This window comes from Camponotus vicinus, unplaced genomic scaffold, assembly GCF_025532165.1.
Source record: "Camponotus vicinus isolate PSW18456_S1 unplaced genomic scaffold, iyCamVici1.0 SCAF_1, whole genome shotgun sequence".
Taxonomy (NCBI): domain Eukaryota; kingdom Metazoa; phylum Arthropoda; class Insecta; order Hymenoptera; family Formicidae; genus Camponotus; species Camponotus vicinus.
The window spans coordinates 23,395,797-23,467,885 of NW_028141945.1; the positions used below are offsets into that span (position 1 = coordinate 23,395,797).

The 72,089-nt window shown below is 41.1% G+C and overlaps 4 long non-coding RNA genes across 12 annotated transcripts; 1 reads left to right on the top strand and 3 right to left on the bottom strand.

Annotated features, from left to right (window-relative positions):
• The first annotated feature begins 5,130 nt into the window (after positions 1 to 5,130).
• Positions 5,131 to 5,940, top strand: LOC145972305 (uncharacterized). 3 transcript variants are annotated; one of them, XR_014439128.1, is made up of 3 exons: positions 5,131 to 5,149; positions 5,496 to 5,677; positions 5,809 to 5,940. It is a non-coding gene; the product is annotated as an uncharacterized LOC145972305 (long non-coding RNA). The 3 variants fall into 3 exon arrangements; XR_014439125.1 differs by lacking the exon at positions 5,131 to 5,149 and adding an exon at positions 5,324 to 5,347; XR_014439126.1 differs by lacking the exon at positions 5,131 to 5,149 and adding an exon at positions 5,393 to 5,404.
• Positions 5,941 to 6,106: 166 nt separating this feature from the next.
• Positions 6,107 to 6,882, bottom strand: LOC145972312 (uncharacterized). The gene is made up of 3 exons (XR_014439131.1): positions 6,851 to 6,882; positions 6,321 to 6,504; positions 6,107 to 6,184 (listed from the first exon to the last, which is right to left on the bottom strand). It is a non-coding gene; the product is annotated as an uncharacterized LOC145972312 (long non-coding RNA).
• Positions 6,883 to 36,504: 29,622 nt separating this feature from the next.
• LOC145959707 (uncharacterized) lies at positions 36,505 to 41,209 on the bottom strand. 3 transcript variants are annotated; one of them, XR_014435133.1, is made up of 5 exons: positions 40,837 to 41,209; positions 40,455 to 40,617; positions 40,228 to 40,343; positions 39,617 to 39,979; positions 36,505 to 39,469 (listed from the first exon to the last, which is right to left on the bottom strand). It is a non-coding gene; the product is annotated as an uncharacterized LOC145959707 (long non-coding RNA). The 3 variants fall into 3 exon arrangements; XR_014435132.1 differs by having other exon boundaries at positions 36,505 to 39,979; XR_014435134.1 differs by having other exon boundaries at positions 36,505 to 39,979; positions 40,170 to 40,343.
• A 10,301-nt stretch (positions 41,210 to 51,510) lies between these two features.
• LOC145959708 (uncharacterized) lies at positions 51,511 to 54,447 on the bottom strand. Of its 5 annotated transcripts, none has more exons than XR_014435137.1 (9): positions 54,156 to 54,447; positions 53,937 to 54,032; positions 53,680 to 53,787; positions 53,460 to 53,583; positions 53,168 to 53,329; positions 52,893 to 53,064; positions 52,310 to 52,822; positions 52,035 to 52,206; positions 51,511 to 51,964 (listed from the first exon to the last, which is right to left on the bottom strand). It is a non-coding gene; the product is annotated as an uncharacterized LOC145959708 (long non-coding RNA). The 5 variants fall into 5 exon arrangements; XR_014435139.1 differs by having other exon boundaries at positions 52,310 to 52,641; positions 52,755 to 52,822; positions 53,680 to 54,032; XR_014435138.1 differs by having other exon boundaries at positions 52,057 to 52,206; positions 53,680 to 54,032.
• Positions 54,448 to 72,089: the final 17,642 nt, after the last annotated feature.

A 72,089-nucleotide genomic window follows, 5' to 3' on the forward strand; every position in this document is an offset into this window, starting at 1 on the left:
GTATGTTCTACGGCAGACACGCAATCAGAATTAAGAACGCAGAATTCTTCCGTAACTGCGTATGCGCGACCGCCGTAGAACGCACGAAATCCGTAGGAAATGGATTTGGTTAATTTCGCTTACGGTCTTTACAACCTTATGTTACGGCCATTGTAGACGACCCTTAAGCCGGGTCTACATTGGTCGTATCGTAAGGTTGTAAGGTCGTAGTCGTAAAAAATTGACCAATCCCAGTTGAAGTTCAGGAGAATAATCAACTGTGATTGGTCAATTTCTTACGACTACGGATTTACAATCTTACGATACGACCAATGTAGACCCGACTTTAAAGCGGCGTCTACAATGAGATTTTAATGCGTCGTCTACAATGAGATTTTAAGGAGACTTAAGTCTTACGCCTTAAGTCTCCTTAAAATCTCATTGTAGACGACGCTTAAGGAGACTTAAGGCGTAAGACTTAAGTCTCCTTAAAATCTCATTGTAGATGACGCATAAGGCCGGGTCTACAATAGGTAATTTAAGTCTTAAGCCTTAAGAGATTGACCAATCACAGTCAAGTATGAAGAGAATACTCGGCTGTAATTGGTCAATTTCTTAAAGCTTAGGGCTTAAGTTATTTATTATAGATCGGGACTAAGTTGCATGCGTCGAAAGACATCATGTGATTAAAAAATGACTAATTGGTATCTTTATTTTTAGTCACGTGATTACGTTTTTTGACGCTGGAAAATGAATGTCGAGCGTCAAGTGGGTGCTTTCTAATTGTTTAACACATATGTGCACAAATGTACACAGGAAAGAACAAAGTGTAGCGATGTGCACGATACAGTTTGTTTTCCAGCAAGGTGACAGTGCGACACAGTGCGACACACTCAAACACTGTATATGAGTGTTTGTTGGAACGCAAAACTCGACCATTGCGGACTACATTAATATTTTCACTAGAATTTTTCACTAAGATAATTTTAAAGTGTGAAAGCAATAAAATAAGGTAGATAAAAACAAAAACTAATGCTGATATAAAAGGTTATTAGTATTAAAGTATTACAATAACAATTTACACGGAATCGACACAAATTATTAATTTAGGACTGATCGAAAAAGTTCTCATTTTTAAAGATTGGCAACAATGACTAGGGGACACACTCAAACTCTACACCGATGCTGTGTCGAGTTGTGCCTCGTTGTGTCGTTGTTGGAAAGCACTGTGTCTGACACTGTGCCACACAGTGTCGCCTGTGTTCCTTGCTGGAAAGCACCCACAATTGCAACAAAATGTGCACCATACTATCTATACTGTGTTCATGCCTCGGTATTTTTTTAGTTTATGGTGGAGAGTGATAGAAACTGTTTTTAATAACAATAATACATGAATGTTACGTCAATGTGTAGAAATGGAAGACAAAATATAAATATTGCTTTATTCATTAAATATATTTAAATTTTATTTGATCTATTAATCTGAGTATTCCTTTATCGAATAAAAGTATCTCTAAATGTGATTTGTTGCCAATCAGAGGGTTTATAAGCCACTTTTAGAAGCACTTATTGATAAAAGAAAACTCGGAATATGGGACTTTAACAAAAATTCATTATACAAGATAATTTGAATTACTTATTACCTTAATGACACTTTCAATATTAATAATTAGGAATTTGGCTTAAATAAATAAATAATTTATTTAGATACTTTTAATATTTTCGCAATCCATGTTACATTTTCTGTTAAGTAAAAGGAAATATTAAAAATAAATCTATTACTTGTTAGAATGTAAGGCCCATATATGCATATTTACAGTTGTGTCACGTATGCTATATGGGAGTATCCAGTTTGACCACGTTGCGATTGACCACAGCCAATTATATCGATCCGTGCCTAGGGTAACCAGCAACGATTGACCAATCAGAGAGCCCTATTTTGATTTGGCCAATTGGCGACGTGGTCAATCGGGTGTCACCCGGTAACCAGCAATGATTAACCAATCATAGAGTCCTATTTTGAATTGGCCAATTGGCGACGGTCAATCGGGTACCCTCCATGCTATGTGCGCCCATATGCACTTTACTTAAATCGGTCAATGCCTGTTGTAAATATAATTTGTCACTAGAAATCACAAGCTTAGGGTGAAATCACACGGTACGGAATAGAGCGTGCGGAATAGAAAGTGCGTCATAGAGCAGCCAATCAGCGCTATTCTGCATTACGCATTACGCACGCTTTGGTGTGCTCTGTTCACATGGTAAGTAAAAATGACTTAAAAGACTGAAAAAAATTTGAAATATGTTCTAAAAATTGAAAAAATTAATTAGAACGCATAAACTATTGTAACGAAAATAATCTTTTATACAATTTGAGACATAATATGTCATAAAGACAATCAATTAAAATTAAATTAAATTTTATTTTCTAAATTATATCTGTATTGGATACGTCAAAAAACCTTCTATGACGCACTATGTGAACAGAGCACACTGAAATCGTGCGTGATGCGGAATGCGTGTTTGTGTATGTTTCTTAGCATCTGCTAACGGATTTTGATTTTGGAGCATCTGTCTCGTTTTGTATTTTTAATTACAAACTTTCAACAAAATAATGGATAAGAAGTTTATAGTACGTGAAACGATGAAGTATTTAATGAAAATATATCTCAGAAGTCCGATGCTGCATCATCGTAAAGAAAAATTAAGACAAACGTTAATAAAATTATTAGTATTATACATGAGTCTCTCAGAAAAGAAATCAAAAAGAAGTGTCTGGGTGAGGCCAATTTTCACTGTGAAACAACGACTTCTTCAAGGTGACAGTGATAATTAATGCGTAATGCGGAATAGCGCTGATTGGCTGCTCTATGACGCACTTTCTATTCCGCACGCTCTATTCCGTACAGTGTGATTTCACCCTTACACATCCGATTAGTAGCCCTCGAGCTGAGTAGGGATGTGTAATATTATGTCAACAATTGTGGCAATTGGAACACACTGTGTGTCACTGTGTGCACGAAAGTGTCTAGGGATATTGTAATTGGAAAGCACCCAATATTTTATGTATCATGAGCTAGAGAGAGAGAGAGAGAGAGAGAGAGAGAGAGAGAGAGAGAGAGAGAGAGAGAGCAGAATGAATACCAGAGTAGGCGAGATAGAAGTTCAGATGGCGTTACTGATCAACTTACTGTGGCAACTCTGGTGACAATTCTGCTTCTTTTGAAGGTCACTTCATTACCGACATTTATCGACTCAACTATACACTATTTTTCACCTTATTGTTTTGTTTTATTGATTTAATAATTTGTTGACACCGCTATTCATTTATAAAAAACATCTTTAAAAAATTATTATTCTTGGTATCGCAATATCAACTTGTCTTGTTATAATATTGTACAAATACATTTATTAATATAATACAGTTTGTCATTTATCGCGCATAACGCCACATTACTTATTTCGCGCATGCGCATTCAGTTTTGGCCAACACTGACATCAAAGGTGTCGACAGAGAGTTGCGCTACTGTATATGCTGTGCCTAAGCTACCCCTTTTTTTTTTTTTTTCGAGGGGAAATCCACCTTATGGACACCCCACCCGGACCTATTTAACGGTCCAGGCGGGGTAGTGCTGGGCTCCCCCTCCACCGCCCCGATAATCAGGACAGCGGCAGGCCTACCAGCTAAAACCTTCCGGGTCCTTCCTGACCACATATTGTTCTGCTCCCAGGAACCGCTCTCGCATCTAGGGGCTGAACGTGGTACGCGTTGTTCGCGTTCTTCCTCTTTTATTCTTCTCTCACCTGGGTTTATGTTCCTGTGATGCGTGTGTGTGTGTATGGGTGTGTGTCAGTTTGCATGTTGTGTATTTGTTTGTTTGTTTATTTGTTTGTTTGTTTGTGTGTGAGTTCCTTGCCTAAGCTACCCCTAGAAACAGAATAATACTTCGCGTCCCTAAATATCGCAAAATATCGCAATATAACTAAACCTAACCTAAGCTACCCATAGGTAGAGAATATTAAACTGCACCCTATAGTATGGCAAATTGTAGCTTTCGCATGAGTTGGCGCATGCGGAAATATCTGCTCATAAGCGCATGTGGGTAAGTCTGCTCATGCGTGTGCGTATTCGAATGAGCGCCTGTATGCGCATGCGCGGACTACTGCGTACGCGCGAAAGTCTGCGCATACGCGGACTACTGCGCATGCGCGAGTCTTTGCGCGTGCGCGGACTACTGCGTATGCGTATGAGTTAGGGTGCGTCCCGATGGAGAAAGAAATAGCGGAACGAAATAGTAACGGAAAAGTAACTATATAACGGCTAACCAATCAAAATTATTTCGTTCCGCCTTTACGTGGCCAATTTCCCCACGGCAAACATTTTACGGAACGGAACGGAAATGAAAATTATGTACTACATAATGTCATCATGTATTACATAGATATTGATTAACCATCATATAGTTCCTTTTCCGTTATTATTTTGATGCGCTATTTCTTTCTTTACTGAGACGCACTCTTTTACGGGTTCGTCTGCTCATGCGCGTAAGTTTGCGGGTTCGTCTGTATATGAGCGAACGACTGCGCATGCGCGTACATCAGCGCATGCGCGCGAGTTTGAGAATGCGTCTGTGCATACGGGTGTTTATTCGTATTAAGTTAGCCGGAAATTTTTCAGACAACCAAAAATCTCCTTATGGAATCGTTTGTATTTCGTATGAAGATGTTTGAAGTGTGATTAAAAACGTTTGTGAGTAATTAGAATAATTATAAAAAATTAATCAATTTTACAGTATGTAGTTAGCCAACATAACTAAATATTAAAACTTCTCCTTATGAATCGTTTGTATTTCGTATGAAGAATTTTGAAGTATAATTAAAAAGGTTTGTGAGTCATTCATTTAATTTTAATTAAATTTTTTTATATTGTGAAGTTAGCCGGAAGCTATATAAAATGGACGCCGTCCTGTGATTGGTCGATTTGCTTATGGTAAATACTAAAATTTTCTCAAGCGTACTGACTTTAAGTGTAAGCAAAACGAGCAAATTTATTTCTTTTGTAACTTTTAATCCATGACTAATTTATTATTAATTCCGCATAATCGCATAATATATCATGGATCGTGGATAAGCGTAGATAATTGAAATATGTTTTTCTATCAATAAATAAGTAAATCTTTTATAATTGTTTTATAATGTAGTCATCATTTAGAAAATGATCACAATTTGTGATTATGTATTTAATTGTTATTTTATATTCGCTTTCAAATAATAAACTATATAATAATAAAATTTATATAAAAAGATGGTAATATATGTAATCCAATTAATTATAATTGACAAAATAATTTCTTGTGAAAAAATAAAAGTAAAAAATATAGAAGAATTTTTTTTACAGCTTGTATAAAAATCAGTTTTATGCTAAGTATATTATAATTTTCTGGACTGTAGTAATATTTAATATATAATTTTTGCTATATAAATATATATTTCTGATATAAAATCTATTTCTACAGATAGTAAGATCGGCTGAGTTATGTCACAGAATATCGGAAGGCTTACATCAAAATGCGAGAGAGAGGAGATGGCATATATCAATATGAATCCATTGCTGATGTTGTAAGAGCAAAAATAGATATCTGTAGATTTTATTATTTTTGCATCCGAAAACTTGAAAGTTGCCCATGCCTTATCGGAAGTAAGTCTTCTTTTGTATTTTCAAATATATATAAGCGCACATTTTTAGCATATACTTTTATGTTATCATTTTTTTTGTTAATTATTATTGATTATTATTGATTACTTTGTTAATTATTGTCAATTTTTCAGATAGAAGCTAATATAGCCATAATAGATGAATACTACATAATATCTGGTGCAACTTGTTGTAGTAAATTGTAATGGAATCCGTAATGTTATGGGATTGATTCATAAATCAAAAGCACTTTGTCACAAATACAATATTCGTTTTCTTTCTGCCAATGTTTTCGTCAGAATTTTTATGTATATTATCGATCAAAACTTTTCATCACAATCATTTCACTCAAGCATTACCTGGACATAAAAAACAGAAATGTAATATTTTATTGTAGTATTGTATTAATATTACATATATATATATATATATATTCCATTACAATTTACTACAACAAGTTGCACCAGATATTATGTAGTATTCATCTATTATGGCTATATTAGCTTCTATCTGAAAAATTGACAATAATTAACAAAGTAATCAATAATAATCAATAATAATTAACAAAAAAAAAAACGATAACATAAAAGAATATGCTAAAAATGTGCGCTTATATATATATTTGAAAATACAAAAGAAGACTTACTTCCGATAAGGCATGGGCAACTTTCAAGTTTTCGGATGCAAAAATAATAAAATCTACAGAGATATCTATTTTTGCTCTTACAACATCAGCAATGGATTCATATTGATATATGCCATCTCCTCTCTCTCGCATTTTGATGTAAGCCTTCCGATATTCTGTGACATAACTCAGCCGATCTTACTATCTGTAGAAATAGATTTTATATCAGAAATATATATTTATATAGCAAAAATTATATATTAAATATTACTACAGTCCAGAAAATTATAATATACTTAGCATAAAACTGATTTTTTATACAAGCTATAAAAAAAATTCTTCTATATTTTTTACTTTTATTTTTTCACAAGAAATTATTTTGTCAATTATAATTAATTGGATTACATATATTACCATCTTTTTATATAAATTTATTATTATATAGTTTATTATTTGAAAGCGAATATAAAATAACAATTAAATACATAATCACAAATTGTGATCATTTTCTGAATGATGACTACATTATAAAACAATTATAAAAGATTTACTTATTTATTGGTAGAAAAACATATTTCAATCAGAGAGAAGAATGAGAGGTGTCATGGCCCGCTTTTAGGTGATCCCTGAAAGCGATACGCCCTCTGTGGACCTTAAAAACGTGCACCTAAACTACGAAGCCAAGGTGCACGAATGTTCTCAGAGGGTAACATATAAGGTGCACAATTTCTGGTTCTGTTCCGTGCTATGTGCACAAAATGACGGTAGCACCAGTGCTGTATAGCAAGACGCTTACGTATATTAAATAAATTTTTAATGAATTTTGTATGACTCTCTCTCTCTCTCTCATATATATATATATATAGAAATTTATTCATTATATGATTACAACACTTGAAAATAAGATATTTTATTAGGCTATTAATAAATAATTTATATATTTACAGAGAGAAAGTTTGATATTATTTTTAATGTAAAACGCGTACACATTTCTTAAGAATAAAAGTTCTAAATAATAAAGATGTATGTGTGTATATATATATATATATATATATATATATGTGGGTGGGGGTATGTGTGGTATGTACGTATGTATGTACGTATACAGGGCGATCCTGAAAAACGATCCGTCTATAAAATGACATATTCCTGACACCATTCTAAGACAATTTTTCCTTTACCAAAATTTGATTTGAAGCGTAGTTTTTGAATTATGAGCAAAAATAGTTAGTAAATCACGCGTCGGGTACAGAAGGCAGGCAGGAGCGGCGCGGCGTGCCGCGAGCGCGGGCGCAGCTGACCGCCCGACGGGTGATTATCACCGCATGAGTCGCTAACTATTTTATCTTATAACATAAAATTATGCTTTAAATAAAATTTTGGCAAAGAAGAAAATGTCTTAGAATTACGTCAGAAATACGTGTTGCTTAAAATAACGTTATTTTAATAATGAAAAGTTGTTCCGGATCGCCGGCCGTCCGACGTTGCAATCAGCTGATTGCTACACGCGATGTGTGTATGGCGGAGTGTGTGCGTAAGAGAGAGAGAGAAAGAGAGAGAAAGAGGGAGAGAGGGAGGGTAGGAGGGACAGACATTCATACACACGCACGCACTTTTTTTCTCGCTCTCTTTCTCTCTTTTACGCAACACTCATACACTCTCTCATTCAGTCTCTCACTCACACTCTCTCGATCACTCACTCACTCACTCACCTGCTTACTCACTTGCTCATTCACCTTGTAGCAGCGTAGCGAATCTTCATGCTATGTATTGTTGTATCTGCTGCACGGTTATGATTGCTAGAGATGCGCGACACATTGAAATTTTTTCGATTATTAGTCTCACACTCGATTGACACAATACAGATTACGCGATAACGAGTTTACTGTTTATTCACTCACTATTGATTTATCGATACCAAAAATTACTTTCAAAGAAACGCGAATGCAAACAGCACATGACTCGACGCGAAGCGACGGACCGCGGAGACTGCGCGACCACAAGAGTTATGTTGCCAGAAACGCGACACGCGACATCTAACAAACGACTTGCGCGTGGCGCGTGATTGACGCGAGATAAGACGAACGATCGGCTAAAACCTTCGCATTGCGAATGCGGTAGAAAACATGAAACGTATAATGACATACTTAAAAAATTAATTATTTATAATAAATAATTTATAATAAATAATTTATAATAAATAATTAATTTTTTAAGTATGTCATTATACGTTTCATGTTTTCTACCGCATTCGCAATGCGAAGGTTTTAGCCGATCGTTCGTCTTATCTCGCGTCAATCACGCGCCACGCGCAAGTCGTTTGTTAGATGTCGCGTGTCGCGTTTCTGGCAACATAACTCTTGTGGTCGCGCAGTCTCCGCGGTCCGTCGCTTCGCGTCGAGTCATGTGCTGTTTGCATTCGCGTTTCTTTGAAAGTAATTCTTGGTATCGATAAATCAATAGTGAGTGAATAAACAGTAAACTCGTTATCGCGTAATCTGTATTGTGTCAATCGAGTGTGAGACTAATAATCGAAAAAATTTCAATGTGTCGCGCATCTCTAGCAATCATAACCGTGCAGCAGATACAACAATACATAGCATGAAGATTCGCTACGCTGCTACAAGGTGAATGAGCAAGTGAGTAAGCAGGTGAGTGAGTGAGTGAGTGATCGAGAGAGTGTGAGTGAGAGACTGAATGAGAGAGTGTATGAGTGTTGCGTAAAAGAGAGAAAGAGAGCGAGAAAAAAAGTGCGTGCGTGTGTATGAATGTCTGTCCCTCCTACCCTCCCTCTCTCCCTCTTTCTCTCTCTTTCTCTCTCTCTCTTACGCACACACTCCGCCATACACACATCGCGTGTAGCAATCAGCTGATTGCAACGTCGGACGGCCGGCGATCCGGAACAACTTTTCATTATTAAAATAACGTTATTTTAAGCAACACGTATTTCTGACGTAATTCTAAGACATTTTCTTCTTTGCCAAAATTTTATTTAAAGCATAATTTTATGTTATAAGATAAAATAGTTAGCGACTCATGCGGTGATAATCACCCGTCGGGCGGTCAGCTGCGCCCGCGCTCGCGGCACGCCGCGCCGCTCCTGCCTGCCTTCTGTACCCGACGCGTGATTTACTAACTATTTTTGCTCATAATTCAAAAACTACGCTTCAAATCAAATTTTGGTAAAGGAAAAATTGTCTTAGAATGGTGTCAGGAATATGTCATTTTATAGACGGATCGTTTTTCAGGATCGCCCTGTATATGCATAAAAGCGATGCGAGAGTTACGTGAGGAAGCGAGAAGGACGAGTGAAATAAGAGCGAACGAGATAGAAATAGCACGAGCAACGAGGACTCGAGCTCGAGAATCAGATTTTTCTTGCGCGCTATTATTTTCCTCTCGCTCGCATCTATTACTGTCTCGTTCGCTCCTATTACTGTCTCGCTCACTCCTATTATTGTCTCGCTCACTCCTATTATTGTCTCGCTCGTTCTTGTTACTGTTTCGCTCGATCTCGATTCTTGGGTCCGCTTATCTTTCCGAGCTGTCTATCACGATTGTCAAGTGTGACAGAGAAAGTAAGACCATGAGTAGAGAGCGAGCGAGATGACCTATCATCAAAGAGTTCCGAAGTCTCTTACAATCGGTTTCTTCGCTTCCTCTCCATTCGCAATTCACGAAAATGTAAACATCTTATAAAATAAACATTGAAACTTTTATTTTTAATTTCATCGGTTTGAAAGTAATTTTAATGAATTAAAGAGATTTTTGCGATTAAAATGATATCAAACACGACGTAAATCGGGTAATTTTTAATTAGTCTGATAATAAAAATTTTATAATTATATTTTATAATTATATTTAATTAAATTTATGCGATTTATATCGTGTTTGATATTATTTTAATCTTAAAATTCTCATTATTCAATTAAAATTACTTTCAAATGAATAAAAAATGCATTTAATTTTTTGACATATATTCGTGAATATTATAAATGAAGTCTCATGTAAGAAACTTCGGAATCTGCGACATCGGGAATTTTTTCATTATTTATAATAATACACGACTTTAAATTGCCATAAAATAAAAACTAAAGCTTTGATATTTTATTTGATCTTTTTGATTAAAAGGGATTAATGAAATTTTTAAAATTGAAAATTATTCTAATAAAATATTGGGTTTAATGTGATTTCAATCGTAAAAATCAATGTGTACATGTATATAATAAAACTCTTAATTTCTCATAATTATAGTTTTATTTTAATAAATTAATAGTGTCTAATTTAAACTATAATTTTGAAAATAAGACTACATTGTATAAAATGTTGCATTGTACTTTACTTAATTTATCTTACTGAACATAACTTTAGAATTAATTTGATTTTTACGATTGAAATCACATTAAACTCAATATTTTATTAGAATAATTTTCAATTTCAAAAATTTCATTAATCCCTTTTAATCAAAAAGATCAAATAAAATATCAAAGCTTTAGTTTTTATTTTATGGCAATTTAAAGTCGTATATTATTATAAATAATGAAAAAATTCCCGATGTCGCAGATTCCGAAGTTTTTTACACGAGACTTCATTTATAATATTCACGAATATATGTCAAAAAATTAAATGCATTTTTTATTCATTTGAAAGTAATTTTAATGGAATAATGAGAATTTTGAGATTAAAATAATATCAAACACGATATAAATCGCATAAATTTAGTTAAATATAATTATAAAATTTTTATTATCAGACTAATTAAAAATTACCCGATTTACGTCGTGTTTGATATCATTTTAATCGCAAAAATCTCTTTAATTCATTAAAATTACTTTCAAACCGATGAAATTAAAAATAAAAGTTTCAATTTTTATTTTATAAGATGTTTACATTTTCGTGAATTGCGAATGGATAGAGGAAGCGAAGAAACCGATTGTAAGAGACTTCGGAACTCTTTGATGATAGGTCATCTCGCTCGCTCTCTACTCATGGTCTTGCTTTCTCTGTCACACTTGGCAGTCGTGATAGATAGCCCGGAATGATAAGCGGACCCAAGAATCGAGAGCGAGTGAAACAGCAACAAGAACGAGCGAGACAATAATAGGAGCGAGCGAGACAGTAATAGGAGCGAGCGAGAGGAAAATAATAGCGCGCAAGAAAAATCCGATTCTCGAGCTCGAGTCCTCGTTGCTCGTACTATTTCTATCTTGCTCGCTCCTATTACTATCTCGCTCGCTCCTATTACTATCTCGCTCGCTTCTGTTATTGTTTCACTCGCTCTTACGTACTCATATACTGTCATATTCATCTCGTTATCAAGCCTGCCGCTGGCAAGCGGCCGATGGCAAATTGTGACAAATAAATAAGTTAATCATTTTAAGATATATTTATAAGGGTATGCGAGTAATTTTAATGGAATAATGAAAATTTTGCGATTAAAATAACATCAAACACGGTATCAATCGGATAAATGTATTTAAATATATATAATCAAAATGTTTATTATCAGACTAATTAAAAATTATCCGATTTTTATTTTATAAGATGTTTACATTCGCGAGGAAGCCGAGTCCGCTTATCTTTACGACCTGTCAAGTGCGAGAGCGATAGCGAAACCGCGAGTCGAGAGCGAGCGAGATGACCTATCATCAAAGAATTCCGAAATCTCTTACAATCGGCTTCTTCACTTCCTCTATCCATTCGCAATTTACGAGATTATAAAGTAAAAACTGAAACTTTTATTTTTTATTTTATCGATATGAAAGTAATTTTAATGAATTATTGAGATTTTTGCGATTAAAATGATATCAAACACGACGTAAATCGGATAATTTTTAATTGGTCTGATAATAAAAATTTTGATTATATATTTAACTACGTTTATCCGATTGATACCGTGTTTGTTATTTTAATCGCAAAATTTTCATTATTCCATTAAAATTACTTCTATACCCTTATAAATATATCTTAAAATAATTAACTTATTTATTTGTCATAATTTGTCATCGGCCGCTTGCCAGCGGCAGATTTGATAACGAGATGAGCATGACAGTATATGAGTACGTAAGAGCGAGTGAAACAATAACAGAAGCGAGCGAGATAGTAATAGGAGCGAGCGAGAGAGAAATAGTATGCCAGGCTGCAAGAAAGACTCTATTTCCAAGTCTTCGTTGCTCGTGCTATTGCTATCTCGTTCGCTCTTATTGCCATTTCGCTCTCTCTTATTACCTTCTCGCTTGCTCACATAACTCGTATACGCTATACACGCACACACACACACACATATATGTATATAAAACTTTGCTTACTTGAAATATCTACGCTATTTTTACAGATATGAAAAAATTGTAATTACGAAAATTGTACGATTAAAAGGACCATGATATGCTAGTAATATTGTTTTCGTAAGTGGAAGCGTTTTAGAAATTTCAAGATTATCTTCATATTTTTTAATGGAACCATCCTAATTTTTTTATATAAATCGATTCTTCTCAATATTCCGTGTAAAAAGTTATAAAGATAGTATAGTCAAAAATTGAACAGTTAACGAGATATTTGATTCTTTAAGTTGACATAATTTTATATAAATTATAAAATATCTGATAAAATGTTCATTTTTCGATTATTTTACTTTAATAATTTTATGCATAGAATAGTAAGAGGAATCAGTTAATGTAAAAAAAACATATAATTGTTCTTAAGAAAAAATATGTCGCTGCTCATTGCAAATTCATATATCAAAAAAAAAATTATATATATATATATACATATATATATATATATATATATATATATATATATATAGAGAGAGAGAGAGAGAGAGAGAGAGAGAGAGAGAGGATCGCAAATTCGTCATTTCTCATTTATATTAAAATTTATTTGATATTGTAAGCACCTTGCTATACAGCACTGGTGCTACCGACATTTTGTGCACATAGCACGGAATAGAACCAAAAATTTTGCACCTTATATGTTACCCTCTGAGAACATTCGTGCACCTTGGCTTCGTAGTTTAGGTGCACGTTTTTAAGGTCCACAGAGGGCGTATCGCTTTCAGGGATCACCTAAAAGCGGGCCATGACACCTCTCATTCTTCTCTCTGTTTCAATTATCTACGCACCACGATCCATGATATATTATGCGGTTATGCGGAATTAATAATAAATTAGTCATGGATTAAATGTTACAAAAGAGATAAATTTGCTCGTTTTGCTTACACTTAAAGTCAGTACACATGAGAAAATTTTAGTATTTACCATAAGCAAATCGACCAATCACAGGACGGCGTCCATTTTATATAGCTTCCGGCTAACTTCACAATATAAAAAAATGTAATTAAAATTAAACGAATGACTCACAAACCTTTTTAATTATACTTCAAAACTCTTCATACGAAATACAAACGATTCATAAGGAGAATTTTTAATATTTAGTTATGTTGGCTAACTACATACTGTAAAAATGATTAATTTTTTATAATTATTCTAATTACTCACAAACGTTTTTAATCACACTTCAAACATCTTCATATAAAATACAAACGATTCCATAAGGAGATTTTTGGTTGGCTGAAAAATTTCCGGCTAACTTAATACGAATGGTGTTTGCGGATGAGTCTCACAGATATCTATACTATAACTAGATCGCTAATTCCCATTGATTTTATACATAAAATGTGTCCCCGAAAACCATGTAATATGGCGGTCGCGCATGCGTAATATTGGTGGAAAACTAATATGATGGACACTTGTAGCCAGCTAATATTTAAGTTTTCACCTTAAAACTTGTACTTTTTACATTATAAACTTTTAATTTTGTAATAAAATAAATATAAATATATATATATATATATATATATATATATATATATATAAATGTTATATACATATATTTTTAATCTTTATATATTTTTCATCTTCTATATATATTTTTAATCTTGATTTTAATTATATCATATACTTTTTAAATATATTTTGATATATTTTATCTTTAAAGGCTGTAATAAATTTTAATTAAAAACGAAGAACATTATATATTATTTAAAAATAACTTATATTCAACTGTAAGTTTATACACAAATTACATACTTAAGTACATTGTACATAACATCAACCAACCCCAAACGTGACTGCTGTCCACCAACGTTACGCATGCGTGAGAATTTAGTACATAAATTTCGTGAACATGTATTTGACGCAAGTTAGCGGTCTAGTATATAGTATAGATGTCTGTGATGAGTCTGCCATGCGCGTACGTCTGTGCATGCGCTTGAGTTGCGGGTTCGTTTGCGTATGCGCGAATGAATGCGCATGTACGTACATCTGCGCATACGCGTAAGTTTGCGGTATCCTCTGCGCATGCGCGTGAGTCTTCGGGTGCGTATGCGCATGTACTCACGACTGGGTATGCGCGTACGTCCACGCATGCGTGTGAATTTGTGTTTCAGCGCACGCACGTGAATATACAGATGCGTATGCGCATGCACATATGACTTAGCATGCGCGTAAAGGCCATCACACACAAAATTGCATAGCTGCATATGCATAACATAAGACCATATAGACCAATGAGCATGAGTATTAAGTCGCCATATTGACTTACATAACATAATACTCGATGCTCATTGGCCCATATGGTCTTATGTTATGCATATGCAGCTATGCAATTTTGTGTGTGATGGCCTTATGTCTACGCATGTATGTGTAGTGGGTTTGTCTGCGCATGCGCAAATGGCAGTGCATGCACGTAAGATTACACGTGCCCCTGCGCATGCGCGTGAGTTTGCGGAAGTGTTTACGCATGTGCGCGAATTTGCGGGAGTGTGTGCATTAAGGGCCCTCACACACGAAATTGCATAGCTACATATGCATAGCATAAGACCATATGGACCAATGAGCATCGAGTATTAAGTCGCCATATTGACACGTAACATAATACTCGATGCTCTTGGTCCATATGGTCTTATGTTATGCATATGCAGCTATGCAATTTCGTGTGAAATATATTCCATGGGGAACCCAGTCATATAAAAGCGGAATGGAATAAAGAACTTTATAATAATATAAATTTAACAAGAGAAATATATTATTTTAGTGTAATTTTGTTATGTTTTTATATTTTGTGAAAATATAAAATTAAACTAAACTATTTATATAACAATGATAAAATTACATTTTATATTGTAACAAATATTTTATTCAGAATAATATATATTCACCTAATTTAATGTTGTGTAATAAATTGTTACAAAATTTAATATATATATCTGAAAATAAAACACACACACACATATTTTATATTATAATAAAAAAATTTACCGATGACATTATTATTTTATATAAAAATAAATTTATATATTTTATTTATGAATAAGAAAGACTAGATATGCTAGGTATGTACATACATATGAGAACGCTAGGTATGATGTCTTTTGGAGAAACGTTCTGATTGGTTACCCCCACTATACTTCTTTTCCGTTCCGCTTTTGCGTTCCGCTTTTTCTTCTACGTGGGACTGCACCCTAAGAAGAGAACAAGCGATTAAGAAGAGAACAAACGATTAGAAGAGAACAAGAGTTTAACTGACAGACATCGGATTAATAGGTAATAATTATAATTTTGCTTAAGCAAGATATATGTCTTTACAAGCGAAAAGAAATAGCTCATAACAGTCGAACCATTACAAGATTTGCATAGATCACTTATCGCTTGTCCATCAGAGAACGAAAAAGCAGAGGATCTAAGAGATTTAAACTTTCGAATCGGCCTATCTCCGAAACTATAAGTCCTATCGCGACGAGGTATAGGACCATTCTTGTTGCCGTTCCTCAATGCCGTCTATGAGGTCCTATAGGTTTTCCCTCTGCCACCCACCGTTCGCCATGGAAACGAGATTTAATATTTCGAATCGCCGTATCTTCGAAACTATAAGTCCTATCGCGACGAGGTATAGGACCTTTCTTGTTGCCGTTCCTCAATGCCGTCTATGAGGTTCTATACCCTTTCTCTCTAGCACCCACCGTTCGCCAGGGAAACGAGATTTAAGCATTCGAATCGCCGTATCTCCGAAACTATAAGTCCTATCGCGACGAGGTATAGGACCTTTCTCGTTGCCGTTCTTCAATGCCGTCTATGAGGTTCTATACCCTTTCCCTCTAGCACCCACCGTTCGCCAGGGAAACGAGATTTAAGCATTCGAATCGCCGTATCTCCGAAACTATAAGTCCTATCGCGACGAGGTTTAGGACCTTTTTTGTTGTCGTTCCTCAACGCCGTCTATGAAGTCCTATACCCTTTCCCTCTAGCACCCACCGTTTCACCGAAAAACGAAGATGACGCGTCACGCCAAGACGCTATCTCCGAAACGAAGTGACTTAGGCCTCTGGTCATAGGACCTATTTTGTAGGGCTCCTAGAGTACTATAAACCGGCTTCGGACCCCGAAGTCGTATCTCCAACCGTTCGCGAGATAAACGAAAATTTCGATTTTCTCGGGAATCGAATCCTACTTCGACCTCGGACCTCCATTAAAATCCGAATCGCGACCTTTCCTACACAATAGAATAATTAATTCAAAAATGAAAAATTCGCCCCATCCGTATACCTAACCGCGAGAATCGACTAGTTTACCGTGAGAGCCCGCTAGTTATCCAGTCCTGAACGCGAAATTCCCAAAATTTCACACTCCTGACCGCGGTAGATGAATGAAAATAAAAATTTCCATTCCTGACCGGGAGATTCGAATTGCTTACCGCGAGAGCCCGCTAGTTATCCAGTCTTGAAAGCGAAATTCCCAAAATTTCCCAGTCTTGACCGCGAAAGACTAATGAAAAAAAGAAATTCGACCCAAAACTTATAAGCCAGAAATACGTTTCGCACGATTCTCTATCGATTGGTATATACCAATTTTGGTCGATTCCTTAACTTTCTTACTGAGGGACTTGGAAAATTTTCGAGTAAAATCCCTATCTCCGAAACTATCTGTCCTGGAGTTAAGTCCATAGGACCGATTTTATAGGACTTCGAATGGGCATTAAAAATGTGGTATACCCTATCCCTCTAGCACCCACCGTTCGCCAGGGAAACGAGAGTAAACTTTCGAATCGCCGTATCTCCGAAACTATAAGTCCTATCGCGACGAGGTATAGGACGTTTCTTGTTGCTGTTTCTCAATGCCGTCTCTGAGGTCCTATACCCTTTCCCTCTAGCACCCACCGTTCGCCAGGGAAACGAGATTTAATCTTTCGAATCGGCGTATCTCCGAAACTATAAGTCCTATGGCGACGAGGTATATGACCTTCCTTGTTGCCGTTCCTCAATGCCGTCTATGAGGTCCTATACCCATTTCTTCTAGCACCCACTGTTCGCCAGGAAAACGAGATTTAAACATTCGAATCGCCGTATCTCCGAAACTATAAGTCCTATCGCGACGAGGTATAGGAACTTTCTTGTTTCCGTTTCTCAATGCGGTCTATGAGTTTCTATACCCTTTCCCTCTGGCACCCACCGTTCGCCAGGAAAACGAGATTTAATCTTTCGAATCGGCGTATCACCGAAACTATTAGTCCAATGGCGACGAGGTATAGGACCTTTCTTGTTGCCGTTCCTCAATGCCGTCTATGAGGTCCTATACCCTTTTCTTCTAGCACCCGTCGTTCGCCAGAAAAACGAGATTTAATCATTCGAATCGCCGTATCTCCGAAACTATAAGTCCTATCGCGACGAGGTATAGAACATTTCTTGTTGCCGTTCCTCAGTGCGGTCTATGAGGTCCTGAACCCTTTCCCTCTAGCACCCACCGTTCGCCAGGGAAACGAAATTAAACATTCGAATCGGCGTATCTCCGAAACTATAAGTCCCATCGCGACGAGGTATAGGACCATTCCTGTTGCCGTTCCTCAATGCCGTCTATGAGGTCCTGTACCCTTTCCCTCTAGCACCCACTGTTCGCCAGGAAAACGAGATTTAACCATTCGAATCGCCGTATCTCCGAAACTATAAGTCCTATCGCGACGAGGTATAGGACCTTTCTTGTTTCCATTTCTCAATGCCGTCTATGAGGTTCTATACCCTTTCCCTCTGGCACCCAGCGTTCGCCAGGGAATCGAGATTTAAACTTTCGAATCGGCGTATCTCCGAAACTATGAGTCCTATAGCGACGAGGTATAGGACCTTTCTTGTTGCCGTTCCTCAATGCCGTCTATGAGCTCCTATACCCTTTCCCTCTAGCACCAACCGTTCGCCAGGGAAACGAGATTTAAACTTTCGAATCGGCGTATCTCCGAAACTATAAGTCCTATCGCGACGAAGTATAGGAGCTTTCTTGTTGCCGATCCTCAATGCCGTCTATGAGGTCCTATAGGTTTTCCCTCTAGCACCCACCGTTCGCCATGGAAACGAGATTTAATATTTCAAATCGCCGTATCTTCGAAACAATAAGTCCCATCGCGATGAGGTATAGGACCTTTCTTGTTTCGGTTCCTCAATGCTGTCTATGAGTTCCTATACTCTTTCCCTCTAGCATCCACCGTTCGCCTGGGAATCGAGATTTAAACTTTCGAATCGCCGTATCTCCGAAACTATAAGTCCCATCGCGACGAAGTATAGGAATTTTCTTGTTGCCGTTCCTCAATGCCGTCTATGAGGTCCTATACCCTTTTCCTCTAGCACCCACCGTTCGCCAGAGAAATGAGATTTAAACATTCGAATCGCCGTATCTCCGAAACTATAAGTCCTATCGCGACGAGGTATAGGAACTATCTTGTTTCCGTTCCTCAATGCTGTCTATGAGGTCCTATACCCTTTCCCTCTAGCACGCACCGTTCGCCAGGGAAACGAGATTAAACATTCGAATCGCCGTTTCTCCGAAACTGTAAGTCCCATCGCGACGAGGTATAGGACCTTTCTTGTTGCCGTTTCTCAATGCCGTCTATGAGGTCCTATACCCTTTCCGTCTAGCACCCACCGTTCGCCAGGGAAACGAGATTTAATCATTCGAATCGCCGTATCTCCGAAACTATAAGTCTTATCGCGACGAGGTATAGGACCTTTCTTGTTGCCGTTCCTCAATGCCGTCTATGAGGTCCAATACCCTTTCCCTCTAGCACCCACCATTCGCCAGGGAAACGAGATTTAATCTTTCGAATCACCGTATCGCCGAAACTATAAGTTTTATCGCGACGAGGTATAGGAATTTTCTTGTTGCCGTTCCTCAATGCCGTCTATGAGGTCCTATACCCTTTCCGTCTAACACCCACCGTTCGCCAGAGAAACGAGGTTTAGTGTGTGTGAAGTTGGCGTCTCATTTTGTTGAAGCTCATAAATAAATAAGAGTTCTGGCTTTATTTACAATAGTTCTAGAGTTCCTGATAGTTTAAACAAATAATTCTGGCCATTAAAGCAAAAAAATCGATTCGGACAAACTGATACGCCAAGTTCACGCAGGGTCTCACTTTGTCCTACGGCGTTTTCCTTATCATTAATTATCAGAAATGAAAAGATCTATAGTTCTACATGAGTTCTAAGAAGAGTTCTACCTTTTAAAAGCAAAAGACACTAATTAAACAAAAATAAAGACAACCGGATACCAGTAGCTGTAGATGTCGAGGTGAGATGCCAGTCGATTTTCGAGAGTTCTGCTTATTCTAAAGCAGTTCTCGTATAGTTCTGGGCATGTACATTGCCTTTCCAAAGAGTTCTGATAATTAAAACACAGAAATTTTTTAAACTAATTATTCTACTCGAAAAATGTATTTTTTCGATTTTAAAGGTGAGTCGCCAGTCGATTTTCAAGAGTTCTGCTTTATTTAAAGCAGTTCTCATATAGTTCTGGGCATGTACATTACATTTCCAAAGAGTTCTGATAATTAAAACACAGAAATTTTTTAAACTAATTATTCTACTCGAAAAATGCATTTTTTCGATTTTAAAGGTGAGACGCTAGTCGATTTTCAAGTGTTCTGCTTCATTTAAAGCAGTTCTCATATAGTTCTGGGCATGTACATTACATTTCCAAAGAGTTCTGATAATTAAAACAATAGAAAAATTTGGTAAACAATTATTTTCCCTGAAAAATGCATTTTCTCGACTTCAAAGGTGAGACGCTAGTCGATTTTCAAGAGTTCTGCTTATTCTAAAGCAGTTCTCATATAGTTCTGGGCATGTACATTACATTTCCAAAGAGTTCTGATAATTTAAACACATTGAAATTTTTAAATCTCATTATTCTACTCGAAAAATGCATTTTTTCGATTTTAAAGGTGAGACGCCAGTCGATTTTCAAGAGTTCTGCTTCATTTGAAGCAGTTCTCATATAGTTCTGGGCATGTACATTACATTTCTAAAGAGTTCTGATAATTTAAACACATAGAAATTTTTTTAACTAATTATTTTGACCGAAAAATGCATTTTCTCGACTTCAAAGGTGATACGCCAGTCAATTTTCAAGAGTTCTGCTTCATTTAAAGCAGTTCTCATATAGTTCTGGGCATGTACATTGCCTTTCCAAAGAGTTCTGATAATTAAAACAATTAGAAATTGTAACTAATTATTTTGATCGAAAAATGCATTTTTTCGACTTTAAAGGTGAGATGCCAGTCGATTTTCAAGAGTTCTGCTTATTCTAAAGTAGTTCTCGTATAGTATTTGCCATATACAATACATTTCTAAAGAGTTCTGATATTTAAAACAATTAATAAATTTTTTATTTGGAAGAATTATCTGAATATTTGTGAAAAACGCACATTTTAATCACAAATTAGATTGCCCAAAACGCCAAACGTATATACACAAATTGACTTTGTAATACAACTTTCGCTTTGTAATGCATTTTCAGAATAATTTATCATTATAAAAGCGTATTGTTTAAATAATTTTTGTCTCGTTCTTAGCATAACCCAGAACCACGGCGTGGACGTGACGAGATTATGGTTCCTCTTTTTGTTTTTTTGTTTGTTTTTTTTTGTTTTTTTTTGTTTTTTGTTTTTTGTTTTTTTTATTTTTTTTATTTTAAAAAATTGTTTTGTTTTATTTTTAAATTTTTTTATGTTTTATTTGTTTATATTTTTTGTGTTTATTTAACAAATTTTTAAAATTTTAAATAGGTTAAATATTTTATAATATATAATTTTATATAATATAATATAATAGGTTATAATATTTAGTATAAGAGGTTATATTATATACTTATTTTATTGAACATATAATAGTACATGCGGCGTAATTGCGTAGTTGGTCGGTGATATTTCTATTCGTTTCGATTTTAGGTCGTCGTATTCGTACCAAGAAGCTCCTGTAAATAACAAAGCGACATAGTGACGCATATCGTTCAAATAATTTATAACGCCTCTAAGTACATATTTATTATTCGCTATAATAATATTTTTGGCAATATTATCTAAATTGTATATATTTGATTTTATTTTAACAGTTTTTAAATAATTGCTGTCTGTTAAAATACTTGCATCAATCATAATTTGTGGTCCATAAGTTTCATATATATCGCATGCATTATTGCATTTGATACATGTTTGTTTGAATGTCAGTGTGTCATTCAGAGCATCTTGAATATCTTGGAGGCCTCTATTCAATAATATGTCAACATTTATGCTCATAGCTGGAAATTTTCTTTCGTTCGAAACATTGCATACTTTGCATGTTTTATTTCTTATAAAACTTGGCAGAGCGACGAAAGTATACTCTGCTAAATGAGCAGCGTTGCACATCGCATCTAAAGAATTGAAGCGTCTGGTATATTTCGATGATTGAAATAATGTTGTTTCAATAAGAAAAGAGGCCCTTTCTGCATATTCGTTTTTACAGATTTTTCCTGTAGATGCAATTTTTAATGCCAATTGCAAAAAGCGATCGTCAATTCTTAGTAATTTATTTTTATATTGCACATGCATACCTATCATGTGTACTGTAATGTGAAGGAGAGCATCGAAAGCACATGTATTTCGAACCATTATATTTGCTCCTTGCAATTTTACCGGTTGGCATAAATTTCCATTTTTTATTACCGGTATCATAATTGCATTGTTCGATTCAACACTGTCCCATTCGGGACATTTATCTAAATATGTTTTTTTTTTAATGGTGCTATACTTTTTGGTATTTTTATTTATTAAGCCCATCCAATTTTCTTTATAATTTAAGGAATTATCCGAAATTTCAGATAAATCCGATATGACATGTGCTTCCTTATTATCATTATCCGAAATTTCAGATAAATCCGATATGACATGTGCTTCCTTATTATCATTATCCGAATGTTCAGATAAATCCGATATTACATAGGCTTTTTCATTATCATCGGAATTTTTTGTAGTAGATGTCATAGATTTATTTGTATTTTCATAAATCGACGTTGAATGTAGGAATGATACGTCATTGATAGAATCAGACGATGTAGATTTCTGTAAATTCTGTTTGGCGGAAATTTTAGATTCTTGCTCTGCAGCAAAATCTAAACGCAATCTGCCGTCAAGATAATGCAAATGACTGATCACTAATTTGTCCACTCTCATTGGAATACAACCCTTAAAAAGTCTACTTTTATATTCAGCGAAAATTGATTCCACCGAAGACGTTGCAATTTCCATTCCCGCTTTAAAATAAGGACGCATAATGCCAGTCCATAATGGTAAATTTTTAATTAAATCTTTTATTTTTTGGGCAGCTTTCGGATTATAAAAAGCATTAACAATGTTTCCATCGCGTGATTTTAATGTTAAAGTATTAGCTTTCGTATATACTCCATTGCTCCATTCTTGCCACGATAATGGAATTTCCTCATAATCGAAGTCATCTGATATAGATGATATTTCACATTTTATATTGTCAGATTCCTCGATGCATATACATTTAATACAATCATTAATAGATTGCAAGCACGCTTGAGCTGGAACAGATGTGTCATCTATGTAACCTACTTCTTCGCTTAGGGCTACAACGAGTAAGGACGTTAAAAAAGAATATAATTCTTCCACGGATTGCATTTTATACGCTTGAGATACGCATCTTAGATAAAATTGATGTACTTTTCGTGGCTGATGTCGTAAACATTCCCAGTGGGGGAGGTATGGAGGATTACCTGGCCAGTATTTCCTCATACCCGGAGCCGGGTAGGGTAAATCCCGGCACCGTCTAGCCCGAGGTCTGGATAACTCGTGGTTCGGATCCACGGGGCCCATTCGATAGGGGTGACGTTAAACCTTTAGCATCATTTGTGGACCTGGCCCTCTCCAGGAACCTTTTTATAGAATCACTGTGAACAACTAGGGTTGGCCACCCGAAAGCCGCTTCTCGGTTGTTGTTTACTTTCATTAGGTAATTTGAATCGGCGGGGATAGTGGCCCCACTGCGGTGGGGTCCCCATGATGGGCGAACCGTCGTTAGCCTGTAACTCTTACAATCATGAATTCTCAAACAACAACAAAAATCACAAGCGAAGAGGATGTTGAGGGAGAGAAAGAGAGAGGTGAAGACCGGCAATCAAATCCGGTTTCGACCGTCTCGATGTCGGATTACATGGAGATAGCCGACTGCGATATTGGCGTAATGTGCGGCAATAAAAATGATGATGATAAGCTCTCAGGTGCCGCCTCTACAATACTGATATCCGAAGATACAGAGGCTCCTGACAGAAACGCCTGTGTCGCGGACAGTGATAGACTGTTAGCCTCGGAGCATACAAACCGCTCGTATAGTGAGCCCTTCATGGGTGAGAAGTCGCTTGAAGACTTGGTCTCTGGGCCAGCTAAGAATCCTGAACCTGCCTCTGATCAACAGGAGGAAATAGAATGCGAGGCGGATCCTTGTGATACTCCCTTGGAAAATGTTGACGGAAGCTATAATTATGGCCTCTCTCAAAGTAGCATGACCTCCGTCATTCCTGTAATTGCATCTATGGAAGTAAGTACGCCCTATGAGGATATAGTCTCGTTGGTCTCGGTGGTTTCTGCGGACAACTCAGAAACCTCTAAAGCAGAATCTGTGAGGCCGGTTGCAGGCAAAAAACGTCGATATCAGGTGCTATCAGACTCTGAAAATTATGAGTCTGACGAGTGTATTAGTCAACGCTTACGCAGTAGGAAAGCAAGAGCCATCGAGGTTACTGTTGATGCTGATAAGGATGATCTTACTTCTAATACTGGAATTCCCTCCCCGTGTATGGCCTCCATGGCAAGTGAAACTGATGGCTCTACACTTTTAGAATCTGATCTAGAGTCCGTAACCAAAAAAGCTGGAAAAGGAAAGAAAGCTAAACAAGCTTTTAGCAAAAAGAGAGCATCGCCTATTGCGGACAAGTTGCATCCAGTCGTTGAAACGGAACAGTTGAGTGATTGCCCAACAGCTAGCCTCATTGCGCATGCACTCGACTGGATAGATGACATTGATATGATTAGAGTGAAAAGCTCCTTTCAAGGTGTAATTAGCAAGAAAGTTAAAGAGCGTCTTGAGATGATTAAGGCTTGCTTTAACGTAATGCATCAATCGTCTTTGGGTGCAAATGATACTTCCCAACTCAAAATAAGAAATGCTAGATTAGCGGCTGATTACTATGCTGCTCAACAGGTAATTCTTAAGCTAAAACAGGATATGGCTAAACTGAAAAAAGACTACGAAAATGATGTGATGACTACCTCAAGTCGTCATAAAATCACTCGTTGTATTAGCACATCCCCCATTCGTAGCGATGATACAGGAAAAGTATCTAATAAAATAGATGATGAGATTATGGATATTAAAAATAGAATAATCTTATTGGAATCTAACATAAATAATAGAGGTAAAACGGTAGAACTTCCCGATGCGAAGCCTGAAGAATCTTTGACATGGAAGCCTCTCCCTCAACGGCAGCTTAAAACTAAACCTATTATTAAAAGTATAGAGAAACTTAATCCTGATAAACGAGTAACAATTATAGCTAAACCTAAAACTAAGTACTTACCCTACGAGTTACTTGGAATGTCTTCTGCTCCTTTTACTGGTCTGACAACTGATGAAGGCTCCAATCCTGAAACTCTTGTCGACCTCGACGCTGATGCACAATCGAATATTTCTGGAGATCCCTGCTTACCGGCAATCTTGACACCTAATAAAGAAAAGGAAAAAGGACAGGACATAAAGAAGATGAAACCCGAATACGGTGAAGATACAGATGGAAATGAAAGCAGAGGTGAAGGTAACGAACAATGGAAAACAGTACAGAGAAAGAAAAAGAGGAAAAGTAGGAATAGGAATAGGAAATCAGATAGTGAGAAATCGGATAGTGAGACACAAGTTGGAAAGGAGGGTGCCGGAAAGAAAGAGAAAAGTGCCATCCAGATACTGCAGAAAAAGGTTCCAAAAGCATCTGCAGTAGTGATAAAAGGAAAAACCCCAGATTTCTCCTATGCAGATGCACTAATTAAGATGAGGAAACAAATTCCTCTTGAAGAAATCGGAATTAATATGACTAAAATTAAGAAAACTAATAACGGAGCTGTTCTCATCGAGATCCCGGGATCGGATACTAAGGAGCTGGCGAGAGAACTCTGCTCTCGTGCAGTCAATGTACTAGGTGAGGAAGTGGCGGTATCATGCCCTGAAGTAAAGGGAGAAATTAGAATTGTGGGATTCGATGAATCCGTTGGTGCTTCTGATATCGCTCATGGAGTGTCTAAAGCTGGTGGTTGTAAAGCATCAGAGGTAACCATAACCCCAATAATCCCAATGAGAAATGGTTTATGTATGACATGGGTAAAGTGCCCAATTGCAGCTGCAATTAAGGCATCTAAAGCTGGGAAAATACCGCTAGGCTGGACTATGGCGAGGATAGAGTTACAAAAGCCTCGCAAGCTAAGATGCTTCAAATGTTGGGAGCTGGGTCATCACCGTAATATATGTAAGTCTGGGGTAGATAGATCAAAGGCCTGCTATCGATGTGGCGCAGATGGTCACCCCGCGGTGTCCTGCATAAATGAAGCACACTGTGTACTCTGTGAGTCAAAGGGTATTAGCGCCAGACATAGAACAGGATCCCACATGTGCGGACAAGAGCCGAATATTAAAGCTAGAGATGAAATGACTGGGCTGGATCGGAGGCCAGCAGTACACAATAATTTAAATGATGCGGATAATCCAGAGTAATTTAAATCGAAGTAGACCCGCACTGGACATGCTCCTTCAATACATACTTGAAGAAGATGTTGCGCTATGTGTAATATCAGAAGTCCCAAGAATAAGGAATCCCAATAGCCAATGGGTATTAAGCACGGATGAACTGGCGGGTATTTATCATCGACCTGAGATAACTAGACGCTTAATGACATCGGGTACATGTTTTCCCGGAATTGCAGTCGCGGACATTGGCATTATTGCTGTAATCTCCTGTTACCTGTCTCCCAACATGGACAGATCAGACACATTAGAGTTCTTTGATAACCTATCTGACGCTATGGACATGGTTACAAAACCAGCGATTATAGCTGGCGATTGGAACGCTAAATCACCAATGTGGGGCTCTACCTCCTCCAACTGGAGAGGACGCCTGCTTGAAGACTGGATCTCCGAAAGGGATCTTTGTATTCTTAATACAGGCTCCACCCCAACTTGTGTTCGACCACAGGGCAGCTCAACAATTGATGTTACTCTCTGCACTTCTGGAATGTTTTCATATATTCACTCCTGGAAGGTCCTCACAGATACGGTATCACTCTCAGACCATTACTACATATCCTACGAAACACATACTGCAGGTACGCATAATGGATCCGATGATAATGATGATGTATATAGTGTAAATAGTGTAAATAGTGTAAATAATAGTAACAGTAACAGTAATGTAAATGCGACTAGAAAGAGAGGGACTAGAAGGAAAATGACTAGACGTGTGAATGCATGTATAAAAGGCTGGTCCTGGAAAACGCTTAATGAAGAGGAATTTTGCTCAATACTTGTATGGCACACTCCCGAGATTAGTAATATGTTGACTAATGGCACTACAGATCCTAATCAGATCTCGCAGATACTTATGCAAACTCTTGCGGAAGCGGCTGACTTTGCTACTAAAAGGAAAAAAGGTTACAACAAAAACAGATCGATGTACTGGTGGAATCTTGACATTGCTAGCATCAGGAAAGATGTCCTTATAGCTCGAAGGAGATGGACCAGATATAGAAGTAAACGTAACACTGGTAACTTCTGTGAGGAAGAGCTGCTAAGATTACAAGAAGAGTATAAAAAGCTCAAAATAAATTTACGCAATAATATCGTTGAGGCAAAATCAAACGCTTGGAACAGTTTACTTCTACTTATAGACGAGGATCCCTGGGGTCTTCCCTTCAAAATTGTTATGGGAAAACTCAGGAAGTCTACCCCCTCTTTAACAGAACTGATAGACGATGCAGCTAGAAAAGAGATCTTAGATAAATTGTTCCCTTTTGGTACTGTGCATGATCCAGACATATTGTGGCACAACTATCGCTGGAATGAGCAACGGGAAGTAACATATACAGAAGTTGATCGAGAAATTAGGCGGAAACCATCCAAAGGTGCCGCACCAGGATTGGATGGGATCCCGGATAAAATAATGAAGCTCTTTCCGAACTGCTTTGTTAATCTGCTCACAATGATATATAATAGATGTATATCTACAGGGATATTCCCTTCGGAGTGGAAAAAAGGTCGCCTTGTCCTAATACCCAAACAAGACGGGGTAATGAAGAGTGGTACTCCGAAGTCACGCCCAATATGCGTACTCGATGAAATTAGCAAGGCTTTTGAGAGACTCCTATGCAAAAAGATCAATCAATGGTTCTTTGAAAATCCGCAATATGCATTATCAGAGAACCAGTATGGATTTATAGAGGGAAGATCCACAGTAGATGCCTTACGCCGTGTTGTGAATATAATAGAAGACGCTTTCTCTAATGAGCTGGTTGTAGTAGCAATCAGCATTGACATCCAGAATGCTTTTAACTCTATCCCATGGAAAACAATCAGAATGGCATTGAAGGAAAAGAATGTTCCAGACTACGTGCGTAGACTCATAGATTCATATTTACACGATAGAATAATAATATATCCAATTATGGACGGGGTTGAGGCTAGACAAGTTCAGGCTGGAGTCCCTCAAGGCTCTGTTTTAGGGCCTCTTCTCTGGAACGTAGGATTTGATTCCGTCTTGAAAAGGACACTAGAGGATCATACACGTATTACTTGCTATGCGGATGATACATTACTTCTCACAACAGCGGAGGACGCCTCAACTGCATTGTCCAGGGCCTCTCTCCAGGTCCATAGAATTCTTAATCATATTACACGACTTGGACTAAAAGTTGCTACGGACAAGACAAAAGTTACTCTATTTACTAAAGGATACTATAGAATTACGGATAATACATTTACTATCGAAAAGGATATAGTCAAAATTGAGAAATCCTTCAAATATCTTGGAGTCATGTTAGACCAAAGGCTCACCTTCCTACCTCATTTTTACTATACTATGGATAAAACGGCTAGGGTCGCTGGAGCGTTGACCGGACTGATGCCTAATCTCAGGGGTCCCAGTGAGCCTAAAAGGAAGCTGTATGGAAATGTGGTCCTCTCTGTGCTGCTATACGCGGCCCCAATTTGGTCAACTTACTTACACAGAAATATAAAAATGATTAACAAAATCAACCAAAGCATGAAGCCAGTAGTTTGCAGAATAAGTTGTAGTTATCGTACGGTTTCACTGGAGGCTGCATCCTTGATGGCCAGAATACCTCCAGTGTCCCTTCTTGCAGAATGTAGGAGACGCATATATGAACGTACCTGTGACTTACGTAGATACGATGAATACACAACTGAAAATATTAAAGAAATTAAGAAAGAGGAAAATTTGCTCTTATATAGACAATGGCTTATTAAGCTAGAAAAGGCTAAGTATGGGATACGCACTATTCAAGCTATACTACCCTCCTTTAAGGAATGGATAGATAGAAAACACGGTAGACTAGAATTTCATCTAACTCAAGCTTTTTCGGGACACGGCTGTTTTGGATACTACTTGGATAGAATTGAAAGGGCTGATTCTCCTTATTGCTTGGCTTGTAATCATAATGTGATCGATACTGTGGAACACACAGTTGAGCACTGCTCTCGATGGTTTGTAGAGAGAGATATGCTGACTAGAATCATTGGTCAAGATCTAAGACTAGAGACAATAATTAAGAAAATACTGGAAGATAAAGAAAAGTGGGCAGCCTTTGCTACCTTCTGTAGGAAAGTGATACTTACTAAAGAGAATGAAGAACGAGCCAGACAGGACAGAAGATCGAGATCAAGGTCGCTGATGGTTAGAACTAGTGTTGACAGCACCTAGGAGAAGAAACAATTTAAAGCAGAGCAACGCCTCGGGGGAGCGAGGACGCTCAATAGAGTCCTTCCTCGCCACACCAAAACCACTCACAAGCTCGGAAAGTCTCGAGTGCTCCCTGTTCACGACCACACTATATCGCGGACACCCGCGATCATAACTGGTCGGTTCGTCCTTAATGAGCGACACATAGTCCAAAAGTCCTGCGATCCCACACGCATCCGCACATGGCGTACGCAATAGCGCGTAGATCCAGCACACCCGGCAGTCCTCACCACAGCCCAAAGCGGTAGTCCATTCCTCTGGATTCCCCGCCGGCAAAAATCCAGATGGCCCGTCGTATGATGACGACGAGAGGGTGACCGGGACAGTACCACCCTCCCGTCGGCCCCTGGTATCCGAACCCAGGGAGTTCGTCTCCTTTGTAACGTCGTCCATGTCTGTAACAAAGAAAAATGGTTTTCTGTCGGGGTTTCCTTCCCTTAGGAGGAGACCTTACCCGGCTAACGAAGCCTCCACTCCGGGTGTTACATGGTGTTTTCCTCCACCAAGCTCGGGTACCTCGGGATCGCAAATGCCCGTACACCATAGAGACAAGCCCTATGATGCCCCTGAGGGAAACGGGATCAACCTAACCTAACCTAACCTTTTTTTTTTTTTTGATCAGCGGCGTTGGACGTAATAGCTACGGATGTAAATAAAGATCATGTAAATAAAGATCATGTAAATGAAGACACGCCACTGCCACAAAGGCCACCCCGAAATATCCAGTCAAGGGCTATTCGGTCTGATATTAAGGTACTTGGGAATGTACAAATTAGAAAACCGACTGCTGAAATGATCGGTAAAAAGGGGACTAGAATCGAAGCGGCAAAAAAGGAAGTGACTAGAAATGAAACTAAAAGAGAAAAAATAAATAGAAAGGAAATGACTAGAAATGCACAGCCTGGTTATAGAGAAGACTCTAGTAGCGCTCAAGAGTGGATAACAAAAAAGAGCCGACGCGAGATTAAAAAGAATAATGAAGCTGTTAAGAATAAAGATCAAAGAGAAACAGCTAAGAAGACAAGTAAATCGATGACATCTGGCGAAACTAAAGTTACACGGAGACTCCCTCGATCTTCGGCAATTACACTGAGGATCTCGAAAGACAAGAAGGATAAGTATACATATGCTAGTATACTGTCAAAGGCTAGAGAGAAGATATCCCTTGATGATCTGGGCATCGAAAAAACCCGCATTAGAAGAACAGCTGGTGACAATATCCTTATTGCCATTCCGGGACTTAACAAACAAGGGGAAGCAGATAAACTTGCCGCAGAGCTTACCAAAGTTCTAGGAGAAGATATTGTGGTTTCTCGGCCCAATATAATGGGCGAGTTACGGTTATATGGATTGGACGATTCAATTACTGTACAAGAGATCAAAGAAGTCATCTCTAAACATGGTAACTGCAAAATCCAGGAAATTCGATCCAGCAATATTAAAGGTATGAGAAATGGACTCGGAATGACATGGATCAAGTGTCCTTTAAGTTCTGCCATTCAGATATCCAAACTCGAAAAGATTCGAATCGGCTGGTCCACTATTAAAGTGGAAATACTATCAGCTAGAGAAAAGCAGTGCTTTCGCTGCTGGCGATATGGTCATTTAAAGTATAACTGCAAGGCAGATATCGACAGAACCGGACATTGCTATAGATGTGGTTCTTCTGAACACAAGGTCAAAGAATGCACTTACGAGGCACAATGCTTAGTGTGCAAAGAGAGCAAATTAGAATGGCACCATCGAATGGGATCGATGGCATGCGTAAAAAATAGGAAAAATGTCAAAAGTCCACTAATAGAATGTGGTACTCCTAGTTTGGTGAGTACGGCTAAAGTACCCCAATGCACGACTAAAACAGACGATCACAAACTAACTAAGACTAACGATCATAAAGCGACTAAAACTAAAGATATGATTGAAGATCGTATGGAAATATGTACAAATGCAAATGATGAATAACTATTTACAAAGTGTCTCAACCAGTAGAAGGACCGGCAATACGGCCAATCATACGACGCGATTGTTGCAGATTAATCTGAATCATACACAGGCAGCGCAAGATCTCTTAATGCAAAAGATCCTTGTAGAACAGATTGAGATTGTGGCAGTGCAAGAACCATGGTCCACGTCTAACTCGGACTATTGGCTGACCAGTAAACGGGGTACCGCTGCTATTTTATGGAACAGGGGCATTCAAACTTCCCCATGTAAAGTTCTTATGAAAGGACAGCACTTAATTGCTGTCAAGTATAAAAGTATGGTTATAGTATCCTGTTATTGCTCTCCTAATGAGACACTGCAAGTATATGAGCAGATGCTCGATGAAATCAGAATGATAGTCACGCAAGAGAAGTCTCGACTTATCATCTGTGGAGACATGAATGCCAAATCTAAATTGTGGAAAGCCAAAACCAGCGACACGAGGGGAAATCTCTTTGTTGATCTGGCTACAATGCTCGATCTGAGACTTGTAAATACCGGTAATGCTGATACATGTGTTAGACCTCAAGGGTCTTCGATTATAGACATTACTTGGTCATCGCATGATATCTACGCGAGAATAAATGATTGGAGGGTCGAAGAGGATGAACTCTCATTATCAGACCATCGATACATCTCCTTCGTGGTGCCGGAAACTGGTGTAGGAACACCATATCGTACAAACACGGGTATAGCGTGGTCCCTTAAATATTTTGATCAGGATCTGTTCGACTCGGTCTTCACATGGGAATGCCCATACTTAACGGCTCGAATCAACAAGGCCAACGAACAAGTCTCGGCACAAGACATGAGTGAAGAACTGGACGAAATCATGAGACACGCATGTGACGCCGCTATGCCTCGTCTTAAAACGAAGAAGAACAGAACGTCTGTATACTGGTGGTCCGATACCATCGAGGTTAAAAGAAAGGAGTGCATCGCTCTTCGAAGGAAAATGATCAGGTCCAAGAGAAGATCTCGGGATAACGATGCATATATATATGTACACGAGAGGAATTTCAAACGTGCGAAGAAAGAATTATGTCTTCTAATTCGAAAAGCAAAAACGCAGGCTTGGCAAGATCTGATTAAGACGATCGATGAGGACCCATGGGGTCTGCCATATCGTATCGTCATGAACAAGCTGCGCAGAACTTCTCCAAGACTAACAGAGATGCTTGACTCTCAAGTATTGACGAACACGTTGGATGAACTTTTCCCACGCGCCATTGGGGAAAAGGACAGATGCCCGGAACTTGACGGTCCTTGGGAAGAGATATGGGATATCTCCACTGATGAAATAATTGGAATCATCAGACGTCGCCCTGCCAAAAACACGGCACCGGGACTTGATGGAGTGAGGCTTAAGTATCTAAAACGTGTAAACAAAGATATGCTTGTGTGTATATCGCAAGTGCTGACGCTATGCTTAAAAAAGGGCATATTCCCTAATCAATGGAAACAAGCTCAGCTTGTGTTATTACCTAAAGGCGAGATAGACATGAATAGGCCTAAGACTCGGCCTATATGTCTCCTTACTGAAATCAGTAAAGTTTTTGAGTGCGTAGTCTCCGCTAGAATTAATGACTGGATGGAGACTCATCAAGACTCTGCTCTCAGTATTAATCAATTTGGCTTTAGATATCACAGATCTACAACTGACGCGATCGTCGAGTTACGAGAGTTCATTGAATTCGCGCATAAAGAGAAAGGTGTCGTCATTGCCATCGCATTGGACATACGTAACGCCTTTAACTCGTTGCAGTGGGTAGACATATGTCGCGCTCTTAAAAATAAAGGATTTCCGATATATATACAAAGACTTATATACAATTATTTATCAACTAGATCTATTATTTACACGGATGAGCACGGCTCGGAAGTAGTTCGTAACATCGAAGCAGGGGTTCCGCAAGGCTCTGTCCTCGGACCCCTGCTATGGAATTTGACATTTGACCAAGTCATACGAGCAAGATTGGAAAACGGATGCCGCATCATGGCTTATGCTGACGACACCCTTGTAATTGCTACTGGCGAATCAGTCTCCAGTGCCAAACGTCGCGCCAACTTTCAAGTGGCTCGCACGTGTAGGAATATAAAAAAGCTGCATTTAGAAGTCTCAGCTGCTAAGACCGAGATTATTGTATTCACACCAGACAAGAAACCATCTCCGATAATAGATCTAAATGTAGGCGGTCAGATCGTCAAATCTCAGAGATCAATTAAATATCTCGGAGTCATGATTGATGAAAAGCTTCAGTTCGACGCCCATATGGAATACATTGATGAGAAAACTAACAAAGTTACGAGAAACCTGTGGCGCCTCATGCCTAATTTACATGGTTCAAGTGAAAGAAGGAGACGACTCTACGCGCACGTAATTTCGTCAATTGCTCTTTATGCGGCTCCAGTGTGGGCCCATAAAGTCGCTAGTAAAGGCAAGGTCCTTCGTGTATTAAAAGAACTACATAGAAAGGTAGTACACAGAGTGATAGCTGCGTATAAGACGGTGTCACATGACGCCGCGGCGATAATCAGCCGAATTCCTCCGTATCAATATACGGCGGCAGCTAGGATGAGATCCTACGATAGAATTAGAGACTCCAAAATAGCAAACGTCTGGAACAAAGATAGCGAGAGGTCGATTCTTAGAGAAGAAACGATGGCGTCCTTCAATAAATGGAAGGAAGATTTGATCAGACATGGTTCGGCAGCAGTGTTCCGATTAGGGATTCCGTGCGCGCGCATGTGCGGCTCTGCACATGCGCGACTTTTGAAATTACATTGTAATCTCACGGTCGCGCAAGCGCAGAGCCGCACATGCGCGCGCACGGAATCCCTAATCGGAACACTGTTCGGCAGGCCTCCGGACACGACAGGCCATTATGCCAGTATGGGATGAATGGATGTTTCGTAATCACGGATGCGTCTCTTTCCACCTTACCCAATTACTTACCGGGCACGGTGTATTTTACGTCTATCTACGGCGCATAAACAGAGCTACGACAGATAAATGCCCGCATTGCCAAACGGGCATTATAGATACGACGGAGCATACACTCTCTGAGTGCTCCGCATGGCACGATGATCGAACAAAGATGACGGAAGCTCTCAATTTGGATGCTGATAGCTTAAGTCTCGCAACGATGATTAATGCGATGATTCGCTCTAAAGACAATTGGCTTGCGGCACTAACATATGCCGATACGGTTATGTACGCCAAAGAAGAGAAGGAGCGTCAATTAGAGAGAGAGAACGTTGGAATGTCCGACAGTAACGATGATAGCGACTAATAATAATAATAATAAGTTAGTTACACGGATGCGTCTATTTACATATGTGATACTAGTCTAGTCTATTGGTCTATTATTTACATATTTACAAACGAGTCGATTATTTACATCGCAACGTAGATGCGCAGTGGACGAGCTTTGATCGGTGCGCAGCGCGCGAGCGCTCAACTTTAGGTTGGTGAACTTGTTGTATGTGATGTACACTTGTGCTACACTTAACTAATCTCATGATGGATTGTTGATGACAGTATTAATATTAAATTGATATTTCAATATCAATAATCAGCTGTTAAGGCTTTTGACTGAAGTTTTGTCACTTATTAACTCTTAGTGTAATCACGTGTAAACGGACTAGATAATATAGTATTGTTGAAGTGATTGTTATATGTTGGCGTGACATTATTAATGTTAATAAAAGGAACAGACATCCCATGCGTTTGTCTGCCAAACGTTTTCAATTGGGAAATGATCCTGTTCTTTAACGCCACCGTATATGATTTAATCTTGAACATATAAATTTGTTCAAGTATATTAGACAGTAGTTATGCGCTATGGTCCTAGTGAGTGGTGTATAGCAATGTATACCTTCATCACTACTACTTATTATATATAATTTATAATGACATCCCATGCGCATTAGTCTTTGATAATTGTTTATGCCACTATAAGACATTAGTTAGTTGGACAGTTATATACAATAGTTAATAGCTGGCTGCCTACTTTCAATTTATCTTGGTTGATAATTGATAAGATGCAGTAATTAAGTGAATGTGTACCTGTTTTTGTTCGGTCATATAGTAGCTCTTAAATTAAACTATATCCTAAACTTTATTATAATGATGGCCGCGTAGTTATATCTAATTTACTTTAAACTAAAGGATACACATATACACAGTTTATTAGTTGTGAAATCTTGTTTGGATATATGAGCATTCATCAATACTCAAATCATATTCACTGAATATAATAATTCTGATTAAATTTAGAAGTAATGTTTAAGTCTAATTATAGAACTTAGAATATTATATTACTGTATACTGTTATACAGGATAAATGCATCATACAAGTATTATAAACATAATTATGTAATTTAAGTTAAGCATAAGTTAATCGTACTGTATCAAGCAAGGGACTAAATGCTTCCTTGTAATAGTTAGCCCTGTTTGTTAATTTATTATTATTATTATGATAACTGATTATAGCTTAAGCCAGGATATCAAATCCTGAATACATACCTAGATGCGTAAAGCTGCTATGGCTCGAGCGGTAAGCTAAATCAATTATAAATAGGGTACACTATTGTATTGGCGGTATGTTAAGAACTGAATATAGAATGTTATACTCAATTGTATAATAGTGGGAACAGGATTATTACAAATTATTATAGATTTTAGAGGCATAGATAAGAATGTCTGTTATTCTGGACTGAATGCGGTCATTGGCTCTTACAACTATAAGAATGATTATAAGTAATCGTGCAACCATGGATCACGGGATTAAATTATTTTAAATTATTCTGAGAACAATAGTTTTCAATCCTAATAATACTTGAATGACCCGGTTCTTTGGATCACATTTATTTCGGAATATATTGCTGGAAGTTAATTCTAACAACAAGAATATAGAGTAGTGTTAATAATAGTCGCAGTATATAGGACTTGATAAACATATTTAGTTACGTTTACAGTCTTATGTTAAATACCGGAGGTTAAGGCTAAATCTTATTATTCTAGTTTAATTCTTAAACGCAGTTAGTAACTCTTAAATAAGAATAATTATAAGTATTCGTGTAACACAGATCACGGGACTAAATTACTGCGAGAGTACGTCTCCATTCTTAAATTAATAATTACAATAAATATTAATTTTGTCCTATGAATCACATTTATGTGGAACAGTTGTCGTAAGAAGTTATTCCTAATAAGTACAGAATAATATTGACTATACCATACATGCGACATAATAAACATATTTTAGTTTAGGCTAAATCTTATTTTCTCCTTAGATTAATTACTAAATGTAGTTAGTAATTCTTAAATAAGAATAACTATAAGTAATTGTGTATGTAAGATTTGATAAACATATTTCATGTCTATAGCCTTATGCTAAATCGGAGGTAAAGACTAATCCTTATCTTATTATTCTAAATTAATTATTAAATGTAGTTAGCAATTCTTAATTAAGAATAGCTACAAATAACTATGTGATCACGGGACTAAATTATTGTAAGAACACGTCTTTGTTCTTAAACTACAATAAATATTAATTTGAATCACATTTTATGTAACAATAGTCGTAAGAAGCTAATTCTTAATAAGTATAGAATAATATTGATTGTACCACACAGGTGACATAATAAGCATATTTTAGTTTAGGCTAATCTTACTTTCTCTTTAGATTAGTTACTGAATGTAGCTAGTAATTCCTAAATAAGAATAACTATAAGTAATTGCGTAAGTTAGATTTGATAAACATATTTAGTTATGTCTATAGCCTCATGCTAAACCGGAGGTAAAGACTAATTCTTATCTTTATTCTAAATTAATTATTAAATGTAGTTAGCAATTTATTAAATAAGAATATAACTACATATAACCGTGTAATTAGATCACGGGACTAAATTATTCTAGGAACACGTCTTCGTTCTTAATTACAATAAATACTAATTTGAATCACATTTATATGTAACAGTAGTCGTAAGAAGTAATTCTTAATAAGTATTGAATAATACTGATTGTATCATACAGACGACATAATAAGCATTTTTAGATTAGACTAAATCTTATTTTCTCTTTAGATTAATTACACAGGCCCACAAAAAAAAAATTTGTTTGACTATGAATCAGAACATAGTATTCCCATGTATTTTTCGACGCTGAATCCGAATCCGATGTCCGTTTTATCGTATCACGTCAGGTTTAAGGGCAATTCAAGGTCATATCGTTGAAAAGCGCATTAATGAGGCCAAATATTGTATCTTCATGTTTTTGAGGTTGCTAAATCCAAATCCGGTGTCCATTTAACCATATCACGTCGAGTTCAAGAGTATATCAAAGTTGAATCACACCCTAACGCCCCCCTGCAGGGCAGCGCGCCTTCGCTGGCTTCGTTACTCCAGAGAATCGGAAAATGGATCATTCTACACATCCTTCATTGAGTTGTCACCATTTCCAGCATCCTCTGGGGCAGCAGGCATTCTATATGCACGCACGCACGCGCACACACACACACACACACACACACACACACACACACACACACACACACACACACACACACACGAACACACGTACACACGCACGCACATACAGACCTCATGCATTCGCGCACTCATGCAAACGCCGGCGTTAGCGTACACACACAAAAGTGTGTGTCTGGTTAAAAAAGCTCAAACACGCTTATTTAATGATTTACTCACTGATTTTTTAAAGATATAAATCGTTACTGAACGTTCCAAAAAATTTATTCTCAGGCCTTTGGGTTGTTTGGGAGTAAAGTCGCTTGGGGTCTTAGAGCTCGAGGTTAGACTCTCAGACCTTCAATCTGTCTGGGGGCGCTTTTCAACGATATGACCTTGAATTGCCCTTAAACCTGACGTGATACGATAAAACGGACATCGGATTCGGATTCAGCGTCGAAAAATACATGGGAATACTATGTTCTGATTCATAGTCAAACAAATTTTTTTTTTTTGTGGGCCTGTGAATTATTAAATGCAGTTAGCAATTCTTAAATAAGAATATCTACAAATAACTATGTAACTAGTTCACGGGACTAAATTATTTTAAGAACACGTCTTCGTTCTTAATTACAATAAATATTAATCTGAATCAAAATTTATATGTAACAGTAGTCGTAAGTAGTTATTCTTAAATAGTATTGAATAATACTGACTGTATCATACAGGCGACATAATAAGCATATTTTAGTTTAGACTAAAACTTATTTTCTCTTTAGATTAATTATTAAATGCAGTTAGTAATTCTTAAATAAGAATAGCTATAAGTAATTGCGTAAGTAATATCTGATAAACATTTAGTTATGTCTATAGCCTTAGGCTAAATCGGAGTTAAAGATTAATTCTTATCTCATTATTCTAAATTAATTATTAAACGTAGTAGTTCTTAGATAAGTATAACTACAAATAACTGTGTAACTATAGAACACGGGACTAAACTATTTTAAGAACACGTCTCCGTTCTTAAATTACAATAAATATTAACTTGAATCACATTTACATGGAACAATAGTCGTAAGAATTTTATTCTTAATAAAATATAGAATAAAATTGTTGACTGTGCTATACAGGCGATATAATAAATATAGTTAGTATAGACTAGTCTTATTATTTTAGATTAATTATTAAACGCAGTTGTAATTCTTAATAAGAATATCTATAAGTAATTGTGAAATGATAGATCACGCATAACATAAATAGTTTAACTTGTTCTTGGAATAATTGAATTGTAGTTGCGCAAACAAGATGTGATAGCCATAGTCATTATATCTGAAATAATATCATTTTCAGTGTTGAATACAGAACATATATATGGCTTTAAATTCGTTCTGTAATTTAAGAATAATTTAGTACTGGTAATTCTAAATTTACTTGATATGATCATAATACGAAACAGTATAATGACTGTACACACACCATTGATTGGCTGGGTTAACACTCAACACAATTAGAATATTAATCTAACGTGATACGCGAATATATTTGGCTAGATATTAGCTTGAATAACTGCCGCCCTGTGATTGGACGATCTAGTTGCAAATTTGTCGGCGTAAAGTTGTGTACCATAATTTCTCTCAGGAGACACGTACCTACAAATAGAAATAATGTTACTCATCGTGATTGATGCTACTATCAACGGAAGTAATTGATATTGGAGTTATGTATTTATATAACATATAAACACAATTATTTGGATCTATTTTGTCCAAATTGCAGGTGACTCAGCGGCATATTCATCTGCGTGTGGCTGCGTGTAGTATTCTTCTATGCAACGCGTAGCTACAAACAAACAAGAAATTATTTCAATTATTTTACTTATTGCGGCCGCTGCCATTATCAGTAGAAAGGATCAGTGTTAGTTATATTATTTCTATAGGATATAATGCAATAATTATTTTTGCTTTTGCCTGAATTGTTCATTCTGATAATGTTAAGGAAGTCTTTATAACAACAAAATTACTATACACACACAATTGACTGATCGAGTTAATATTCAATACAATCGGAATATTAATTTAATTTGATACGTGAATATATTTGGCCAAATATTAGCTTGAATAACTGCCGTCTTGCAGATGGATGATTCTGTTGCATGCTCGTCTGGGTATGGCTGTGTACTATAGTTCTTTCATGACACATGCACCTACAAATAAAAATAATATTATTCATCGTAATCGATGCTATTATTAGTAGGAATAAATGATATTGGAGTTACACATTTATGCAATATATAAATACAATTATTTATACTTGCCGTCTAATTAATAGGCGACCTTGCTGCATATCTATCTGCATACGGTTGTGTGTTGTAATTTTTCTTCCTGTGAAACGCGTGTGTGAACAGGAGTAAGTTCATTTATTGCGGCTGCTGCCATCATCGTCAGTGGAATATGGTCCGATTTTGAGTCACGTTATTCCTACGACACACAATGTAATACATATATTTGTCTTTACCTGAATTATTATATAAAAGCAGTTAGCTGGAGTTGTGGGGTGTTGTCGCACATCATACAATTAGGTTAACCTATGGAATTACTATCCATCACTCTGCACGCACAATAGTATAAAGAATAGTCTTGCGATACTATTTTAGGATAGACAATATTGAATATTATTAATAACTATTAGTAGAGTACCTGATATATGCATGTGTATATATAACAAATATACATAGGTAGTGGATGTGCGGTGGACATTATTAGACATTATTATAAATTATTCATTTCTCCAATGCAATGTAACTTCTTGCTGGTCCCATTATACAACGCGTGGGAAGCGAAATTTCGGCATAAATTATTGTAGCTGATCACTGTAAATCGATATATCGATTCGGCGATTGACACTTTATTTGCGTGCTTGTCGTCCTCCTGACTCCTCACCTGAGTGGTTTTGCAGCCTCTGTAAATATAGAAACGTGTAAATGTTACTTAACCGTACTAATTTGCTATAAATATCATATTAATACGGAGTAAACGCATAATGCACGTGCAATACACTTTGTCGTGACAGATGAACTGAGACTCGAATGTACATAGATGGAAGAGTCACTTGACCTAAATCTTAAACCGCGTTTTCATGAGTCACGTTCGTAAAGGCGACGAATCTTTGCAACGCGTCTTCACTAGTCTCAAACTAGTTGTTGTGCACAATTGTGCATTTTTGCATGAGTTAAGATAAGTTAAGATAATTATAATATTGGAAATAGCAGTAAATTACGCAATATTATTGTTAACTACTATAAACTCATAATTAGATAAATTTTAAGCTTGAGCATTATTTTTGCGATAAACTGGTTTGTTCTTTGGATTTTCGCTGAAAAACTTGTACAGTAGCGTTCTCCAATTGGAGCGCACCCCGAATCCAAGGACCGGAAGTGCAAGTTTCTTCCGCTGCGCAGTGTGTACACATGAGTAGGGGGGGATGCGCGTTGGATGGACGTGCATCTATTGGACCCCCCCCTTTTGCTCGTGTAACTAAAATTTATAAGTGCCTGCGCAGAAATTTATGCCCGCGAAAAGTGGATGCGCGTTAGGGGAAACAGTCACCTGGTGGCCTAGGCTTTTCGTTTATCGCATTTATATCTATTATACCTAAGCTTTTTGATTACCGCATTTTTACTGCATTTATATCGTTTAGTTTTAAGAATGTACATATATTGTTATTACGTGTTAATATTATAATTAGCGATTCTAACTAATAGTTATAGCCCCATAGGCTTATGTGGTAAGACATAATAGGAATAATATATATATATTAATGTTAATTTTTATGTACAAACTTTTCCCGCTGCGAAGTCGTATACGTAATTAAGGGGGATGCGCGTTGGATGAAAACACGTCTACCTGACGCCCCCCCTTCTGACCGTATAGTTAGAAGTAACGATCGCCTTGATACATCCTTAGGTTATATTTAATGTTTTGTTTTGTTCGTGGTTTAGTAACTATATTAAATTGTTTGTATAAGATAATAATAAGTAGGATTTTGATTTAGAGGTGCTATATAGATAATACTTCAATCCTTAATTCTTAGGTATTAGATACTATCACTAGGTTATAAGGCTAACTTAGTAATAAACTAATTATCATAATGGATAACATTATCGATGTGCAAGCTCTCATGGCCCGTCTTGTGAGGGAGGGTGTTACCCCCGAGAGTTTAATTTCATGTGCAGTTCGGAACTTATATTCCAATGAAAGTATTTTTGCTTCTGAGAATAGAGATAATTTGCGCAATAATGTGCGTGCAATCACCGCTTATGTTAAACTACTATACAATTACGGACAACAAGCCGATTTGGCCCGTATGTATTTACTGCACCGCAATAGATTGTTGGATGTTAGAGAGAATGATCGTCACTTAGAGTACAGTATACTCCGAGGCGTGACACCACCCCCCGGCGAAGCAGAAGATAAATTGTTGCGTTTAAATGAGAGCCATGAGTGTGTAAAAAGTAACGCATGTCAGTCGGCAACAACTCAAGATAGCGATCCCGAACTAGAGATAATTCTCGATACGAGAATGATCAAGGAAATCGATCTTAGTAAAGCGGCGCTATTGGATATTAGCCGACGTCTCGAAGACAAGAAGAACGCGTTGGCGGAAATTGAGCAGAAGATGCAGGATGCGTCGTGTGTATTCCTTTCTCCAACTGAACAAGGATCTACTCTGGAATTGGAGCAAGACACTTCCTGTGGCTCCAATCGGGTTGAGTGTACCCCGGGTCGTGTTTCATCCAAACACTCTAGAGACGGGGGTGCTCGAATCACACCCCCAACAATTATGCTAAACATGGATACGACAACGGAACAAGATAAAGATTTACTGTCTCAGGGGGCTTTCGGACCCCCCAGGGATCGGCAAAGTGGCGAGCCCGACGCCGCTGGGTCGACATCGTACGAGGGCACTGCGAGGGTGGACTCAGCCAGCGCCCCCGCAGCACAAGCTGCTACTGCTGAGCAATCAAATTTATCGGAGTACGCTCTAACACCTGATGTGATCCAGTGCGAGGACACAGCTGTGCAGGTGACTGGGGAGAAGAGAAAGGCTTCAACATCCCTAGGCAGCGAGATAGATGATGTTGCGGGAGGAATCGCTCGCAGGCCTAACAAGGCGCGAGTGATTGCGTCTACGGAGTCACCTGTGGCTGTATGTTCTAGCAAAAATAGCCCACAAGAGGAAGATAAAGTTATATATAATATATCGGACTCAAAATCTCGGTCGGAGTCTGAAGATGAGGAAGTATTCATCCCTGATGTTCGCGTTACAAGATCGAACAAGAAGAGGAATGTTAAAAAAGCAGCGGACTTTTCTGAACTTAAAGCCTTAAGGCTAGAGAAAACTAGGAAAATTGACACAACAAAAGACTACGATATTAAGGAGCTCGTAGAAGAAGCAGCTGCTGATAACTTAAGTAGATCCTCCTCTTTTAGGGAGGAGTTTATTGAGTCGGTTGTCGAGAGACTAAGGAAACATTCCAAAAGTCCAGTTGGTCGTGGTTCACCACTTTCAAGAAAATCTGGCTCTGTATACCAGGATATATCAGAGCATAGCTCGGATAGTTTCACAGCTAGCAGTTGTCCCTCGTCCAATAAGAAAGATAAAAAGAAGGGAAATAAAAAGAGTACGCATGATCGACCTTATAAGGATTATGGGCAAAAGTCGAAAAGGAAAATCGCCATACCCATTATAGTCACTAAGGAAGAAGCCAAAAGAGAGCTTCAGTACTCGAGAGAAAATTGGCTGGATATGGATCCCGCATCGCTAGGTGCTAGATGTCTCGATCATCTAAATGAGATAGAGAATCAAAGAAGCCGATGTAGCAACATCTCCGGAAGAGTAGCTGGTCGGATGAAGGACAGCAAACGAATAGCGGCGGAAATAACTAAAGCCATGATTGAGAGGCTTACCTGTGCTGGGGATACTTTTTCGTTGAAGAATGAAAACTTTGCTCTGAGAGAGGAGCTGGAAGAAATCAAGCGTAAGGAGCAAGCACAGGGCGAAGAAATCGTGAGTCTACGCAAGATGATTGTCGAGCTCCAGCGTGAAATCAGATCGCTCAAGGAGGGATTTGGGCCTTATCCAGTGATGGAATCTGGTCCTCCTCCTACGCAAAAAAGCTTGAAGATTGTGAAGATGACGCCCATGGTTGAGAGAAAGCTAGAAGGAAAGGATAAGGGAAACATCCCCTCCTTAACAAGAATGGAAGCAGCGGAATCGAGCATGGAAGTGGAGCCTCTGGTAGGCAATACTCCTGGCTGCACGTTGAATGAGGAGTATATGGAACGCGACAAAGGATGGCCATCTGGCAATAAGTCAATCTCCTGGACGGAAGAGGACACGCGCAAGAAGGAAGAGGTTCCGCGCGATATAATTAGGAATAAAGTTAAAACTAATATTAAAACTAATATGTACAAAGATAGCGTAAATCTTATTGATAAGTCTTATTCTAAGAGTTATGATAAAAAATCCGTTAATGTTAATGCTCGTGTAGAAAGTACTCCGCGTGGTAAGGGCATCAGGCTCATTGAAAACAGGCAGATAGCACCGCCGGCCCAGATTCCTCTTCGTAGTAATTCGGAGTGGATCAGGGTTACTGGCAGAGGTCGCCGCGAGACTCAGCTTCCTGATGTTGAGTCGGATGGTAAGATTCAACGAAGACGTGCGAGCACCGGGAAGGAATCGGCTATTCCAGGTAAAAGGCTTATTAAGCCTGCCGTGGTGACTATTACTAGTAAGCCTGATGGCCTTACATATGCGGAGATACTGGCCAAAGCTCGTGAAAAGGTGTGCCTTAAGGAACTTGGCATTAAAACCACCACTATTCGTAGGGCAATTAATGGAGCCATTGTTATTGAGGTTCCTGGTCCGCAGGGTAAGCAATTGGCGGACACTCTTAGGGCTAGCCTTGCTGAGGCATTGGGAGAGGATGCAAAGGTCCTTAACCCGGTTGCAACAGGCGAATTGCGTTTGCGTGGCATTGACCCATCCACTACCAAGGAGGAGATTTATATAGAATTGGAGGCTCTTAGTGGCGCAAAACGCAGTGAGTTTAAGGTTAGCGACATTTCTAATATGAAAGACAATATGGGGGTTGCTTGGGTAACCTGCCCCCTGCAATTAGCGGTTCGGATTGCGGAGAACGGTGTAATGACATTCGGTTGGACTCGGGTTAAAATAGAGTTGCTTAGGAAGCGTACTGTGCAATGTTTTCAATGCTGGCATTTTAGCCATGCGCGCTCGAACTGTCGCTCGGAAATTAGTAGAAAAGGCTCTTGTTTCCGGTGTGGTCAAACGGATCACTTAGTGAGTACATGTAAGGTCGCAAGGCCGAAGTGTCTTATTTGCGAGGAGATCGGCAAGGAATACCGGCATAGGATCGGTTCACAGCGCTGTCTTGAGAATCATGGATTCCCTGGGGGTGCAGTGTCAATTAAAAAGAAGGCACTCAATAGCGCGAGATTAGTGTCGCAGTCCTCAGATTTGGATGATGGAAGGCGCTAGAATCGTGCAGGCTAACCTCAATCGTAGCTGGAGAGCGCTAGATCTTCTCAAGCAGTTTATGGCTGAGGCTGATATCGGTCTGGCTATCATTTCCGAACCCCCAAGTAGAGTAGATGAGAGTAGCACGTTTTTTAAGAGCACAGACGACTTAGCCGCTATATTATGGAGACCGGAAAGTTCTGGAATGTTAAGCTGTAGAGCTATAGTACGTGGTCTGGGTTTTGTTGTGGTGCACATGGGAGATGTATGTGTAATCTCGTGCTACGTATCTCCAAATGTTAGTAGTGAGGTTTTTTCTCGTTTTTTGGAGAAACTTAGTGCTACTATTAGCGAGCATTCTGCACTGTTACTGGTTGGTGGTGATTTTAATGCACATTCGGTTTTCTGGGGTTCGTCCTCTACCGACAAGAGAGGGGAACTTATGGAGAGATGGTCTGCAATGTTCGATCTCCGTCTTCTCAACGACGGTATATCGTATACCTGTATTAGGCCACAGGGTAATTCTATAGTGGATTTATCGTGGGTTTCATCTGGTCTCATCGATCGTGTCGTAGGCTGGTCTGTGCTCGAGCATATCGAAACTCTCTCTGACCACTTATACGTCGTCTTTACGTTAAAACAGTCGCTAGCATCCAATAGAGTCCATGTCCATAATTATAAGAGATGGAATTTTAAGAAGATGGAAGACGAGCTTTTTTTCCGAGACTCTTGAATTGTTAACTGGTGCGGTTTTGCCGGATAATCTGAATGATGATCCTGAAAAATATGTTGAGTGGATCCAGAGCATAATGCGTAGTGCTTGTAATACGTCGGCCCCCTTAGTCAAGGCTAAAAATAAGCGTCGTCAAGTGTATTGGTGGTCGAGAGAAATATCGGATCTCAGAAGCTTATCGATTAAGGCTAGAAGACTATGGCAACGTAGTAAACGCGGCGCAGATCTAGAGGATATTCTGGCTAAGAGGAGGAATTATAGGTCAGCGAAAAAAGCTCTGAGATCGGCTATTAGGAAGGCCAAAAGTACCTCATGGGCCGAATTGATTTCATCAATCGAGACCGACCCATGGGGACTTCCTTACAAGTTAGTTATGAGGAAGTTGCGTAAGTCTAGTCCCACGTTATCTGAGACCCTTGGTGAGGAGAGTCTCATTAAGTTATTGGATACCCTCTTTCCTAGGTCTGAGCGTGTAGCGGTTAGTTTGGTTCCTTCGGACACTCTTTCTCCCGAAGAAGTAGAGGATACTGATGTTAGCGTGCACGAGGTGATAAGATTGGTCAAGAAACGTCCATACAGAAATGCGGCACCCGGTCCTGATAATATCAAGGCTGCGGTTTGGAAAAAGGTACCTGGGATCGTACTTTATCATTTGGCTAGTCTCTTTACGTCGTGCCTGAGAACAGGAATATTCCCAAGATCATGGAAAAGAGCTATATTAGTTCTAATTCCAAAGGGAACAGGTGTTATAACACCTAATGAGAGTGTTAAGGCTCGTCCGATCTGCTTACTGGACGATGTAAGTAAGCTATTGGAAAGAGTTATTTCGCATAGAATAAATAGGTGGCTAGAGGAAGATCCCTCGCGTTCGCTCTCTGATAATCAGTTTGGTTTCAGAAGAGCGAGATCTACCATTGATGCGCTTAGTAGGGTCCGCGAACTGACTCAGGCGACCGTGGATAACAATGGTTTCGCGATAGCAATTGGGTTAGATATAGCTAACGCCTTTAATTCGATCCCTTTTGGCGTTATTCTGGCGGCTATGGAATCTTTTGGCTTTCCTTGTTATCTGCGTAGGATCGTGGGTAGCTATCTCTCTTGTCGCTATATAGAATACAAGAATGCTGAAAACCGAGTCGTTGAACGCGAGGTTCTCGCTGGTGTTCCGCAGGGGTCGGTCCTAGGGCCACTCCTGTGGAACATAGCTTAAGACTCGGTACTTAGACTTACTCTTGAGGAGGGGTGTCATACCGTGTGTTATGCGGATGACACCCTGATTATTTCCTCTTCGGACAGGCTATTCGATGCTATCGTGAAGGCAAACGTGCAAATTGCCAGAGTAATTAGGCATATAAATAGGTTAGGCCTATCGGTAGCCGAGACTAAGACCGAGGCGGTTCTCTTCGGTAAAAGGAAGCCGATAGTCATGCCTGTATTAACAGTCGGGAGAGCTCGTATTCAGGTGGGCGAATCAATGAAATATCTGGGCGTAATGATCGATCGATCATGGAATTTTCGTGCCCATTTTAAATATATTGAGAATAAAGCGAGTAGAGTTAGCAGGGCGTTAAATCGTCTTATGCCCAATCTCAGAGGTCCGGGAGAGCGGAAGAGGAGACTATATGCCACAATTTTTTAACCTCAGTGGTCATGTATGCTTCGCCGATCTGGGGTGAAGCGTTCTCATCCGCGCCCGACAGAGTTACTCGTCCTTTACGTAGTCTGCAACGCACCTGTTCAATTCGGACTGTCGCGTCATACAGGACTGTATCGTTTGATGCGGTGACACTTCTCGCGAGGCTTCCTCCTTGGAATCTGGAGGCAACACTTCGGTGTCGCATATATAATAGGTTCACAGACCTTAAATCTAGGGATGAGTTCACGCATGAGACGGAGTCGGAGGTTCGCAATGGCGAAAGCCTCTTATTAGTCAGACAGTGGGAAATAAGTTTAAATAGGCCAGGTTGCTGGGGGCATAGGACCGTGGCAGCAATTCGCCCGTTTTTAGTAAAGTGGCTAAATCGAGAGTTCGGTGAGGTAAATTATTATATCTCACAAATTATGACAGGCCATGGTAGCTTTGGCCACTATTTATCTCGGATTGGTAAACGGGAAAATGCGGCATGTTTTCATTGTAATTCAGATGACGATTCTGTAGAGCATACAGTTGCCGAATGTCCGGCATGGGATATTCCTAGATTTGAAATCATGCGTAAATTTGGTTTAGGGATTAACGATAGGTTAACCCTGGTATTGATTGTGGGTAAGATCCTCGAGAAGAAGGAGTATTGGTTGGCTTTTTCGCACTTTGCCGCTCTCGTTCTTAGGGCGAAAGAGGAAGAGGAGAGGAGACGGGAGAGAGCCTCCTCTCTTCCATCCCCTATTCAGGGGACCTCTGTTGATTAGTCTCTCATTATGGTGAGCCTTCGTATTTGTTTCTTCTGTCTGCTCATCATTCGTTCGCGCTCATTCTAATTCGTCTTCATTCATTCTTCATCTTCATCTTCATCTTCATCTTCATCTTCATCTTTATCTTCATCTTCATTTTCATCTTCATCTTCATTTTCATCTTCAACTTTTTCGGTTTTTTTTTTTTTTTTTTTTTTTTTTTTTTTTCATCCTCAACTTCTTCATCTACACTTGTCATCATCATCATCATCATCCCCATCACCAACATCAACATCAACATCAACATCAACATCAACATCAACATCAACATCAACATCAACATCAACATCAACATCAACATCAACATCAACACCAACATCAACTCTACATCAACTCACTCATTCTATTCCATGCGGCAGTTGTCAACCGGCTCAGGGGGCGGCTGGGTGGCACTTTGGCCATCTCATCTGCCTCTTTGGGCTGGCAGGGGGCTCTGGCATTGCACCTGTGGCGCCTGAGCTCCCCTTAAAAACCAGTAGGAAATTTTAAGTATGTGCGTTTCGCGCAGACGCGCGTGTGGTGGCTCCCCCCCCCCCGGAAGTAATGCGAGAGCGGATCCCGGGGGAGCCATACAGTCGCGGTTAGGATGCCACCGGTGTGGTTTAGCGGGTAGTCAGGTCCGGATGGATGCATCCGGCCTGAGGTTAGGTTAGGTTAGGTTAGGTTAGGTTAGGTTAGGTTAGGTTAGGTTAGGTTAGGTTAGGTTAGGTTAGGTTAGGTTAGGTTGGAGTCGGTCGGAGACTATCTCCCACTAAACATCGATTTAGTGGGAGAAATTTTGAAACTTGGTTTTCTGTGCGTGTCAAGACGCGAGGAGTCATCTGAGACCCATTTATAAGAAAGTGAATCTTTTTGTGCGACATATTATGTGGTTTTCCCTCGGGGAAGTTTTAATTATTTATAATAAAGCGAAATATGTGAGGCCGGCTCCACTTTCCTAGGGATACTGCCACGTGGCACTTGAAAACGTGAAATCACGCTCATAATGGTGATATGGTGATTAATATCATCTTATGACTAATTGTTGTTATTCAAATAGTGATTGGATAAATAATTCTTTGTTGTTAAGTGCTCAGAATTGTGTTAAATTCTGCGTAAAACATTTTATAATGCTATCTCTCTCTCTCTCAGGAGGGAAATGTCTATTGTGACACGGCGTACTTAGAAGTGTTTATAAGTACCCCCTTAACTATTAAATGGTGTAAATCAATCATATTATTTGATGAATAATCAATTCGGGTATGGATAGACTTACATTAAGTCTATAATTAACAATATAAGGTCTCTGTGACAGGTAAAGTGCAGTTCTCCGGGCATCTGCGCGGTGCATGTATTTGGTCTTGACGCGCAGTGCGCGCGTGCTCAAGTATAGGGTGGCACGCCTGTACCTGTAGTCACGTGTCTGCGCAATTATTGGATTTGAGCTTCTGCGCGGTGCGCGCGCGTTCAGGACTGTAGTGGACAACCTGCATTTGTGACGTGTGCGGGACATCTGCACCTAGACATTTCAGTGTAGTTCAAGCACACTCAATAATTATGAACAATTCCTGGATGATAATTTTTACTTGTAAGGAGTATAAACATTCAATCAGTATGATTCTACTACATAAGGTAGGATTATTTATGTTACAAAAGATTGTTGTATTGTTATAATACCTGTGACAAGTAACTGACTAAACAGTGCTGAGGCGCTTGAATTATTGTTATGTATAATTAATGATGGAGTGATCTTACTGCATTATAAATGCATTAAATTATTCAATCTGGTTGTGCTACTTACATGCTAAACGACATTGTTGTGTATTGTAGGAACATATACTATCTATACTGCCCTATTGAGAGCTGAGCTCTATCTACTGTATGTAAAATGCAGTATATGCATTGAGGGCATATTAACGCTGTAATTGAGATATATATTATATACTGCAAGCTCGCGAGTATAATTAAAGGAAGGATGGCCTCTGTTACTTCATGTTAAATGAAGTATTAGATTACTGGAGGATTCTGTGGTAATCTATACAAATAGGTAGGATGAAGTATGACACGCGACAACATAAGATCGCATCTGTATTGATGTGATGATGCTTTAGAATCAACAATAATACAAATTTGTGAGTGCGAAGAGTGATTATTCACGGTAAAATGTTTACTTACATATGCGATTGATGAATGTGCTGAGTTATGCGTAATTAGGCGAAACACATTTAGCAAATAAGTACATGATGATAATTGAGATAGAAATAGCAACTCCGTAGATTTGATAGCGCGTAATATCATAGGATACAACTGCGTGCTGGATAGGATGTACTTGACATGACCTGATGAACGTGTTATTAAAAATTGATTGGTTGCGTTAAACGCATTGGCAAACATGCGATAAGGCTGGACTAGAAATAACATTTATGTAAGCCCGATGATGATATGCATTATTCAGACTAATATTGCTTGTAAATGATTTTATATGTGGGGGAGTTCTGCGTATATATATTGGAAATTGTACGCGAACATGAATAATAATGTTTGAATGAAGTAACAATTATTACTGTTATTACTGTGATATTGATTGTAACTGATAATATAACTTATAGGAAGATAACTATGATAGTTAATGTGGCGTAGATTTAATTTAAATCTGTTTAGAGTATCATTAATTAAGCAAATATAATGGAATGAATATAATAAATACTGAATGTGTTTCTGCACATGTATATTCGTATATTAATAATACACTTTAGTGTGATTATGCATTTATTGTGTATAATTTTGCAATGGCTGATGCCAATAAGAGGCTTAATATAAATACATTGTTGAATAAATGATAGTGTTTGCTTTCTATACATGATAGTTTAATTTGGAAACATAAGCTGTCGTGTAACTCTACATTAAACTCTAATAGGTAGATTAACTCTCCTGGAAATATTACCTGAAAATAGAATAGTATAATGTACTTATTTCAATTTATAAATATAATAGAATAAAGCAATAGAATATGGATTTAGTTTAAATTCATAAATAGAGTGATATCTTATCTTTTACACGTGTTTAATCCAGGATTATGAAGTTGTTGTGTGACCCTACACCACACTGATAGATGTAATTTGTCTCTGAAATAATAGAATGAAAGTAAGGTGACTATATGTATTAGATACATTCTAAATATATGTTTATACATGCCTGTGATTCTTGATTTAATTACATTTTCAGTTAGTATAACCTTAAGTTATGTATCGTTGAAACAAGCGTTAGCACCGCTTTTCACATAGGATAGTATAATTCAAAATATTGATGATGTGTGACTTCTTTATCACAATCGGATAGATACGTTATTTGTTGTAGGAAATGTTACCTGAAAACAGAGTAACAATATAAACTTAGTTTATATATATAATAGAATGAAAGTAAGATTACTATATGTATTGAGCATATTTTAAATATATGTCTATACATGCCTGTGATTTGTGATCTGATTACACATTTAGCTGGTATAACTATTATGTATTGCAGAAATTAACGTTAGTACCGCTTGTTATAGGAGTTCAAATCGCGGAAATTATTGATGTTGTCTTTCACTAAGCAAATATAATAGAATAAATACTGAATGTGTTTCTGCATATGTATATTCGTATATTAATAATACACTTTAGTGTGATTATGCATCTATTGTGTATAATTTTGCAATGGCTAATGCCAATATCTTGATATAAATTTAATTTGGGAACATAAAGCTGCCGTGTAACTCTACACTAAACTCTAATAGGATTAACTCTCCTGGAAATATTACCTGAAAATAGAATAGTATAATGTACTTATTTCAATTTATAAATACAATAGAATAAAGCAATAGAATATGGATTTAGTTTAAATTCATAAATAGAGTGATATCTTGTCTTTTACGCGTGTTTAATCCAGGATTATGAAGTTGCTGTGTGACCTTACACCACACTGATAGATGTAACTTGCTTCTGAAATAATAGAATGAAAGTAAGGTGTCTACATGTATTAAATACATCCTAAATATATGTTTATACATGCCTGTGATTCTTGATTTAATTACATTTTCAGTTAGTATAACCTTAAGTTATGTATCGTTGAAACAGGCGTTAGCACCGCTTTTCACATAGGATAGTTTAATTCCAAATATTGATGATGTGTGACTTCTTTATCACAATCGGATAGATACGTTATTTGTTGTAGGAAATGTTACCTGAAAACAGAGTAACAATATAAACTTAGTTTATATATATAATAGAATGAAAGTAAGATTACTATATGTATTGAGCATATTTTGAAAATATGTTTATACATGCCTGTGATTTGTGATTTGATTACACATTGAGCTAGTATAACTGTTATGTATTGCAGAAATTAACGTTAGTGCCGCTTGTTATAGGAGTTCAACTCGCGGAAATTATTGATGTTGTCTTTCACTACAATTGGATAGATGGGCTACCTGTTATAGGAAATGTTACCTGAAAATAGAATAACAGTGTAAACTTAGTTAGTCTATAAATATATTAGAATGAAAGCAAGGCTAATATTTGTATTAAGCTTATTTTAAATATATGTTTATACATGAATATGATTTTTTGATTTAATTACACATGTAACTGGCATAACTTTATGATATATACTATATAAACAAGCGTTAATATAGCTCTTATATACGATGATGCGTGATTTCACCACAATCTGATAGATAGACTATTGTTACAGGAAACATTGCCTGAAAATAAAACGGCATAATATAAACTTAGTCTATAAATATATTAGAATGAAAGTAAGGTAATTATAGGTATTAAACATATTTTTAAATATATACCTATATATGCCTGTGATTTATGATGTAGTTATACATCTAGCGAGTATAAGCTTAAATTATACACTATTGTAACAAGCGTTGCTCGCTTTCCACACACGATTATTTAATCTATAAATATTATAGATGTTGGGTGACTTTTCACCACAATTAGACAGATTGGCTGTTTGTTACAGCAGAAGTTACTTGGAAACAGATATAGTAGAATAAAGGCTTAGTTTAGTTTATAAATATAATAGGATGAAAGTGGTAGTACTTACCCTCTATATATGATAATTTATCTCATAGATATCATAAATACTATGTGACATTTACCACAATCTGACAGATAGGTTATTTTGTCCTTGGAAATATATCTGGAAATAAAATATAACATAATACGGACTTGATTTTCTTTAATACAAATATAATAAAATGAAGTAAGGTTATCATATATATTGAGTATATTTATATATATGCTAACACGTTTGTGGACTAACCTGGTATAATTATGTGTGTTGAGTATAATTTTTATGTTGACTAAGCATGGATTGACGGTTGTTGTTGTTCTTAACTCCTTGAACAACACAAAATTATTACTGCAATAGGTGGAAGGCCCGGCTCTGCACATGATATTTCTCTCTTGTAGATAGCACGGGCATCTGAAATAACAAAAATTCATTAATTACTGAGCCTATGGCTGTCACTGCGAGTGAAATTATTAATAAATAAGCTTGACAGGCGCTGAACTGTCTCCTGTCAACGCGAACGACAAGGAGTTGCACTTTAATGAACTGGTGCAGCAGTAAGGCGCCCTTTCACTGGCGACTATAGTCATGGGCAGTAAGTAATATAGACGGGAAACTTTGAAATTGAAGTATCCCTATCCTGAAAGAGGTTTGTGCTTCTTAATATGAATAATTATATACCGAAAGAGTGTATTCGACTCTTAAGATGAAAGTATGTTCGGAAATTCATTAGATATTCTGAGCATGCTAAAATTATAGTAATTTCTATCTGGAAAGAGACTAGTATCTCGTAATATGAATAAATGCATATTGATAGCGTGAATCATCTCTTAAGATGAAAGTATGTTCGGAAATTATCCGGATACGCTGAGTATCCGAAGACTATAGTAACTTTGTTCTAAATGAGACTGGTACTTCTTGAAACGAACATTCATACACTGAGGGTGTGAATTTGACTTTCAGGATGAAGGTATGTTCGGAAATTATCCGGATATTTTAAGTACTTGAAAAATTTTAGTAACTCTTATTCTAAATGAGATTGGTACTTCTTGAAATAAACATTTATACACTGAGAATGTGAATTTGGCTTTCAAGATGGAGGTATGTTCGGAAATTACCCGGATATTTTGAATATTCGGGGAAAAAGTATAGTAATTCCTTTTGGAAGAGATCGATATCTCCTAATATGAATAATTGCATATGGGAAATGTGAATTGATCCTAAATCGATAGTATGTTCGGAAATTGTCTGGATATCTTGAGTATCTGTAGTTTATAGTAACTTCTATCCTGAAAGGTAAATTAACTCAGTTAGCGAGGTAAGGAGTGCACGGTGGTGTTCACCAACCAGAGCGCATTCTGAATCTGATGAGCAGTGGTGCAATTTTTAATTGATGCGCAGTAGACTTGCGTGCGTTGTAGGGGATGCGCGTTGGGTGGGATTACATCTCGTTGATCCCCCCCACCCTACCAGAGGGTTAAAATTGTTTAGTGTTGCGCAGTAAATAATTGAGGTCAATAATGAATGCGCATTATATGTAGATGTATTTAGAGATCCTCCTCTGTCATTTCAACGCAATAGATCCGTTACTCTTGCGTATTACTCGGATATTCTATGTAATTGGAAATTATAGTAATTCTTTTTCTGGAAGAGATTGGTACTTCTTAATATTACTAATTGCATACAGAAAGGTGAATTTTGTTCTAAAATGACAATATGTTCGGAAGTTGTCCGGATATCATAAGTATTCGGAAATTATAGTAACTTCAGTCTTGGAAGAGACTGGCATCTTTATTATGAATAATTGTATGCCGCTAATGTGAATTTAACACCTAAGACGAAAGTATGTCCAGAAATTATCAGGATATTTTGAACATTCGAAAATTATAGTAGTTTCCATACGGGGAGAAACTGGTAATTATTAATATGAATAAAGTCATATTGAGGGTGTAAATTCATTCTTTAAGATGAAAGTATAATTGTTTGAGAATGAGAATGAAGTTGATTGTTGAGGCGGCTTAATTATAAATTTCGTCGATAATGTTATATAAGTTGCTGCGAGAAGTGCTATCATTGTACTTTAAGTTCTTTAAAATGACTAGAATAAATAATTAAAGTTACGCGATAAAGTAAGTGAGAGCGAATACAAAAGTAGATTAGTGGCCTTATTAACTGCGGCCCATTTTCATTGGGCAGACCGAGCCCAATATTCCCGGTCAACTTAATTTAGTATGAATGGATAAGATACAAGTAAGGAACTTACGAGCGCAGGGGACCTCGGATACCCCAGGGTTCGGCGCGAGGGGGGTTGTGGTCCCTGACCCCGCCGCGTCGTCATCATGCGATGGGCCTAAGAAAATAAGTTTTGTTAGGAAGAGTTTGGACAATAAGATCGCAAACAAGTTATTCCTGTGTAATCTATCATCCACTAGGATTTTTGAGGATGCCAGGACTGCGTTGTCTTCGTTGGAGGAGTTATCCTTGCAGGCATCCAGAAGGACACAGTACGTGATCGAGACAATATCAGAGCGTACAAGAGAATTATATTTGATGGCTGTTAGGATGGAGTTAGCCCGCGATTACCTTTTGGACCGCATCGAATGCCAGGGCAGTCGCATGCGAGATCTTGACGCGGAAATCAAAGCCCTTAGACTTCTCCTTCCATCCGGTCGTGAGTCTCCGGTTCTGAGAATGAATGATGATGCCTGGGGAATCTTCAAGAATACCCAGGACCCTTTGGACTTCCTAGAAAGAGAGGCATCAACATCTAGGCTCTCCTTCTCTATTGTTCGTTCACCTAGTGTGATTCGTGGTGATCGTGCGGAGAGTGACGAAGGGATCTCCGCGCTGTCCATCCTGGAAGGTTCAATCTCAACGGTAGCCTCTAGTTTACGGATGGAAGAGGTTCATACAGATGAAATCCTAGCCGCGGAGATTTCCCAGAGAGAGGATGCAGTAGCATTTTTAATGAAGGAGATCATTATGAGGACAGCGACAGTGGTGGATCTGGATAAAACACATAGGAGAAAATCTGACGAGACTGGACACATAATAGACGACCTTGGCGAGCTACAGGACAACGATTACTGGGCAGGACGGGCTCACAGGCGTAGTGAAGCCAGCCGTCCTAGGGGAAGGATACCCCGAATAACAAACCAAATACATACAAATATGATGGACAAAGATACAGAATCGTTGTTAGTGCCGCAGAGGTTACGGAGCCTCAGCGACAGGCGTGCAAGCCCTACGGTCCCTGGGGCAGGCACGTCTTCATCCTGCAAAGGGCCCACTCTCCGTTTGTCGATGGGCGGGGAGGATGATATGGTTACCGTCGACGAGACGTATGATAGGAATAAGGATAGTGAGGATCCGCTATCATTACCAATCACATTCATAGAATGTCCATCTGAGATGAATGTGAGAGCGGAAGAGGAGACTCAAATGGAGACTCTTCAGACACCAAGAGCAAAAAGAAAAGCACGTCTTTCTCCAGGAGTCCCTGCATTCAGTGAAGGTGAACAGGAGTTAGACGTTACGAAAGAAGAAACAAACAAAGTTATGCTTAGAAAAAGAAAGGATAGGAAGAAGAAAGCCAGAATAGGAACAGACACATCTCTCGAACTTACAGATGAGGTAATATCGATTGACTCGATGTCTGATTCAGACAGGAATGTTGGCGTTAAAGATAAGGAAAAGAAGGAGAAGAGAGAAAAGGACAAGAGGAAAAGCGCAGATAAGAGAGGGACTCCCAAAGGTAAGAAAGAGCATTTAACTGTCTCTTCTGAAGAGGAGGATAATCTCGGAGAGTTTGCCCCAGATGAGTTACGCAGGATGGACGTTACATCGGTTGGAGCCCTTGGCATCGACTATTTAAAAGATGTAGACCGTATGCGTGCTAAAAGCCGAAATATTCAAGGAGGCATCAGCGGCAAAATGCGCAGCAATTTGCAGAAAGCTACAGATGTTATTAACACATTGATTTTCAAAGTAGCATCAACAGGAGATCCTGCCAAACTTAAAATAGACAATAAAGCACTCAAGGACGAGATCGAGAAGTTAAAACTCGAGGAAATTCTCAGAAAAAAGGAGATGGATGAGATGAGAGTCATGATGAATGAGCTAAAGAAGGAATTGGAAGAATTCAAAGATAAATTTGATGAGATGGAAGTGGACAGAAACAAGGCTAGAAACAGCCAGAGGATCGCAGAATGGAAAATGAGGAGAGCGATCGCTGCGGCTGAAGGTAAAGAGTTCGAAGAAAGTGTTCCTGGTAACATAGAAGAAGAAGGTGATCTTACTAGGAAAGAGAATATCGGCGGAAGAAATACTAATGAAAATGACATAAAGATGGATATAAATAAGGATGATGTTTATGCTGGTGACTCAGAAGTGCTCTCTGACTTTAGGTCAGAGGATGCATTGAGAAAAGACAGAAATGACAAAGAAAAAGGACAGGATAGAAGGAGTGAAGAATTAAAAGATATACAAAGACAGATCAAAGATTTAGTTAAGAAGAAAGTTGAAATTAAGAGGAAGAAGGATTATAGCGATAATAGTAATAACTCTAAAGCCAGAGAGGAAAAACCTCTTCCACAGCGAACGCCCAGGGCGAAGCCAAGAGTCCTGACCAATGTGCAGCTCGCTCCTCCCAGATCTGCAGCTCATCCTGAAAGAAAATTCGGGGAACTGAATAGGGATATGACAGAGGAGTTGAACAGAGATGGAAGTATAGGATTTACCGGATCAGAGGATAACAGGAGCTGGAAAAGGATGGACACAAGGAAGAGAAAAGGATATGAAAGACCTGGACAGACGAGGCGAGAATATCGTGGCTATCAGACGCCGCGAAAAGAGGTGTATCCTGGAAATGAAGACCCAGCCATTGAAAAGCGGAATATTAAAAGAGCTGCTCCGACTCGAAAACCTTCTAGAACTGCAGCAGTTATGATTGTTGGTAAAAGCAAAGATTTTTCATACGCCGACGCGCTGAAGCAGGCTCGAGCTAAAATTTCATTAGACGATTTAAGAATAGAAAGTAGCAGGGTTAGGAAGGCGGCTAATGGCGGCTTGATAGTTGAGGTTTTAGGCCCGGATGGTTCAGGTAAGGCTAATGCATTAGCGGAACAGCTTCAAGTTGTACTGCAGGATACAGCGAGAGTAACTAGACCTGTTACCAAAGGAGAAATCAGACTCGTCGGTCTGGACGAGTCGGTTACGGCGGAAGAAGTGCTGCGTGCTATCGTTAAACACGGAGAGTGCACTGAAACGGAAGTTCGGGTTGGATCTATAAGGCCCATGAACAACGGTTTGTTTACTGTATGGATCCGGTGCCCTCTCAATGCGGCCATAAAAACGGCCAATTATAAGAAAATTAGACTGGGTTGGACGCTCGTCAGAGTGAATCTGTTAGAATCCAGACCAACCCAGTGTTTTAAGTGTTGGCGTTATGGTCATTTAAAAAATTCATGTACTTCTAACTTCGACCATAGTGGATCCTGTTTTAATTGCGGTGGATCGGATCATAAGGTTGGAACATGCAGCTTGTCTGCTAAGTGTATGGTCTGTGCTGACGACGGAAAAGATGCAAATCACCGATTGGGATCGATACAATGCACGGTCGATAGGTCAAAGCATGGTACTAGGATATTTTATAGGACTCCTCGTAAGATGACTCCTGCCCAGCAGATGGATCCGGATCGGGGGACCGGAAGTATGGAAGTAGTAAATGATCAAAATTAATGTTATACAAGCCAATATAAATAGAAGTAGGCCAGCGTTAGATCTATTACTACAGCAGGCAAAAGAGCTGAGAGTTGGTTTGCTTGCAATTTCGGAGCCTAATAATGTTCCAGATGCTCCGAATTGGTTTTCGAGCTTAGATCGTGGTGCTGCAGTTTTTGTAGATTCAAATCTCATTAAGTTAAGATGCACACTGGCTCACAAAGGCGACAAATATGTCGCAGTTAACTGTGGACCATACTTAGTGGTGTCGCTTTATATTTCTCCGAACGTAGGACTTCGAGAGTATAATGCTCTTTTAGATGAGCTCTCTGCTACGTTAGCAAGTCGACTCGATAAAGTTATTTTATGTGGCGACTTTAATGCTAAGTCTCGTCTTTGGGGATCCGGCATGACCGATGCTAGGGGTTTTCTGCTGTCCAGTTGGGCAGCAGAAAGGGATGTCCGAATAGTAAATGAAGGCAATATCCCTACTTGCGTTAGGCCTCAGGGATCCTCTATTGTTGATTTGACCTGGTCGTCTTCGGACTTAATACCGTTCATAAGAAAGTGGCATGTGATGGATGACACGGAAACACTCTCGGATCATTGTTATATATCCTTTTCTGTGGAAACAGCTCGACAGGTTCCTCCTCTTTCTAGAAATAAGACGAGAAGATGGAATCTCAGGAGATTTAGCACGGATCATTTCTTGGCCACACTTTATTGGCACGAAAGAGATACCATTGAGGAGCAACAGTTCAATTTAGAAGGAATGATGTCATGGCTGGATAAAATTATGGAGGAAGCCTGTGATGCTGCTGCCCCGAGAGTAGGCCCTAAGAAGCCGAAGCGCCAGGCATACTGGTGGAATGCAAATGCGGCCTCTCTACGCCATGATTGCATTCGAGCTCGAAGAACGTGGCAGAGAGCAAAGAGAAGAAGGCGCCCGGAGAATCAGGTGCAAGAATTGGGAGAGATATACAAGTCCACGAGGAAGAAATTGCGCAACGAGATTAATAATGCCAAGTCATCAGCATGGCAAGAGCTGATTAATACTATAGAAGAGGATCCTTGGGGACTTCCGTATAAGTTAGTCCTTAGGAAACTGAAGTCGGCGACGTCGACTTTAACTGAAATTTTGGAGCCTGAAATTCTCTCGGAACTGCTGGATTCCCTGTTCCCTAAGTGTGTCGGAAGGGAAATGCTCGCAGATAGGAGAGATTTTGAGTGGTGCGAAGATTGGTCTGTCTCACCTGCTGAGGTTGCAAGGGTCGTTAAGAAGAGAACAGTACCGTCATCAAAGGCCCCTGGACCAGATGGATTTAAGGCCGTCACCTGGAAGCTGGTCACACATGAAATTCTCGAGAGAATGAGACACATTTATGATAGGTGTCTGATAGATGGTGTGTTTCCGAAGAGATGGAAAATGGCCGGACTTGTGTTAATCCCTAAAGCCAATAAATCAGGTACCAGTGAACCTAGAGTCCCAAAGGTTAGGCCGATCTGTCTTCTGGATGAAATCGGAAAGGCCTTTGAGCGAATTTTGGCTGAGCGCATCTACGAGTGGCAGGAAAATAATCCGGAGTCGAGCTTAGCACCAAATCAGTTTGGATTTCGCAAGTTTAGATCCACGTGCGACGCATTGAAGACACTTAAGGACATTACCGCACAAGTAATGAGTGGGGGTGGCCTTGCGATTGTTGTAAGCCTGGACATACGCAATGCCTTCAATAGCATCCCATGGTCTAGGATACGCAGGGCCCTGAGGCACAGAGGCTATCCCGTGTATTTGCAGAGGATTCTAGATTCTTACTTGGCGGATAGAAATATCTGCTACGTCGGTAATGATGGTCGTCAACATGTTAGGCCTATGGAGGCTGGTGTTCCTCAGGGCTCTGTGTTGGGCCCTGTGCTCTGGAATATCGCGTTTGACAGTGTGTTGAGAATTGCGGATGACGAGGAGTTCTGCGAAATTATTTGTTATGCGGACGATACTCTTGTTATAATCGATGGAAAAGATGTAGAGCAAACACTGTTGAGAGCTAGTGTATTTTTAACTCGCGTAGTTAACCATATTAATAGGTTAGGATTATCTGTAGCCATGGAAAAAACAGAGGCCATTGTTTTCCGCGCGAATAAATTAAATATGATTTCCGATTCCATTGTGGTAAATAATGTCTCAATTAAGTTTGCAGCGAGTATAAAGTACTTAGGCATAATGATAGACTCGAATTGGGCTTTTAAAGAGCATCTCAGATACGCTGAGAATAAAGCAGATGGAGTTGTCAGAGCACTAAATAGGCTAATGCCTAATTTAAGAGGTCCCGACGAAAGGCGTAGGAGACTTTTCGCGAACGTAGTATACTCGGTAATTTTGTACGGTGCCCCGTTCTGGGGAGATGTACTTCTGACGAGTCGTGCACGGTTTGCGTTGAGAAGGCTTGAACGTTCTGTTGCACAACGAGTTATATCGGCATATAGGACCGTATCTAGCAACGCGGCATTATTACTTGCCAGAATGCCTCCATTGCGTTTGTTAGCTCCTACGCGAAAACGCATATATGAACGCTGTAAGGAATATAAGGATCGAGGAGAATATACGGTCAGAGCTAAAAATATGATCAAAGAAGAGGAATTCTTCAGATTGTGTGACCTGTGGCGTGCCCAGCTGGAAAGGCCAAACACGCCTGGGGAGTACACAAAGCTGGCGATCGTACCTCAGATGGATGCCTGGTTAGCGCACGATAGTGGGAGTATGTCTTTCCACATAACCCAGATAATGACTGGGCATGGATGCTTTAGCAGATTTCTTTGGCGTATTGGAAAAAGAGATTCGGCGGCTTGCGATTTTTGTGACGACGGAGAGGATGATGCAACGCACACACTCAAGTTTTGCAGCATGTGGAACATACAAAGAGAGCGATTGAGGGAGAAGCTTGGACTTAACGCAGACTTCAGTCTTGGTGAGATAGTCGACGCTATAATCGTCGGGAAAGAAGCGTGGACAGCCTTCTCAGCGTTTGCGGAAGATGTCATGCGCAAAAAAGAGGAGGAGGAAAGGCGTCGAGAAATGGTGAGGAATTCTCCTCACCCTTCCCCTCTTTCCTCCAGTCCGGGATGACGTGTCAGAGAGTTGTAACGCTGACATGTGCCACGTACGACACATATGTATCTATTCATTATTTGGATTTACACACTCACGCATTATTTATTTACATTCATTTATTCACTCATTCATTCACTTACTTTCACCTACTTTCACCTTCACTCATGCATGCACTTTTTTCGTTCATTCATTCATTTCATGCATTACACTAATCATAAACAAATCACACATTTTATTACCTTAATATCCTGTTATCATGCTATCCTTGTCCCATTCCTATAATCTAATATGCGTACGGGAAAGAGTGCCGGGGATCTGCCCGCGATGTGTTTTGGTTTAGGGTCCAATTGGCTGCTGCCATGGGCTCACGTTCCGGGATGTGCTGTGCTTGTGTTTGTATGGTCACTTAGTAAATATTATAACTCGTTATAATTTATGTGTCCGCTTACACGCGCGGCGTTTTATTACGTTGGTCGATTCGGTACCAAATGCTCTCTCTCGCCCCCCCTTTGGTAGTTGAGCGGGCTCCATGGCGTTATTAAATGTAACGAGATTCATTGGAGCTTGTCCCACCGTTATCAGTACTTATTAATTAATTAATTATTCTAATTATTTTGTCCTATTTTTCTTTCTTTTTATGTTTCGTCTGGGCTGGATTTGTTCTGCAAATGCATGCTGCAGGAGGAAAAAAAAAAAAAAAAAAAAAAAAAAAAAAAAAAAAAAAAAAAAAAAAAAAAAAAAAAAAAAAAAAAAAAAAAAAAAAAAAAGGGGGGGGGGGAGGGGGGAGGGGGAGGGGGAGGGGGGAAGGGGGGGGAAGGGGAGGGAGGGGGGCAAGGGGGAAGGGGAAGGGGTAAAGGGGAAGGGTAATTGGTTGATTGATTGATTATTGATTGATTATTATTATAAAAGGGGGGTATATATATATAAGTAATTACATCATTACATAACTCTAACTAACTAGGCTAGTATACATATATATCTTTTATTATTCATATGTGCTTAACTTTTAATTATTTTTAATTATTTCCATTTCCGTCCCCAGGGGGGGCGAGGGAGAGCAATAATAACTACAGCGGGATTACGGAGGATGTTAATTAGGATTGTCATCCTCTGGGACGTCATGCGCCAGCAGTTCCCCAGGGGGTGGCGGGTTAGGTCCGCGGTGTTCGCGATAGAGGAGGGGTTTTTAGCGGGTGCGAGTCCCGCATAACTCAGCCACACGGGTGGTTGAGTATGCATAATGCATTTTCCCCTCCTCCGCAAAAAAAAAAAAAAAAAAAAAAAAAAAGGTTAGGTTAGGTTAGGTTAGGTTAGGTTAGGTTAGGTTAGGTTAGGTTAGGTTAGGTTAGGTTAGGTTAGGTTAGGTTAGGTTAGGTTAGGTTCGGGATTGGAGCCGCGGAAATTAATCCCCCCCCTCTCCAAAACATTGGAAGAGGGGACGGATATGTTGCGGCGAAGTGGGGGTCCATCACAATAGTCAGTTGTTACGCCCCCCCCAGTTGGACTCCTGCCCAATTTGACTCGCTCCTGGAGAGGGTGGGGGATATAGTTAGACATATCCCCTCTGCCAGCCCTCTCATCGTAGCCGGAGATTTTAATGCTAAGTCTCCGGCATGGGGCGAGTCAAGGCAGGATATCAGGGGAACTACCCTGGTGAGGTGGGTGAACTCGCTCGGCCTTCACATCCTAAATGAGGGTCGGGCGAGTACATGTATCCGGCCCCAAGGGGAGTCGATCGTAGACATTACGATCGGCTCCGAGGGGGCCAAGAGGATGGTGCGAGGATGGCGCGTGGTGGGTGATTCGAGAGGAGAAACCCTCTCGGATCACCAATATATAGAATTTGTCTTGGACACCGCGTGCCATCGGGCTCATCACCCACCTCGAGGGGGGGGCACGACCAGATGGACCCTCACGAAGATGGACCCCGAGAAGTTGGAGGAGGCCCTAATGGCCGTCTCTTGGGGTGCCACGGAGGGGGAGGATGGACGGGACATCCACTCAGAGGTGGAGTGGTTGCGGGGTACCATGCGTACAGTTTGCGACGCAGCCATGCCCCGCACCACGGCGTCCCGTCCGCGTCGCGCGGTCTATTGGTGGACGGAGGAGATAGCGCAGTTACGGCGCTCCTCCGTCCGGGCGCGGCGTATCCTCTCCCGTTCCCCCAGAGCGGGAAACCCGGAGATTCGGGAAGAGGCCTTGGCCGCCTACAGGGCTGCGAGACGCGCCCTGAGCGCCGCCATCAGGAAGTCTAGGGCCAGTTGCTGGGATGAGCTATTATCATCCCTCAACACAGACCCATGGGGGCGTCCCTACAAAATTGTGATGAACAAGTATAGAAATTGGACGCCCCCCGTAACGGAGTCGCTGGACCCTCCTGTCCTGACCCGAGTAGTGGACACCCTCTTCCCGCTAGTGGTTGAGGGATCCACGCTCGAGTGGGGGCCCGGATTAGAGGGGCCCCATGTACTAGGAGAGGACGAGGAGATATCCAGCGGCGAACTCCGGCGCGCCGTCAAACGGGTAAAATCGGGGAAAGCCCCCGGCCCGGACGGCGTGCCGGGTAAGATATGGGTCTGGGCGCTGGACTTCCTGGGAGAGCGTCTGAGGCATATATACAATGAATGCCTCAGACAAGGCGCTTTCCCCCAGCAATGGAAGCAGGCCAAGCTGGTCCTGCTTCCTAAGGAAGGCAAAGAGGCTGGAACCCCGTCGGCATATAGACCGATATGTCTGCTGGACGAGGTCGGCAAGATCTTTGAAAGGATCATTGCCAGCCGACTCGTCCAGCACATATCCCAGGAAGGGGACCTCCACGAGGAACAGTACGGCTTCCGTGAGGGACGCTCGACTGTGGACGCGATCAAACGCGTCAGGTCCCTCACGGAGGACGCCGTGAGAGAGGGCAGGGTGGCAATGGCAGTGTCGCTCGACATTGCAAACGCCTTTAACACCCTGCCCTGGGACATAGTGGGGGACGCTCTGTTGCAATACAGAACCCCCCACTACCTCGTGGAGGTCATTAGGCAGTATTTTCGGGATAGGGGTCTGGAGTTCGTCACTCAAGACGGACTCCAATGCCGACGGGAGATCCGGTGCGGGGTTCCACAGGGGTCAGTTTTGGGCCCCCTATTGTGGAACCTCGCATATAACCGGGTCCTTTGCCTTCCTCTCCCCCGTGGCTGCCACGCCATCTGCTATGCAGATGACACGCTCGTGGTGGCCACGGGGGACAGCTGGGGGGATACGGCGGCCAAGGCCGAGACGGCGGTGGCAGCCGTGGTGCAAAGTATCACCGGTATGGGTCTCAAGGTGGCGGCCCAAAAGACCGAGGCGCTTTACTTTTACGGTAAGTCCTCGGGTAAGCCGCCAAGAACCCATATCCGCGTGGGAGGCACCTCCATCCTGGTAGGAGACCGTATCAAGTACTTGGGTCTCCTACTGGACGGCGAGTGGAAGTTTGGGCATCATTTTGATGCCCTTGCCCCCAAGGTGGAGCGCTTCTCAACAGCTTTGGGAAGACTCCTGCCGAACCTTGGGGGCCCGGATGGTCGAATCCGCCGCATCTACATGGGCACCGTAAACGCGGTGGCCCTCTACGGATGTCCCGTATGGGCGGCGGATCTCGCGGCCATGCGCCGTGCAAAGGATAAATTCCGGCGCATACAGCGGAGCATGGCCGCGAGGGTGATAAGGGCCTACCGCACGGTGTCCCATGCGGCGGCCACGGTCTTGGCCGGCTGGCCTCCTCTGGAGCTCCTTGCCGCGATGTACGCGGAACGTTATAACCGTGAACGGGAGCTCCGGGAGGGCAACAACAATGGCCCCTTGCCGGCCAAGGCCAAAAAGATCATCCGGCTCCACGCCCGGCGGTCGATGACAGAGAGGTGGGATGCCCACCTCTCTGACCCGCGCACAGCGGGTCAAAGGACCGTCGGGGCCGTCCGGCCCTGTCTAGAGGAGTGGCTAGACAGGGCCCAGGGGGAGGTGTCCTTCAGGATGACACAGGTGCTCACCGGGCATGGATGCTTCGGTGAGTACCTGTGTCGAATTGGAAAGGAAAGCACCACGGCTTGCCACCACTGCGAGGAAGTAAGAGATACGGCGCAGCACACACTGGAAAAGTGTCCAGCGTGGGAAGTGCTGCGCCGTGACCTCTGTTTGGAGGTCGGCGGAGACCTCTCGCTGCCGATCGTGATCACGAGGATGCTAGGCAGCGAGAGGTCCTGGAAGGCGGTCGCCTCCTTCTGTGAACAAGTGATGTTACAGAAGGAGGCGGCCGAGCGTATTCGCCGCCAGGAGGCGGCGGCTGCGGAGGCAGCGATAGCGGCGATAGCCGCCGATGACCGCGATGATAGCGATGGGACGGAGGAAGAGGATGATTAGGGGGGGGTTGAGTCGGGTGAAGGATCAACACGTCTATCCCAGCCCGTCCTCTCCCCCCCCCTCCTCTACGCCGCCGCAACAGGCGGCGAACAAGCGGGGGGAGCAATAGCTCGCTCCCTCCCCAGCCTGTAAGTAAACAGGTGGGATGGCGGGGAGGCGGGAGGAGGAAAACATTCCTCATCTCCCCCTCCCCATGGCACCATAGTCGGTGTCAGGAGAGGTGCGCGCACAAGAAAGGGGGGCTAGCAAGCCCCCCCCCTCCCCCTTGTATGGGCGAAGCTGCGCACAGCAGCTGATTAGACGACGGAGGGGGGGATCCTTCTTCTCCCCCCCTCCACCTGGCAGAGATGTACGGCCGCTGCCATGCAGCGACCGCCTCTCTCTCCCTCGGAACCCGGGCGGCACGGGCGGGGGCCCGTGGCGTCCAAAAGTGGGTTCCCGAGGAAGGTGGACGGGCGGTGTGGCCCCGTTCGTCCACAGTATGGAAGATAGGGAGGACAACAACAGTCCTCCCCGGGAAGGAGACTCAGCGGCAAAGAAATCGCCGCTGAGTCGTAAGCGCGGAGGGGAGCCACAGCTAGGGGTTCTGAAGTATTGCAACAGCGAGTCCCAGGCCCCTACCTGCCCCTCCATCGCGCGGAAGGCCACCGCAGGAGTTTTAGTTGGTAGTCCGGCGGCCCACACATAGGGTACGCCGGGAGTCCAACATAACCACCACCCTCCCCCGAGGCGTGGTGGTATGCATCAAGCATTTCTCCTGCGATACCAAAAAAAAAAAAAAAAAAAAAAAGGTTAGGTTAGGTTCCTCTCCGCGGTGTGCCACCTTGTCGTGGTGGAGGGGCTCCCATTCTCGCTGGAGAATGGGTCTAAGAGCACACCATTGCACTTCCTCATCTTCTGCCGACAGTTTGTTGGCAGGAGTTGGGAAGGGGGGTTGCGCTCCCTCCGGGCACCTTGGCCTGATGCGCATAGGGGTAGGCGGCCCTGACTTCAATCGCCCGGTTGACTCCGACCGTTAGGGACGACCCTGCTGCTTGCGGCGGGGCCTACCGTCCCGGGGTTCGGTGGGTGCTCCCACTTGAGGGGTGGCGGCGTATGCTGCGAGGGGGGATGGGGTGAAGGGGGGACCTTGAGTCTGGGGATGACGTCCTTTTCAGGGCGTGCATCCTGGCTTGGGGAACTCCCGGATCCCCAATTAGGGTTTGTAGGAGGCCGGCAGGGCCACTCGAACGTATTTCGAGCTCGGGTCTGCCGGCTTGGCCACTGGAGCCACTCGGACATATTCCGAGCCCGGGTCCAGTGGTGGAGGCTCGGTCCGTCGAAATACCCTCTTGGGGGTATGGAGACGGTCCGGTCGCCGGGGCCGCTCGGACATATTCCGAGGCGGGGCCCGGTGACGGAGAGGTCCGAAAGCCGCCGCGACTGCTTCCTTTCCGAAGCGGCGGCCGTAGGACAGGCGGCGCTCTGCACCAGGTTCGCCGGTGCAGGGCGCGGGCGCGCTGGTCGCCACGGCGGGCAAGGCTGGGCCGGGGAGCAGCGACCCAGCCCCAACCGTCCGTGGGGCCCTCCTGGGATACTCAAGCCTGGCAAGCTGCAGCACGGTGCCCGTATTGTCGGAGGTACGGGAGCCCTGAAAGCCCACCCTTCACGGGGTGGGTGTGTAGGGGCCCGGAGCCCAGTGGGGGAGTTGCGTCTCTCCTCCCCCCCGAGGCATAGTCCACTCCCCGGGGGAACTTGGGGCCCGGTCGGGAGTGTTGCCGGTCATGTTTCGGGACACTCTCGACCGGTGAGGGTATACCCTGGTGGATGGAGCCGTGCTGCACCCGGGAGAAAAACAGAAATGAGTTGCCTAAATAAAAATATTATAGATGACGGGGGAGCGTCCCATCCAACGGAGACGTTGGATGGAGACGACAGGGGAAGAGCCTCAAGATCAGGCTCATGGTCCGGGAGACTGTCGCTACCTCGCGACAGAAGAAAGGGCCGCTACAACAAGGCCGGGAGCAGATCGGAGCACGGATCCGCTGACGAATCAGCGGACGCTTCGACTTCGAAGGAGGGAAGGGACATGGGAGAGGGAGACGGTGTCTTCCTTGCTCCTGCCCCTGTCGATGATAAGCCTGGACCACGGTCCTCTAAGGCGGGCCGCAAAAGGACTGGGAGCGCTGCGTCAACGACATCTTCTAATGAAGATGTCGCAATGGAAGTCGATCTGACCGAGGGTGATTCCACCAACAAACGCCCGAGGGAGGACGACTACGCACCAGGCGTCTCCACTCATTTAGTGTCCTTGCAAGGATCGAGAGGACGAGGCAGACCCGCAACAACCGGGGAATATGTAGGACGTGCTGCGGCCAAGAATGAGCTAAATAAAGCGGAAGCCGAGGAGCTCTTGATCCGAGCGGACCGTGAGTTACTCGAGTTTTGGACGGAACCCAGTGTCACTCGGGCTCGCGGAGCTCTTTTGGGCGCTACTGAGAAGGCGGCGGGCGGATCCGAATCCCATCTGGATCCGGCTAGCCTTACCGCAGCTGATCTAGCCGGACAGCTACAGAAAAGCGTGGAGGTCATGACGACAGTTGCCTCTTACAAAAAGGGGTATAAGGGTACCTCCCAAAGGGTATTGAGGGAAGCGGCGCACGTCGTTCAGGCGGTTGGAGTCGAGCTGCTCGGCCGCACCCAGGATGACGAGAGTCGGCGTCTGAGGGCGGCAAACGCCCAACTGAGCTCGGAGGTGGAGGAGCTCAGGCGGCAACTGGAGGAGCTGAAGAAGAAGGTGGCTGAGATGGCGGGCTCGAAAGAGTCCGTATCAGCTCCAACTCCGTGCCCAGTAACGGACCCTCCACTTATGGAGGATAGCTCTCCCCCGAAGCCGCAGCGCAAGAGACCGCGTACGAACGCGGACGACACGCCAGGCCCATCTTCTCCCTTATCCCCCACCAGACCTGGAGAGAGGGAGAAGGAGGGTGGGCAACGGAGGAGCCCTCAAAAGGCCCCGGAGGAAGCGGTGGACCCGGGAGCAGAGGCACTTATCAATGCCATTGCGGGACGCGTTAACGAATTTGTTAACGCGAGATTCGCGGCAATTGAGGGCCGACTGCTCCCGGATAAGATCCGGCCTGCTTTGCAGGCCGAGAAGAAGGCGGCCGGGGCTGCTCAAGCGTTGTCATACGCTGAAACAGCCGCGGCAACCCCCTCGAAGAAAACTGGAGGCGGTAAGGGTAAGGGAACTAAGCCCAAACCCACCCCCGCGACCAGCAACTTCGGATCTGGGAAAAAGAGGGATGGGAAGACCGAAGGCAAGACCGCCTCTACGACGGGAGGAGGCCCTAAAGCCGATAAGCCCCCACAGAAGACCGACGAATCGTCATGGACGATAGTCGGCCGCGGCGGGGCGTCGACAACGGCGAAGAAGGGCAATTCCGCGGCACGTGAGAAAGCAGCGGGTAAAACCGCCAAGGCAGTCTCGACAGCCGCGGATACAGCGATCGAGAAGGTCCCTCCTTTAAAAAAAAAGGGAGGGAACAAAAATCAAATTGGGAAGAAAGGCAAGGATGGAGAAAACCCCCAAAAAGGGAATCGTCCCCCACCCAAGCCGAAAAAGATTCGCCCTCCCAAGCGGGCAGCCGTACTGCTGAGTGCGGACCCCGCGAAGGGGGGCGAAAAACAAGTTCAGGTGGGGGAGGCAATTTCCGGGATTCGTTCCAGCATACGGCTGGCGGATCTCGGAATTGCATCCCTTAAACCGAAGAAGGCTGCAGGAGGGGGGATTTTATTTGAAATCCCCGGTCAGGAGAGCGGTCCGAAGGCCGACAAGCTGGCCGAAGCGTTGCGGGCTCTATTAGAACCCAAGGGGGTGAGGATCACGCGCCCGGTGAAATTGGCGGAAATCCGCGTCACCGGGCTCGATGATTCGATCACCCCCGACGAGGTAAAGGAGGCGATCGCCGGGTTCGGAGGATGTCCCGTGGGGGAGGTAAAGGTTGGAAAACTCAACCGCTCCCCCGCGGGAAGGCTAGGGTCCATGTGGGCCCGTTGCCCGGCGGTCGCAGCCAAAAAGGTGGTGGAAGCATCGAAGAGGGAGGCCGACAAAGATCCCTTTATGATCGGCTGGATAAGGGTCCGTGTTGAGGCCCTAGGTGGCCGGCCCCTCCAGTGCTATAGATGCCTGGGGGCCGGCCACACAAAGGCGGCCTGCACGTCGGAGGAGGACCGCAGCGGGCTGTGCTACCGCTGCGGTGAAACGGGCCACAGGGCCTCAATGTGCTCCGCCGCACCCAAGTGCCCGTATTGCACGGCCAAGGGTGTAAAGGCGGAGCACCGATATGGGGCACCTTCGTGTGCCTCTCTGCGCCCGGAGAGGGGACAGAAGAAGAAGGGTGGGGGAGGAACTGATACCTCCTCCACACAACAGAAGAAGAAGGGGAAAGAGGGAGCCCCACCGACTTCGGAGCCCCCTCCAACTCAAGGGTCAAGTAATGACCCCACAAGAGGAGGCCAGGAGGAGGCAATGGATATAGCTTAGGATTCTAAGCAATCGCCTCCTCCAGGCCAATTTAAACCACTCTGCCAGGGCGCAGGATTTACTGCTACAGACCCTGGCGGAGTGGAACATCGATTTGGCAGTGGCGGCCGAACCGTACCATGTCCCCGCCAGGACCTTTTGGTTCGGTGACACGGACGGTTCGGTCGCCGTCATTGGAAAATGCGGTGCGGAGGCTCTACCCCTCTCCCTACTAGGGAGGGGTGAGGGCTTTGTAGCCGTGCAATGGGGGGAAATTGCTGTGGTGGGGGTGTACTTCTCACCCAACCGCGACCTGGCCCAATTCAACGCGTACCTGGACCGGGTGGCGACAATAATACGTCGCCAGTTACCCGGTCCAGTGTTGGTAGCGGGGGACCTCAATTCAAAGTCGGAGGATTGGGGTTCCCCCGTGTCGGACGCGCGGGGTCAGGTATTGGCGGAATGGGGG